The sequence below is a fragment of the Zea mays genome, chromosome 1, assembly GCF_902167145.1.
Source record: "Zea mays cultivar B73 chromosome 1, Zm-B73-REFERENCE-NAM-5.0, whole genome shotgun sequence".
Taxonomy (NCBI): domain Eukaryota; kingdom Viridiplantae; phylum Streptophyta; class Magnoliopsida; order Poales; family Poaceae; genus Zea; species Zea mays.
In genome coordinates, this window is record NC_050096.1 from 210753464 (window position 1) to 210825275 (window position 71812).

General features: G+C 46.0%; 2 protein-coding genes across 13 annotated transcripts; one reads left to right on the forward strand and one right to left on the reverse strand.

Moving 5' to 3' along the window:
* The first annotated feature begins 4180 nt into the window (after nt 1–4180).
* LOC542697 (indeterminate domain p1) lies at nt 4181–11264 on the forward strand. Of its 11 annotated transcripts, none has more exons than XM_008650781.4 (5): nt 4181–4509; nt 5330–5415; nt 5529–5766; nt 6019–6418; nt 9851–11264. In XM_008650781.4, exons 3-5 carry the CDS (start codon nt 5616–5618, stop codon nt 10938–10940), a joined length of 1641 nt encoding a protein of 546 aa, XP_008649003.1. In that variant the 5' UTR covers nt 4181–4509; nt 5330–5415; nt 5529–5615; the 3' UTR covers nt 10941–11264. The 11 variants fall into 11 exon arrangements, with proteins under 11 accessions (XP_008649003.1, XP_035817075.1, XP_020396172.1 ...); XM_035961182.1 differs by having other exon boundaries at nt 5529–5757; XM_020540583.3 differs by having other exon boundaries at nt 5330–5409.
* Nucleotides 11265–42763: 31499 nt separating this feature from the next.
* On the reverse strand, nt 42764–47575 carry LOC103643208 (probable rhamnogalacturonate lyase B). Of its 2 annotated transcripts, XM_008666357.3 has the most exons (16): nt 47124–47575; nt 46851–46941; nt 46584–46705; nt 46024–46077; nt 45776–45895; nt 45573–45692; nt 45358–45499; nt 45086–45256; nt 44816–44971; nt 44552–44658; nt 44340–44430; nt 44081–44222; nt 43837–43996; nt 43633–43749; nt 43410–43536; nt 42764–43288 (listed from the first exon to the last, which is right to left on the reverse strand). In XM_008666357.3, exons 1-16 carry the CDS (start codon nt 47135–47137, stop codon nt 43049–43051), a joined length of 1974 nt encoding a protein of 657 aa, XP_008664579.1. In that variant the 5' UTR covers nt 47138–47575; the 3' UTR covers nt 42764–43048. The 2 variants fall into 2 exon arrangements, with proteins under 2 accessions (XP_008664579.1, XP_008664578.1); XM_008666356.3 differs by having other exon boundaries at nt 46851–47505.
* Nucleotides 47576–71812: the final 24237 nt, after the last annotated feature.

Sequence of the window (71812 nt, forward strand, 5' to 3'; positions counted from 1 at the left end):
ACGATTCAAAAAATTTCATCATATTATGTGACATTATATGACGATAACCGACCTTGTCATTAGGTATTTTGTCATAAAAGGACAAATTTCTTGTAGTGAGAGTTGTGTGTGTATGTACCAACAGTTAAAATGTAAACACGACATTATCATAGTTGAGTACATGAATAATTATCTCTTATATCTTATTGTAAAATCTGAAACAGTTCTCCTGTAGATGGTTAGCTTGGATTTTATGCTACAAATACCTCAGATCACTTCTTGTTGTATCTTACACCAATTTACGAAAGTTCTTGATGCGTTTTATGACAACCTCGTGCGCTGAGAGATACATTCGGTCTACATTCGTTATTATGAAACAGATGGACGATTTACGCTAAAATTCATACTCATTTACGTTGTTTTGGTTCACGATTTACGCTTAAATCCGTCCGAGCCAGAACCCGTGCACGACCGGTGGCTCGTGATTTTCGCGCCGTAAATTTGGGCTACATTCGCTATTATGAAACAAACATACGATTTATGGTAAAATTTGTAGTAATTTACAATGTTTCGGTTTACGTTTTACGCTGAAATCCATTCGAGCCAGAACCCGCGCTCAATCGACCGCACGCGATTTTCACGTCGTAATTCGAGCCTCATTTGCTGTTACGAAACAGATATACGATTTACGCTAGATTGTGTACTCATTTACGTTGATTTAGCTCACGTTTTACGCTAAAATCTATTCGATCCAAAACCCGCGCACGATCGGACGCACGCGATTATTACGCCGTAATTTTGGGACCCATTTGCGGTTACGAAACAGATATACGATTTACGCTAAATTTCGTACTCATTTACGCTGTTTTGGTTCATGTTTTACGCTAAAATCTGTCCGAGTCAGAACCCGATCACGATGGGACGCGTGTGATTTTTACGCCGTAATTCGCGGCATTCGCCGTTTCAAAACAGATCTACGATTTACGCTAAAATTCGTAATCATTTACGATGTTTTTGTTCACGTTTTACGCTAAATATATCCGAGTAAGAACCCGTGCCCGATGGGACGCACGCTGGCATGGGACGTGGCTATACCTGGCTAGGGCTTCCTGCTACTAATGGAAGGCCAGGGCTTATATATATATATATATATATATATATATATATATATATATATATATATATATATATATATATATATATATATATATATATATATATATATATAAAGCTTCACTTGGATCAGTCTAGAGATAAATCCCGATGTGTTTTTACCCGATATGAAGGCGGGTACGGGATGATTTCTCTATCCGCGGGTATATTAATGGGTAAAACCCTCTACCCGTTGGGTAGACGGGTACGGGTTGGTACTACCCATACCCGTCTACCCATGGTAAAATATACCCGCATCAATACCACTATAACCATGTAATAGAGCCCATCTTAGCTAAAATAAAACCCTTCTCTAACTATCAATTTATCTAAATACCGAGTTATGTAATCATATAATTTGTTATATGTAAAGTTGAACTTGTTTTTGTATGTTTATTGAATACTTTGAGTGATTGGTATATTGGAATTTAAGACTTTCTACTAAATTAAAGGTCTCTCCTGCAAAACTATAAGGTACTACTAGCCGTTGGACCATGTATTTTAGTCCTAGTTTGTGGCTCTAACCCAGACTAATACTCACATATTATTAGTCCCTGGTCCAAGTTTATCCGGCACTAAAGGAAAAAAAATCAAAGATATGCGTGATATATATTTATTGTTTGTCATTTCCTGTGAATAATTTTATTACTACTAGTGCCCTTCTATATACTTTCCTAGATAGATATGATGGTGGTGTGGGAAAACAGGGAAACGAGATAAAGGTCGGCATGCGCAGTGTCCATACGATATTGCCTACACATAGATACGTATCTACTTGTCGTTGTCAGTGTACATAACGAAATCAGATTTTTTTAGATGCCTTGAGATCGATCAAATCTGCTTGTGTGTATATAATTTAAACATAGAATCTATTCCTTTTAAATTATCAAAAAGGAAATAACAAAACTTCTGACCGCCGTTATAAAAAATATTTATCCTTGAATTGTGCTTATATTGTGATAGTTATTGGGAAAGAGAGAGAGAGAGAGAGATAGAGAGAAAGAGGGAAAAGGCAAGCCGTGTTTTTGCTTCAAATTTCACTATCCGTCCTCTCTGTGGTATGTATACACACCTCCAACGGAGGGAGAGAGAGAGAGACGGAGGGAGAGAGAGAGAGAGAGAGATTCGCAGTGAGACTAGTACAGCTCCATGACAAGAGCTAGGATCGGCAACATATATTGTTAGTTGGTCCTGTAGTTGAGTACTACATGCATATATATAACATGATCATTATTGTTAACAGTACGCGGCTTGTCATCTTCTTGCCCTCTCTCAGCACAGCCAGCGTGTAATTCCCGTTGTAGTTCTCCGTTTTCCCACACGCGCTGTCATCTAGCGCTGGAATTTGGGAATTCCTGGGGAGATGAAAGGATCACATGCATGCATGCAGGCGCGCTCATCGAATAAACATTCACGCATGGCCTTTTGTTTTCTCCTGCATCATGCATCTCTCAGAGGAATCACATGCAATCATGCAGAGGCCGGTGGGTACGACGTACGTGACAAAGAATGTCGTGTGGGAGAAAGGTCAAGGATGTACGTAAAGTGCGTCGCTTGATTCGAATTGATTAGTGTGTATTTGTCTTAGCTTGCACGGCATCTATATATATAGCACTGCTGCTCTGAACGCGCGCGTATTTATATATTATACAAGTAGCAATGTGGATCGATGGAACTCAATTGATTTTAGAACTGAGCACTATATCATTGCAAGGCTAGCTAGAGTTGTTCTCACGAGTCTAAATCACGTACGAAACACGGAGGAAGGCATGAGAGTATTTTAGGAAAAAAGGTTCTAAGAAGACAAGCCGAAGAGAATCATTCCACAGAGTTTTAGAAAAATAAGGTACAATTGTGCATAAACGAGGGTTTGAATCTTAGTTGTTGATCGACTCCACATTCATACCCGGCCATATAGCCAACCGAACACACATTTTTTATGTTATACATTATGTACTCAAACATAATATAGATATTTCAAGAAAAATAGAAGAGAACCCCCAATCTATACTAGGCCTAGTCTGTTGTGCCTCACCTAAGGCCTAGATCAAGACACGACACAATGATCAGACCCGATGGACAATGTGCCGGGCTAAACAGTAGTGTCAGGCCACAGACCACCCATCATATCCAACCTATTTGGACATGTATACCCGTACATCAGTGATGCGCCCCGCGTAGACAGGCAGTGGCGCAATCAAGACGATCGCCTGCGCAACTACCCATTATCAACGCAGCAGAGCTGGTAGGTCATCGATTGAGATACATGGGTTCGACTCGAGATTATAGTTATTTGATTGAGGGGAGGTGTGTACCGGCGCAAGCACCCGCCATGGCGATGCCGTCCACCATAGCTACGAGGCATGAAGTCATGAGGATCGTCACCATCCTCACACAAGCCGCTCAGGACTTTCGGATGCTCATTGTAAAAGTTTGGAACGTGTTTGAACAAGTATCATGTTTAAACAAATTTACCCATGTGATAGATACAAACCGAAGTAATGCGCGTGCATCTAGCTATATGGAGTATATATGTGTGTGTGCGCGCGCGTGCTTGTTCACAAATAGTGTGCATATCGTTGATTTCACAAAGAAAGAATCTACTTGGTCTACAAAATTGGTATACATGAGACGTAATTATAAAAATGGTGAAGCCAATAAGACTAAACCTAGCATTTAATTGATTGCATGTATGGAATGTTTCACGACAAGAGAAACTACCATGATCTTCCGATGTCTTCTTCCCCCTGTCACGAATTGCGTAGAACATGGATGAGACGTGTGTGGAACAAAAGAGAGAGGCGGGGAATTTCTTGTGGTTCTCAGTCAATGGTTTATCTAGCCCGTGATATATACGTACTGTACTTAGTTACTATCAGTTCCATGTTTCAGGCCGGCCGAATCTTATTTCACATATGATGCCCTCACATAATCTTGGTTACGTACAGTATATGAAAACATCTAGATTCAGAGGGAGGAGAGAGAGAGAGAGAGAGAGACGGGCCGGGGATGAAAGGGATGACCGGATGAGCATCTTCCGATGGTCCTAGACAGGGCACACGTGGGCCCCACCGTCCAGGTCACTGTCGTGGATGGCTCACCCCGTGCCTGCACTGCAGCCCTTTCCCTAGTTACATCAGCGAGCGCTAGCTATGCCTTGCCTTTCCATCGAGCTGAGCTGAGCATCATGGGGTAGTGTGTGTGTGAGGCGATAGAGAAGCTAGTGCTCATAACCAACCACCACTCAGTCCTCCTCCTCTACCCTTTCCCTTCCGCCGCGTTCCTACTTGGTCCTAGAGGGAGAGAGATCTCGAACTCCAAGGGCGCATGCTCCGGTTGCTAGCTACGATGCCGTGTGCGTAGCTGCGGCAGCCCTTGGTTAGTTCTCTCAATCACCTTTCAGAGTTAATTGATTAGTTCGTGTTCGGTGTAGCTTCGATTATATCTGCTCATGGATGCATCTCTCTCTTTGTTCCCTATATATCCCGGCCCCCTCTTTGTTTTCTGTGTTTGTTTGATTCTTTCCTCTCTTTAATTTGCTATATTAGAGGTAGAGAGATGTGCTTAGTATTTGTTGATGATGCTCTATTTGGTTTCTTGCATATGCATCTCCATGCATGTTCTCTTCTCCTACCTAGCTCTCCACATGATGGCCTCTCCCTAGCTACCTACACACCTGCTATAGCGAGGTGGCTCACCGGCCGGCCCTTGTGCTATTGTAGCTAGCTTCTCTCATCCTAGTTTTTTTTTGGGATGCGCTTTGTTTACGAGTGCATCAGCCGCGCGCGCGGCTGGGTTTGTTTGGACTTTCTTCCTCCTCGCTCCGGCCGGCCTCATCGTCATCAGCTCCTCCATTTTCCCCATTACTCGCTTTTCATTTGTTGTGTGTTGCTGTGCAGAGAGGAGACACTAATTCGTCCTCTTTGGCACACAGATCCATCCGTGTCCATGTCCATGTCCATGCATGAGTTTCTTTCGAGTGTGCTGCAGCCTGCAGTACATATATACTGTGGTACTGCTTGTTTGCATTCATCAATTTGTCCGATCCTTCCTGGATGGATAGATAGATAGATACGATATATATAGACACACACAACACACATCATGTATATACAGACACATGTATAGCTGATGCATGCATGGAATTAATTTTGTCTAAGCTTGACACTAATTCCCTCTTCTCTCGTTTGTCTTTTAGATCGATCAATCGATCGCTTGTGCGGAAGGAGCCGGATCGAGTGGAGTCAGGTAGACTGCTAGCTTCCATTCCAACAAGAGGTTGAGGTACACACGCACAGGCACAGCGTGTGCGTGACTTGGACTAGTCGCTGTGACCGGCCGGTGCGTGGTGGCATCGATCTTTAGCTTGCTTGCTGATTCCTTCTTTCCTCCTGTAGCTAGCTAGATACTCCGTGGTCGTCGTCGTCGTTGGACGTACGCCAGAAGAGGGAGCTAGAGAAGAATACCGTACAGCTGCTTCCAACATGGCAGCTGCCTCGTCTGCCCACCTGTTCGGACTCGGCGACGGGCAGATGCAGATGCAGCCGCAGCAGCAGCAGGCGCCGCCTCCTCCTCTTGTGAACAACCCGGCCGCGCCGCCGCCCAAGAAGAAGCGGAACCAACCCGGTAACCCAAGCAAGTACCCTGGCTGGCCTTATTCGTTATTTGCTGTTTAATTGATCTCTAGGCAATTCATCAAATTCTTCGGTCCAGCTAGCTCTGGCCGATCTTTAAGAGAACCAATTATTAGCAATTACTAGCAGGTGTCGTTGATGTTTAAGAGAACCAATTATTAGCAATCATACGATAATGACAAATTAAACACACGCTTGCTTGCTTGCTTTTGCATGCATGGGCATCATTCATATCGTCGGCCGGCCCCTGCAGCAGACCCTGACGCGGAGGTGATCGCGCTTTCCCCCAAGACGCTGATGGCGACGAACCGGTTCGTGTGCGAGGTGTGCAACAAGGGGTTCCAGCGGGAGCAGAACCTGCAGCTGCACCGGCGCGGGCACAACCTGCCGTGGAAGCTGAAGCAGAAGAACCCCAAGGAGACGCGGCGGCGGGTGTACCTGTGCCCGGAGCCGACGTGCGTGCACCACGACCCGTCCCGCGCGCTGGGCGACCTCACGGGCATCAAGAAGCACTACTGCCGCAAGCACGGCGAGAAGAAGTGGAAGTGCGACAAGTGCAACAAGCGCTACGCCGTGCAGTCCGACTGGAAGGCGCACTCCAAGACGTGCGGAACCCGCGAGTACCGCTGCGACTGCGGCACCCTCTTCTCCAGGTACGGCACGAATTCAGTTCAGTTTACTGTTTGAATTCATCAGTTCGATTTATTCTTCGTCGTCTCTACATTTGGAATTCTGGACAGAGAGAGAGAGAGAGCAGAAGACAGCACAGCGCTTATTTACCTTTCGAGTGAAATATATAAAAATAAAAAGTATGCACGCGGGATGTGTGTGTATATGCATGCATGATGATTGAGTCATGATGAAATCCAGACTTTGAAACGCGGGGCACGGAAAGGCATGCGAGGGTGGTGATGGTGATTTGATACTTGCATGGGAGTTAGGGTTTAGGGTTGTGTCGCCGGCAAAGCGAGCAAGCTAGCTACTCTACCTGCTTTCTGTGCGCTTCTGGCCCGTCGTGTCCGTGTCCGTCCTGCCTTTCTTGTTTGGAAATTGTAACTTGGAGATCCCTTTTTGCGCGCTTGAGATTTTATTTTCTGGACCATCTATCCATCCTGACCCGCCCGACCGGGGAAGAGAGATGTACAGAGACAGAAACCGGGTCACCACACACGTGAATTGCCGGCTACGTACGTCCTTGGTTCTAAAATAAATACAACTAATATTACTACTAGTATTATTTCTACAAGCCTATCTTTTCAGTATAAGCAGCCAGATCGATGTCCGGTTGTCTCGGGACGGACACCCGTGGCGCGCGCCTCCTGGTCGTTCTGGGAGCACGAGAAGAAGACAAAAGCCAGTCTCCTTTTGGCCTCGGAATCCGCACCCTGCAGGGCTATGCTATGCTGCCCCAGCTCAGCTCTCCTCTCCGTCTAGTATCTCGATCCGTGGATCCCCACCTGTTCACGTGATGACATGATATAGCGTGTCTCGCGAGCTGCACGTACGTACGGCCATGGCAGCAGCATGCGGTCTGGGCTGGCGGTCCGGATGGGATGCGTCGCGCATGCATGCATGCAGCGACGACAGCTGATCCCCCACGGCCGGCCCGATCTCTATCCTTTTCATGCCGTCGTAGTCGTCGTCGTCGTTTATTTGTAGTAGTAGCAAACACTGCATGCATGCCACGAGCGGCGACCGAGTCCAAGGATAGATAGATCCCCCATTGCATTGCCATTCGACCCATCCGTGCTCTAATCTGGGCAATGAAATTCGACCAGCTACTTATTTGTCTGAGATAAACACCTTCATTATACACCTAATAAGTTTCAGAAATTTCTAGGGAACTACAGAAATTCGGGGAATCGTATTTCAATTTCTTTTGAAAACTTGGCAACAGACAGAGTGGATCTAGCTTACTTTTTTTTTGTTATGTGTTCTCCCATTTAATTTGCTGAAGAAGATCGAGCTTGGGAAGAATCAAGTCAATAATTAAGTTCAAACCTGGCGATGGTCTTTAGGCTAGCTAGTCTCAATGAGTGTTTCATGGACATTAAACAAGCAACCAACCAACTTAGGGCTAGTTTGGATATTCTAGTAATGAGAGGGGTTCAAGTGGATTGAGATGTATTGCGAGAGTTTTTAACTTATTCGGGATTTATACACTCTCTAATCCCTAGAAACCACTTCAATACTAAAGTATTTAAAGTAGGCCTTAAGGTATGTTTGGGACTGCACCACTAACTCTACTCCATCATGGAATAGAGATCCATAAATAACCTACAACTACTCGACCTTTTTTTTTTCTGAGTAGAGTTTGCAGAGCCATCTCTGTTTGGCTAGCCAAGTTGGGAACGTACGGAGCTAAACAAAATAGAACAGGGCCGGCCATCTCAGACCCTTATTAGCAAATATGTTACCACATATAAATAGAGATAGATAATCAAAGTTGTTGTTTCGTATAGTGAAACGAGTTTCATGAGAATCAAGACTGGCCTCAAGAAATCTATTTTGGGAAGTCGATTATTGGGTACACACTGCTTTTCATTTTTCCTCAACATGTATATTTTTTCCTTTTATTTCATGGTTGACATCTAATAATCAGATACAAGAGAGAGAGAGAGAGAGAGAACTTTACCAACGCACTCACCAGATTGAAAGGGGAACAATAAATCATAAAATACACATAGGAAAATTGAATAACTAATACACTACCACTCCCTTCGGTCAGTATAAATTGCTGTTTCGGACAAGCAAATAGAACAACATATGCAATTCAAAATTCCGTGTGGAACGTGAAATAAAAGTGACTGGCTTAGGCCCTATTCAGATCCGTGTGGCAAATAGTTTGACGACTAATTTTAGAACCTTGATCTCTCCAAACAGACTGACTAATAAATTGACTAATTGTTAGCCGGAGGTCGGGCAAACTGTTTACCCATTAGTCATTTGACCTTGCTAATAGGTGCTAATAAATCGTGTAGAGTGAAAAAGACATCTATTAGCCAAGACTCTAAACATATCCTAGTTAATTGTTGCTAGCTAATTATTTGCCGGCTAATTGTTAGCCACTAGTGGCAAACAATTAGCTGTGAGGATCCAAACAGGGCCTTAGGGCCTTAGTAATGCGTTAATGCTTACTAGTCCATCACTCCAGAATATAAGGTGTATTTTAACTAGACACAATTTATACAGAATACACCTCCACTCTTAATTAATCCGTATTGTAGTATGTTGCTAATTTCCAAAAACTATCATCTCAAAGGTACTTAAAACATAAATATATTAATATATAAGAGTAATGCAAGTTTTAGATCCTAATAAACTTACACATAATTTGAGTATAATATCTTATTTGACTAATTGTGTTGGTTATGTAATTAGATTTTTTTCTAGACAAAATATATATGTCATATACATGTACATTCATGGACCAAGGAAGCACTAAAATTCACTTGGTTAAAAATAAACCCTTTGCGTACATATTTACATATCTACCAAGGCTTGAAATCTCTGGCTATAGCAGCCACTATAGCATGTGCTAATTGGCAACGACTGTTTTGCAAGCAGGCTTTCTATGCAAGCGTGCAATCAAACTATGTGATCTATTAGATTACGATCGAACCACAGATATAACTATGGTTTGTTAGGGGTTTTTTATAAAGATTATTGAGATGGTGGTAGAAGGGTTCAAGTGTTAAATAATGTTTGAGGCTATTAACTATAGCATGCTAATTTGAGGCTATTAACTGTTTTTGAGGCTACTCAATAAAAGTCTTACTCGTAGATTTAAAACATTGACTAAAGATTTTCACAAGAAGATATTTCGTAACACATTCAAATTTAGTCAATTTTTTCCAATGGACGTTATTGTTTAAGTCTTCACAGATTAATTTGCTATTTTCCCCAGTGCACTTAATTAGTTTTTTTTCTTTCGAGGCCCCTGATAGATTCTGCGTGCTTGCACATTATTGCGTAGAAGTACTGATTCCCGTTTGCATATTTTCTTTTATGATATTCAGTTTACAAAGATTAATTGTCTAGTCAGCATTTGATGTTTTCTTTTCTTAACTTGCTTGGCATTGCAGGAGGGACAGCTTCATCACCCACCGTGCGTTCTGCGATGCACTAGCGCAGGAGAGCGCACGGGTGCCGCCCATGGGCGCCGGCATGTATGGCACTGGCGGCATGGCCCTCGGCCTCTCCGGGATGGCCACATCACAGTTGCAGTCATTCCAAGACCAGACCCACTCCTCGGCCACCACCGCCATCAGCAACAATCCGACGGCGCAGTTCGAGCACCTCATGCAGTCGTCCACCGGCTCCCCCGTTTTCCGCGGCGCGCAACCGACATCATCGTCTTCCTCGCCGTTCTACCTCGGCGGCGCCGAGGACGGCCATCAAAGCCTATCCGGCCACACCTCTCTGCTCCACGGAAACAAGCAGGCCTACCACGGCCTGATGCTGTTGCCGGAGCAGCAGCACCAGGCGGGGAGTAACGGCCTCCTCAACCTGGGGTTCTTCTCTGGCGGGAGCAGCGGTCAGGATGCCCGCCTCGTGTTCCCGGACCAGTTCAACGGTGCCGTTGGCGGGAACGTCCGCGGTGACGGCAGCGAGCACGGCAACAGCGGCGCTAACACGGAATCAGCGGCCATCTTCTCCGGGAACCTAATGGGAAACCACCAAATGGCAAGCAGCGCCGGCTTTTCTTCCTCCTTGTACAACTCGTCCGAGACCGCTGCCCCGGCGCAGATGTCGGCGACGGCGCTGCTGCAGAAGGCCGCTCAGATGGGCGCGACGACGAGCAGCGGCAACGTGAACTCTCTGCTCAGGGGGCTTGGTAGTAGCGCCGGCGGCACCTTGAACGGGAGGCCTGCCGGAGCAGCTGCTGGGTTCATGGCCGGCGAGAGCTCCTCGGCGAGGAGCACTTCCCAGGCCGAGAACGAGAGCCAGTTCCGGGACCTGATGAACACGCTCGCAGCTTCCGGGAGCGGAGCTGCTGGCACAGCGTTCAGCGGGGGTTTCCCGGGCATGGACGACAGCAAGCTGAGCACGAGAGACTTCCTCGGCGTCGGCGGCAGCGTCGTGCGGAGCATGGGTGGCGCGGCAGGGCTGCCGCTGCGGCACGGCGGTGCCGCGGGCATTGGCATGGGCTCATTGGACACAGAAATGAAGTAGGCGAATCGAAATCCGAAACGAGCATTATTATGCTCCACTCTTGGGCAGAGGCTCTTGCATTGCATGCAAGGTAAGTAGTAGCACAGCCTAAGCAAACGACTATGGAAAGATGAGACCATTTGCGCCCAAAATGACAAATGAGGCCGTCAACCATCATATGTTTATGGTGCTGCATGCTGCATGAATATTGATCCTTGTTTATTGTAGCTCCCTCCTCCCAGGGATCATGGAAGAATCGATGAAGAACTAATAGCAGAGAAGGCTGGACAATTTGTTAAATTAAATGCCAGTATATCTAGTTATTTTTTGTTTTGATGCATAATACTTACTGGTTTCCTCTCTGCTATAGTAGTGGTATCATAACCGTGCTTTCATGTACGGTTGGTTTTCAGTCTGAGGGTTCCATCGATGTCGCCGCCTCCCGTCTGACACCAGTGCCACCGTCAGGCCTCACCCCTCCGGCCCTCCCTAACATCCTCAGCTCCGTATCGGGTGCACAAACGATGGCCCGTGTACAAATGCACAACGCGCATCGAGTTCACATATCTGACAAACCAACGACAGCAAGTCTTTTTTTCAAAGAACCCCCGCGCTCAGCTCATCACGCTCGGTTGCAATGTTGCAGAATTCCCCTGCTTCTTCATTTTAGCTTTTCCATTTGAAACTCCATCGTGCCACCGTCGCCCCGCCACGGCCGACCGCCGCCTGGCGCCCCTCCGACGACTATCGCTCTGATCGCCGCCCACGGCACCAACCCCCGCCGGCCCACGCGGACGGCCCAGCCGACCGCAGCTCACTCCGGCAACCCGCTCCCTCGCCGATCGACTGGCAACAACTGCCACCCTGCTGACTGCTGCTCATGCCGCCATCCTCCTCTGCGACTCCACGACGTTCCATCCTTGATTCCATCCTTCAAGGATTTCTGAGCTTGTCCGGTTGTGTTTTGTGTGTTAGTTCATGGATTCCAATGATGCCTGTAAAAAAAGCTTTTGAGCAAGGCATGAAATTTGTGTATTGCTCAGATTCATCTGTACAATTGATATTAACAATTGTAACTCTCAGTGGTTATTCCTCTAGCAAGGCATGAAATTTGTGTATTAGCATTCCTGATTCTAAACAAATGAAAAATTCAAATGAACATTGAGAAGAAAAATTCAGACTTTGTAGCAAAATACAGAGGCAACATTTAGGTTACATTCAAAAACAAAATTCAGACTTTGGTAGCAAACCACAACAAATTAATCTAAACAGGTGCCTCCTTCATGTCTTTCCTTGCATTCTTTCCTTTGCATATGATGGTTCACACCGGTAAAAGGTGCAAATTTCATATTGTATTGGTTTGTGCTATATGTTGCATCAACCGACAATAAATCATCAAAGTGAGTATAACTCTTTCTACATGTAGCATCAACCCAGAATATATACACTAACTTTCCATCCTCATCCACAACAAAATCATAGAAGAAGACCGAATTTGCCTCTTTCTTCCTCTCCATTTGTGCCACAAATAACTGAGCATCTGCATTCTTTATTTTCTCCCTAAGTCCCCGATAGTAGTTCTGAAGATCCCGCTTCATACATCCAATATTATCAAAACCATCGCTTACTTGTAAAAGCCTATATGCTTGTGATGTACCAATACTTGCTTTATGTCATGTGAATAAAGTAGTCTTGGCTCTTTGACTGATTGTTCGGTTTGATTGGAGAAAATGAGTTTTATCTAGTGAGACTAGACCATGGTTATGCTCTACAAATGAAGCGATATAATACCTCTTGTCATGACCCAACCTCACAGATATACGTGCATTGCATCCACATCTTGTTTCAAAGTGCTTCTTTTGGTTTTTTGCTTCAGCACATCTCCTTGTGAATCCTTCCCTGGAACACACAAACCTCTTATGCTCAACCACATCGTTTTTCTTGCCTTGAGCTCCTAGATGAAGCGAAAACCCGCATTCATGTGCATATGTCTTGTAGAATCCTTCTAATTCATCAAGACTATCAAATGTCATTTTGATCGCTGGTTTCAAACTTTGCTCGCAATCAGGTATAAACGATGACGACGACTGCCATGAAAAAATAAATGACTTATCATGTCTAATTATGCAGCTCGTAATAAACAAAAAGCACACAAAATTGATCATGAAAAAATGATTTATCACGAAAAAACAAATTCCTCACCGATGTACAATGGAATTGATCCTTTTTGGGTGTACTAAATCCATATGAAGGATCAACACGTTCTGCTGCTAGAACATGATCATGTACATGAGCTTCTGCTTAAACAGAACTATGGATAGGAGTATCCGCTTCAACAAGATCATGGGCAGGTTGTACGTGAGCATCGACTTGAAGACCATCGAATTCAACATGAGCATCATCTTGAAGACCACTAAGACCAGATTGTCACATCCGAATTTAGGGGATAAAGCCGGGTGCGTCTCATATGTGCGCCAAAGAAGAAATACACATATAATGACCAAGTGTATAGAAATAAATGTCACAAATATTATTACATAGCGAAAGTATCTTACAAAAATAAATGATAACTATAAAGTGAACTAATAATTATTCCTTGGCGCTATCAAGCTGACTGGGAGACACCACCTAGATAAGCTCGTATTCCTCGTTGTAGACCTCCTCCTGAACTACCTGCTCTTCACCTGTGGTGGGATTTATATATTGCAAGGGTGAGCTCACAAAAGATCATAGCTCAACAAGTTATGGGGAATAATGTGCATGAACTAACCAAAGGTGTGAGCTCATGTGAAGTGTAAGGCTGATCAACAAATAAGGGTTAAAGCTGATCATTGCTATTAATAAGTTGGTCAAGTTTTATTAGCAATTACTAAATGTAAGTAGATACAACAATTACTAAATGTAAGTAGATACCAAACCAGAGTAATAATAGATCAAAATTAATAATAAAACCACAATGCGATGCAAATGACAAATTGAGTTTAATTCCATAAATTAATCGTGCGAGAGTCCTGAGCTACAAATGACCGTGAGCACGGCTAGTATACCAGTTTTACACTCTGCAGAGGTTGTACCCTTTACCCACAAGTTATGTTACCCATCTGCCAAGGGGTCATGAATCTCATACACCTCTACTAAGGAAGCGAGGCAAGGTAACACTACGAGGCCTTTACAAAGTTCCATTAGCTTCAGAAAACCCGCTACAGTTATAGGGAGCACAATGCAGGAATCCCCCGTCTGAAAAGTCATCACAGCAAAATCAACCCGAGAACCTCCCTACACCGGCAACTCCCCTACTGCCCTTGCCCCTTTCGGGTAAGGTAGACCTCCACTAGCTTTCCTAATTAGTCAGCCAAGGGCATCCCATTCCACCCTTGTGCTGGCACGTGTTTCTCAAGTTAAGCTCCATGTTCCAATTAACATAATAGTCTTATCATGAACATAATAGAATAACCATAATAAAGCATGACCATGTGTAATAATCATCTTAACACCCAAAACCACATGTAGCAATAACAAAGACTACCCAAAAGTTCAAAGGTAAACAAGGTGTAAAGATGACCAAACTAAGGTGCCCTATTGGGTCCCATAAAAATTAAGCCTAAGCATGCCAAAATGATTATAGAGAACATTATTGGGTAAATAAAAGTGGTCAAGGGCACAACTTGCCTTCAATGAGCTCCTGTTCAGAATTATCCACCTATTGAACTCCTGGGTCCTCGGTCACTTGTTCGTCTACTCGAAGTAATACAAACAGACATGGTATATGAGAAATTAACATCATACCAAACATGAGAACATACTGCATGATAATATTATTATACGCATCGTAACGAGATCGTAGGTTCGAGAATCACTAAATTCGGAGTTACGGATAACAAGTTATGATTTTCCGAAGTCTTTATGTGTTTGGTATAGAAATAACTAAGTGATTAATTTTAATCTAGGTTTCATGATAAAACAGAGTTACAAGGTGATAAACAATATTAAAACAAAATTATTGCAACTTGAATAGGTTAAAAGGAGTTAAACTGAATTTTCTATGTATTAAACAAGTTTCTGGAATTATTTTGATACAAAAATTCATTTTCTATATTTTTCTATTCTATTTACGGGTATTCTAGACTGCGCGCACAAATTATGAGAAGTGCAGGGTGTTTTCTATAAAATCATGGGCTTCAGCGTAATTATCTTATACAGGCCAGGACTGCGAGTTGAACCCTTTATAATAACTCCAAGGGCTCTTATGCAAAACCTATGCAACGAAGGGGTATGGATAAACCTCGGTCGTCCGATCAAGGGCAAACAACGCCGATTAGAACTGATTTCAAATGAAACGGTACGGATCTGCGGTCCTCCGATCTAACTTCTACGGTTACGATTTAAAATGACTGAGCCCAGATTCTGGCCATGCGATTAAGATCCAATGCATCAGATTAATCCTTGAACCGGTATGTCACCACGACCACGAACCAACCGCCCCGATTTTATACTGCAGTGACCCGCTCCGGCCCACCCGATGCAGATCCAACGGCCAACATCACTCGAATGAACTGTTTCTCTCCCCATCTAATCCCATCCACTCATCAACAGATCAACGGATCACCCTCGTTCCCTATTTTCCCCCATCTGCCACGGCGACGAGGAGCTCCCACGGCGGCGTGGCCACCGGCGAACGTCCGATCGGCTATTCAGGACCCCAACCTCAAATTAGAAGTAGGCTACACGAAGGGAGGAATACGACGTAATTGAGGGAGGGTTCTTACCGAGAATTGGGACAGTGTTGCGGCCGGCCAACGATGTCAAGCGGATCCGAGGCGAAGCTCCGACTCCGGCGAGCAATCGGGATGGCCCGAGCCAACGACGAGCCCAATCTAGTCGAGGGATCGATTGCGTATGACCCCGCGAGTCCCTTCCGTGAACGAAACAGGGCGAGAGCGGTAGTAGGGCGTGAAGCTTGGCGGCGCACGACTGTGTCACAACAGAGCCCTGGCGCAATCTAACCCCTCCCGGTCTAGGTATCAACTGGCTGGAGCAGAGGGAGGGGGTCGTGGGAGGAGATCCGCTTTATCGCCCGGGCACGCGGAGTCGGTAGCACGGCCCAGCTAGCGCAGCAGAGGAGCGAAGTACGCCACGCGACTCGCTCATTCTGTTATCGTCGCGACGGTTGGGATGACAGGTGGGCCCCAGCCCGTAGTGTGAGGCGTGCGCAAGACACAGACCAGCGGGACCCGCTTGCCAGATCGTGTGGGCGCGCGGGCGAGATAATGGGCCGCGACGGTGGACATAATGAGCCAACTTGTGGAGAATCAACCCATCAGCTTCTTTCTTTTTATTATCTTTTTTTTCTTTTTCTTTTATGTCTCCTTTTCTTTTTATTTTTAGATTTCGAATTTGAATTCAAATTTTGTTGTGAAATTCACACATAGATTAATTGCACAAATTCAAATACTAGTATGAAAAGAATATATTTATTTATATATTTATTTTCTTTATATTGTGTAGTATTTTCCTTTTTCCCTTTCTATGTTATTTCCAATTTCTAAATTGCAAATTAGGTTAAACCTCATACTCATCATCAATATATTTTTATTACTATTATTATCATTGTTGAATGTTCAAACAAATAAACTCCAACATTATGCATGGGTTATTTATGTTTCTTTAGAGAATTATTCAGTTTTAAATATGGTTTTTCATATGTTCTAATCAGTAGAGGATAATACATATAAGAAGATCATCTTTTTTCTTATTATTCACCAGTTGGGTATTACACAGGTATCCCTTGCTCGTCCATGGCAGTGAGGAGTGCCATCAAGCTGCCACTAGGGCAAAGTGGCAGTGGCTCCTCCATGCCACTACGGCGCGCGACAGCGGCGATGGTAGGCGAGGAGTCGATGGCGTACAAGAGAAGCAAAAACGTATCGAGCGAGATGGCACGCGGGTCTATTTTTGCAAAAAAAGAAAGGAGAGCTCGAGAGCTGAGCGCGGGGTTCTTTGAAAAAAGACTTGCTGTCGTTGGTTGCCAGATGTGTGGACTCGATGCGCATTGTGCATTTGTGCATGGGCCATCGTTTGTGCACCCGATACAAAGGGTCCCGCTGGTGACCTCGTTGACGAGTGCTAGGTCGACGGACACTCGGCACCTAATACACTCGGCAAAGGCTCCATCTCCGTTACCAGCCGTCGTGTCGGGAACTTTTCTTTGTCGAGTACTTCGTGACACTCGGCAAAGTCTTTGCCGAGTGCCCAATATAAAGTACTCGGCAAAGAAGCCGTTGCCGATGTACTTTTCCCCGATCTCTCTTTACCGAGTGTCACACTGCACTCGGCAAAGCGCCCGATTCCGATAGTGGCCTCTCCCTCCCCCTCTCTCAACCACCCTAGCCTACTAGTGACCATCTCGGCACCAACAACCCCATCAGCCTCTGATAGTCGCCTAGAGGGGGGGGTGAATAGGGCGAAACTGAAATTTACAAATATAAACACAACTACAAGTCGGGTTAGCGTTAGAAATATAAACGAGTCCGCGAGAGAGGGCGCAAAACAAATCGCGAGCAAATAATGAAGTGTGACACACGGATTTGTTTTACCGAGGTTCGGTTCTCTCAAACCTACTCCCCGTTGAGGAGGCCACAAAGGCCGGGTCTCTTTCAACCCTTCCCTCTCTCAAACGGTCCCTCGGACCGAGTGAGCTTCTCTTCTCAAATCAAAGCCGGGAACAAAACTTCCCCGCAAGGGCCACCACACAATTGGTGCCTCTTGCCTTGATTACAATGGAGTTTTGATCACAAGAACAAGTGAGAAAGAAAAGAAGCAATCCAAGCGCAAGAGCTCAAATGAACACGGCAAATCACTCTCACTAGTCACTAGGGTTTTGTGTGGAATTGGAGAGGATTTGATCTCTTTGAATGTGTCTAGAATTGAATGCCTAGCTCTTGTAAGTGGTTGAGAAGTGGGAAAACTTGGATGCAATGAATGGTGGGGTGGTTGGGGTATTTATAGCCCCAACCACCAAAAGTGGCCGTTGGGAGGCTGTCTGTTCGATGGCGCACCGGACAGTCCGGTGCACACCGGACAGTCCGGTGCCCCCTGCCACGTCATCACTGCCGTTGGATTCTGACCGTTGGAGCTTCTGACTTGTGGGCCCGCCTGGGTGTCCGGTGCACACCGGACAGGTACTGTTTGATGTCCGGTGTGCCAGCATGGGCGATTCTGACTCCTGCGCGCGCAGAGCGCGCATTAAATGCGCGGCAGAGAGCCGTTGGCGCGGAGATGACCGTTGCTCCGGAGTCGCACCGGACAGTCCGGTGTACACCGGACAGTCCGGTGAATTATAGTGGACGAGCCGTTGGCTTTTCCCGAAGCTGGCGAGTTCCTGAGGCCGACCTCCCTTGGCGCACCGGACACTGTCCGGTGCACACCGGACAGTCCGGTGAATTATAGCCGAGTCGCCTCAGGGAATTCCCGAAGGTGGCGAGTTTGAGATTGAGTCCCCCTGGTGCACCGGACATGTCCGGTGCGCCAGACCAGGGGTGCCTTCGGTTGCCCCTTTTGCTCCTTTGTTGAATCCAAAACTTGGTCTTTTTATTGGCTGAGTGTGAACCTTTTACACCTGTATAATCTATACACTTGGGCAAACTAGTTAGTCCGATTATTTGTGTTGGGCAATTCAACCACCAAAATTATTTGGGAACTAGGTGTAAGCCTAATTCCCTTTCAATCTCCCCCTTTTTGGTGATTGATGCCAACACAAACCAAAGCAAATATAGAAGTGCATAATTGAACTAGTTTGCATAATGTAAGTGTAAAGGTTGCTTGGAATTGAGCCAATAAAACTACTTACAAGATATGCATGGAATGTTTCTTTCTTATTTAACATTTTGGACCACGTTTGCACCACATGATTTGTTTTTGCAAATCCTTTTGTAAATCCATTTCAAAGATCTTTTGCAAATAGTCAAAGGTAAATGAATAAGAGTTTGCAAAGCATTTTCAAGATTTGAAATTTTCTCCCCCTGTTTCAAATGCTTTTCCTTTGTCTAAACAAAAACTCCCTCTAAAAGAGATCCACTTCTTAGTGTTCAAGAGGGTTTTGATATATTCTTTTTGAAATACTACTTTCTCCTCCTTTTGAACACAATAGGATACCAATTGATAAATACTCTTGGAAAGCACTAAATTTTTGAAATTGGTGGTGGTGGTGCGTGGTGCGGTCCTTTTGCTTTGGGCTCATTTCTCCCCCTTTTTGGCATGAATCGCCAAAAACGGAATCATTAGAGCCCTTTGAAGTGCTTTTCTTCCCCTTTGGTCATAAATAAATGAGTTAAGATTATACCAAAGACGAAGTCCTTTTCTTTAATGCTCATTTCTCCCCAAAGAATAGAGAGATGCTTGGAGTGATGGCGAAGTATGAGTTACGTAGTGGAAGCCTTTTTCTTCGCCGAAGACTCCAATTCCCTTTCAATATACCTATGACTTGGTTTGAAATACACTTGAAAAACACATTAGTCATAGCATATGAGAGAGACATGATCAAAGGTACATTTATGAGCTATGTGTGCAAGCTAGCAAAAGAAATTTCTAGAATCAAGAATATTGAGCTCATGCCTAAGTCTGGTAAAAGTTTGTTCATCAAGAGGCTTGGTAAAGATATCGGCTAATTGATCTTTAGTGTTAATATAAGAAATCTCGATATCTCCCTTTTGTTGGTGATCCCTAAGAAAATGGTACCGAATGGCTATGTGCTTAGTGCGGCTATGCTCGACGGGGTTGTCGGCCATTTTGATTGCACTCTCATTATCACATAGCAAAGGGACTTTGGTTAATTTGTAACCGTAGTCCCGCAGGGTTTGCCTCATCCAAAGCAATTGCGCGCAACAATGACCTGCGGCAATGTACTCGGCTTCGGCGGTGGAAAGAGCGACCGAATTTTGCTTCTTTGAAGCCCAAGACACCAAGGATCTTCCCAAGAACTGGCAAGTCCCCGATGTGCTCTTCCTATTAATTTTGCACCCCGCCCAATCGGCATCCGAATAACCAATTAAATCAAAAGTGGATCCCCGAGGGTACCAAAGCCCAAACTTAGGAGTATAAGCCAAATATCTCAAGATTCGTTTTACGGCCGTAAGGTGGGATTCCTTAGGGTCGGATTGGAATCTTGCACACATGCATACGGAAAGCATAATGTCCGGTCGAGATGCACATAAATAAAGCAATGAACCAATCATCGACCGGTATACCTTTTGATCCACGGACTTACCTCCCGTGTCGAGGTCGAGATGTCCATTTGTTCCCATGGGTGTCTTGATGGGCTTGGCATCCTTCATTCCAAACTTGCTTAGAATGTCTTGAGTATACTTTGTTTGGCTAATGAAAGTGCCCTCTTGGAGTTGCTTTACTTGGAATCCTAGAAAGTACTTCAACTCCCCCATCATAGACATCTCGAATTTCTTTGTCATGATCCTACTAAATTCTTCACATGTAGATTCATTAGTAGACCCAAATATGATATCATCAACATAAATTTGGCATACGAACAAATCATTGTCAAGAGTTTTAGTGAACAAAGTAGGATCGGCCTTACCGACTTTGAAGCCATTTGCAATAAGGAAATCTCTAAGGCATTCATACCATGCTCTTGGGGCTTGCTTGAGCCCATAAAGCGCCTTAGAGAGCCTATAAACATGGTTAGGATACTCACTGTCTTCAAAGCCGGGAGGTTGCTCAACATAGACCTCTTCCTTGATTGGTCCATTGAGGAAGGCACTTTTCACGTCCATTTGATAAAGCTTAAAGCCATGGTAAGTAGCATAGGCTAATAATATGCGAATTGACTCAAGCCTAGCTACGGGTGCATAGGTTTCACCGAAATCCAAACCTTCGACTTGGGAGTATCCCTTGGCCACAAGTCGAGCTTTGTTCCTTGTCACCACACCATGCTCATCTTGCTTGTTGCGGAAGACCCATTTGGTTCCTACAACATTTTGGTTAGGACGTGGAACTAAATGCCATACCTCATTTCTAGTGAAGTTGTTGAGCTCCTCTTGCATCGCCACCACCCAATCCGAATCTTGGAGAGCTTCCTCTACCCTGTGTGGCTCAATAGAGGAAACAAAAGAGTAATGTTCACAAAAATGGGCAACCCGAGATCTAGTAGTTACCCCCTTATGAATGTCGCCGAGGATAGTGTCGACGGGGTGATCTCGTTGGATTGCTTGGTGGACTCTTGGGTGTGGCGGCCTTTGCTCTTCATCCTCCTTGTCTTGATAATTTGCATCTCCCCCTTGATCATTGCCGTCATCTTGAGGTGGCTCATTTGCTTGATCTTCTACTTCATCAACTTGAGCTTCATCCTCATTTTGAGTCGGTGGAGATGCTAGCGTGGAGGAGGATGGTTGATCTTGTGCTTGTGGAGGCTCTTCGGATTCCTTAGGACACACATCCCCAATGGACATGTTCCTTAGCGTTATGCATGGAGCCTGTTCTTCTCCTATCTCATCAGGATCAACTTGCTCTACTTGAGAGCCATTAGTTTCGTCAAACACAACGTCACAAGAAACTTCAACAAGTCCTGAGGACTTGTAAAAGACTCTATATGCCCTTGTGTTTGAGTCATAACCAAGTAAAAAACCTTCTACAGTCTTAGGAGCAAATTTAGATTTTCTACCTCTTTTAACAAGAATAAAGCATTTGCTACCAAAGACTCTAAAATATGAAATGTTGGGCTTTTTACCGGTTAGGAGTTCATAGGATGTCTTCTTGAGGATTCGGTGAAGATATAACCGGTTGATGGCGTAGCAGGCGGTGTTAACCGCTTCGGCCCAAAACCGGTCCGGTGTCTTGTACTCATCAAGCATGGTTCTTGCCATGTCCAACAGAGTTCGGTTCTTCCTCTCCACTACACCATTTTGTTGTGGAGTGTAGGGAGAGGAGAACTCATGCTTGATGCCCTCCTCCTCAAGAAAACCTTCAATTTGAGAGTTCTTGAACTCCGTCCCGTTGTCGCTTCTTATTTTCTTGATCCTTAAGCCGAACTCATTTTGAGCCCGTCTCAAGAATCCCTTTAAGGTCTCTTGGGTTTGAGATTTTTCCTGTAAAAGGAACACCCAAGTGAAGCGAGAATAATCATCCACAATAACTAGACAGTACTTACTCCCGCCGATGCTTATGTAAGCAATCGGGCCGAATAGATCCATGTGTAGGAGCTCCAGTGGCCTGTCGGTCGTCATGATGTTCTTGTGTGGATGATGAGTGCCAACTTGCTTCCCGGCTTGGCATGCGCTACAAATCCTGTCTTTCTCAAAATGAACATTTGTTAATCCTAAAATGTGCTCTCCCTTTAGAAGCTTATGAAGATTCTTCATCCCAACATGGGCTAGTCGGCGGTGCCAGAGCCAACCCATGTTAGTCTTAGCAATTAAGCATGTGTCGAGCTCAGCTCTATCAAAATCTACTAAGTATAGCTGACCCTCTAACACACCCTTAAATGCTATTGAATCATCACTTCTTCTAAAGACAGTGACACCTACATCAGTAAAAAGACAGTTGTAGCCCATTTGACATAATTGAGAAACGGAAAGCAAATTGTAATCTAAAGAATCTACAAGAAAAACATTGGAAATAGAATGGTCAGGAGATATAGCAATTTTACCCAATCCTTTGACCAAACCTTGATTTCCATCCCCGAATGTGATAGCTCGTTGGGGATCTTGGTTTTTCTCATATGAGGAGAACATCCTTTTCTCCCCGGTCATGTGGTTTGTGCACCCGCTGTCGAGTATCCAACTTGAGCCCCCGGATGCATAAACCTACAAAACAATTTTAGTTCTTGACTTTAGGTACCCAAACGGTTTTGGGTCCTTTGGCATTAGACACAAGAACTTTGGGTACCCAAACACAAGTCTTTGACCCCTTGTGTTTGCCCCCAACAAATTTGGCAACTACCTTGCCGGATTTGCTAGTAAGCACATAAGATGCATCAAAAGTTTTAAATGAAATGGCATGATCATTTGATGCATTAGGAATTTTCTTCTTAGGCAACTTAGCATGGGTTGGTTGCCTAGAACTAGATGTCTCACCCTTATACATATAAGCATGATTAGGGCCAGAGTGAGACTTCCTAGAATGAATCTTCCTAATTTTGCTCTCAGGATAGCCTGCAGGGTACAAAATGTAACCTTCGTTATCCTGAGGCATGGGAGCCTTGCCCTTAACAAAATTTGACAATCTTTTAGGAGGGGCACTAATTTTGACATTGTCTCCCCTTTGGTAGCCAATGCCATCCTTAATGCCAGGGCGTCTCCCATTATAAAGCATGCTACGAGCAAATTTAAATTTCTCATTTTCTAAGTTGTGCTCGGCAATTTTAGCATCTAGTTTAGCTATATGATCATTTTGTTGCTTAATTAAAATCATGTGATCATGAATAGCATCAATATCAACATTTCTACATCTAGTACAAATAGTGACTTGTTCAATGGTAGATGTAGATGGTTTGCAAGAAATAAGTTCAACAATCTTAGCACGAAGTATATCATTCTTATCTCTAAGATCGGCAATTGTAATTTTGCAAACATCAAAATCTTTAGCCTTAGCAATCAAATTTTCATTTTCTAATCTAAGGCTAGTAAGAGAAATGTTTAATTCTTCAATCCTAGCAAGCAAATCATCATTATTATCTCTAGGATTGGGAATTAAAACATTACAAACATGAGAATCAACCTTAGCATTTAAACTAGCATTTTCATTTCTAAGGTTGTCAATCATCTCACGGCAAGTGCTTAGCTCACTAGATAATTTTTCACATTTCTCAATTTCTAGAGCATAAGCCTTTTTAACCTTAACATGTTTCTTGTTTTCTTTAATTAGACAATCCTCTTGGGAATCCAAAAGATCATCCTTTTCATGAATAGCACTGACTAATTCATTTAATTTTTCCTTTTGAGCTATGTTAAGGTTGGCAAAAAGGGAACGCAAACTATCCTCCTCATCACTAGCATTATCATCACTAGAAGATTCATATTTAGTGGAGGAGTTAGATTTAACCTTTTTCTTTTTGCCGTCCTTTGCCATGAGGCACTTGTGGCCGACGTTGGGGAAGAGGAGTCCCTTGGTGACGGCGATGTTGGCGGCGTCCTCGTCGTCGGAGGAGTCGCTAGAGCTTTCGTCGGAGTCCCACTCCCGACAAACATGGGCATCGCCGCCCTTCTTCTTGTAGTACCTTTTCTTCTCCTTTCTCCTCCCCTTCTTGTCGTCGCCCCTGTCACTATCACTTGATAATGGACATTTAGCAATAAAGTGACCGGGCTTACCACACTTGTAGCAAACCTTCTTGGAGCGGGATTTGTAATCCTTCCCCCTCCTTTGCTTGAGGATTTGGCGGAAGCTCTTGATGACGAGCGCCATTTCCTCATTGTCGAGCTTGGAGGCGTCTATTGGTTGTCGACTTGGTGTAGACTCCTCCTTCTTCTCCTCCGTTGCCTTGAATGCAACGGGTTGAGCTTCGGATGTGGTGGCATCATCAAGCTCGTTGATCTTCCTCGAGCCTTCGATCATGCACTCAAAACTCACAAAATTCCCGATAACTTCCTCGGGGGTCATTTTAGTATATCTAGGATTACCACGGATTAATTGAACTTGAGTAGGGTTAAGGAAAATAAGAGATCTTAGAATAACCTTAACCATCTCGTGGTCATCCCACTTTACGCTCCCGAGGTTGCGCACTTGATTCACCAAGGTCTTGAGCCGGTTGTACATGTGTTGTGGCTCCTCCCCTTTGCGAAGCCGGAACCGACCAAGCTCCCCCTCGATCGTTTCCCGCTTGGTGATCTTGGTGAGCTCGTCTCCCTCGTGCGCGGTTTTGAGCACATCCCAAATCTCCTTGGCGCTCTTCAACCCTTGTACTTTGTTATACTCCTCTCTACTTAGAGAGGCGAGGAGTATTGTTGTTGCCTGAGAGTTGAAGTGCTCGATTTGGGCCACCTCATCCTCATCATAGTCCTCATCCCCTACCGACGGTACCTGTGCACCAAACTCAACAACATCCCATACACTTTTGTGGAGCGAGGTTAGATGAAATCGCATTAAATCGCTCCACCTAGCGCAATCTTCACCATCAAAAGTTGGTGGTTTGCCTAATGGGACGGAAAGTAAAGGTGTATGTTTGGAAATGCGAGCGTAGTGTAGGGGGATCTTACTATACTTCTTGCACTCTTGGCGCTTAGAAGTGACGAAGGGCGCATCGGAGTCGGAGGTCGATGTTGATGAAGTGTCGGTCTCGTAATAGACCACTTTCCTCATCCTCTTGTGCTTGTCGCCTTTCCGATGCGGCTTGTGGGAAGAAGATTTTTCCTTCTTCTCTTTGTGGTGAGAAGAGGAAGACTTTTTCTCCTTCCGTTTGGAGGAGTCCTTCTTCTTCTCCTTCCTCTTGGTGCGGGACTCTTCCGATGAAGTGCTCCCGTGGCTTGTAGTGGGCTTTTCGCCGGTCTCCATCTCCTTCTTGGCGAGATCTCCCGACATCACTTCAAGCGGTTAGGCTCTAATGAAGCACCGGGCTTTGATACCAATTGATAGTCGCCTAGAGGGGGGGGGGGTGAATAGGGCGAAACTGAAATTTACAAATATAAACACAACTACAAGTCGGGTTAGCGTTAGAAATATAAATGAGTCCGCGAGAGAGGGCGCAAAACAAATCGCGAGCAAATAATGAAGTGTGACACACGGATTTGTTTTACCGAGGTTCGGTTCTCTCAAACCTACTCCCCGTTGAGGAGGCCACAAAGGCCGGGTCTCTTTCAACCCTTCCCTCTCTCAAACGGTCCCTCGGACCGAGTGAGCTTCTCTTCTCAAATCAAAGCCGGGAACAAAACTTCCCCGCAAGGGCCACCACACAATTGGTGCCTCTTGCCTTGATTACAATGGAGTTTTGATCACAAGAACAAGTGAGAAAGAAAAGAAGCAATCCAAGCGCAAGAGCTCAAATGAACACGGCAAATCACTCTCACTAGTCACTAGGGTTTTGTGTGGAATTGGAGAGGATTTGATCTCTTTGAATGTGTCTAGAATTGAATGCCTAGCTCTTGTAAGTGGTTGAGAAGTGGGAAAACTTGGATGCAATGAATGGTGGGGTGGTTGGGGTATTTATAGCCCCAACCACCAAAAGTGGTCGTTGGGAGGCTGTCTGTTCGATGGCGCACCGGACAGTCCGGTGCACACCGGACAGTCCGGTGCCCCCTGCCACGTCATCACTGCCGTTGGATTCTGACCGTTGGAGCTTCTGACTTGTGGGCCCGCCTGGGTGTCCGGTGCACACCGGACAGGTACTGTTTGATGTCCGGTGTGCCAGCATGGGCGATTCTGACTCCTGCGCGCGCAGAGCGCGCATTAAATGCGCGGCAGAGAGCCGTTGGCGCGGAGATGACCGTTGCTCCGGAGTCGCACCGGACAGTCCGGTGTACACCGGACAGTCCGGTGAATTATAGTGGACGAGCCGTTGGCTTTTCCCGAAGCTGGCGAGTTCCTGAGGCCGACCTCCCTTGGCGCACCGGACACTGTCCGGTGCACACCGGACAGTCCGGTGAATTATAGCCGAGTCGCCTCAGGGAATTCCCGAAGGTGGCGAGTTTGAGATTGAGTCCCCCTGGTGCACCGGACATGTCCGGTGGCGCACCGGACAGTCCGGTGCGCCAGACCAGGGGTGCCTTCGGTTGCCCCTTTTGCTCCTTTGTTGAATCCAAAACTTGGTCTTTTTATTGGCTGAGTGTGAACCTTTTACACCTGTATAATCTATACACTTGGGCAAACTAGTTAGTCCGATTATTTGTGTTGGGCAATTCAACCACCAAAATTATTTGGGAACTAGGTGTAAGCCTAATTCCCTTTCAGCCTCCACTATCGCTCATGTAGTTAGAGACACTCTCTCCATCCTTCCAAAGCTAACAAGCTACCCATCAACACATAAATCCAATATCCTATAGTGGAGACTCCTTTTGGTGACTTCAACTATGGGTCAAGCTATGCATCACTGCATGTGCCCTCTTCATACCTTGCACTACTAAAAATTGATCTTCACTAAAGACCCATTGCTGCTGGTTCTTAGTTGAAAATCTAAAAAAATTGGGTCATTAAAAACTGACACTGAAGGCACAATTCATTGTCGCTCAAACCATGAAACGGCGATGAAATATTACTAGTGGTTTAATCCAGGAATCAACCATAATACAAAGGTTATCACTATTGGCTTGTAGTTTAAGTTAACAGTGATATGTCTTTACCACTGTTTGTGGCTTGAGGATATTTTTGTATAGTGTATCATTGCTAATTTGTGGTTTAAGTCGGCAATGATGACTGTATATTGTAAAACTCCATGGCCTTTTTCCTTCTTCATCCCATACTATGAACACTCATCCAAGGAGATACCTTCATCCATCTCTCCCCTCCATTGTTCTAGCCATTTTCATTAAAATTCTTTTTACAAGGTCAGATTTTCAAGGATGGGCATTGACCATCTTGCTTTAAGGTTAGTAACATGCATCTCTACTCCTTTTTTAGATTTTCAATTACTTTGATGATTAGATTGTTTAACTCTCATGCTAGTTATTTCTTAGTTTTATAGAGCACTTTTCAATTTGATCTTGAGGAAGGCATTCAAATTATGATAAATTAATCTTACAAAAGATTTGTGGCTATGAACCCATTTAGTTTCTAGCAAATTAAACGGTGGCTTTGATGATTGTTAGTTAGTATGTAACGCCCTGAATTTGGGGGTAGAATTTTTTCCTTCCTTTCCCCCACCAAATTTGGGCGTTACCCTTTCCTTTTCCCTTTTCTCCTCGCTAAACCTTGATCTTTTTCCAAAGTTATAGCGGGATTCGGCTTGGGATCCCATGTAAAGTAAAACCCTAGAAATACTTTCTTTTGCTTGCTGCACCATGCCGAACCATGCATTTGTTTTGATTGATTGAAATTGTGAAACCATTCATCTAGATTTAGAGAAAAGGAAAAACCTTTTCTTTTTCTCTCTCCCCCCCTCCTCCCCTTTCGGCCCAGCCAGCGCCCCCCCCCTTCGCGCCGGCCCAGCCGCCCCTCCTTCCCCCCCTTTCCCTCCCTCGTCGTGGGCCGCCCCGGCCGGCCCAACCGTGTCCCCTCCCCCTTTGGGCCCAAGCGGCCCAGTCGCCCCTTCCCCCCCCAAATTCCCTCTCTCCCCTCTCCCGCGGGCCCCGCCCGTCATCCCCTCCCCTACCCTAACCGCCTCCCTCCCCCAGCGCCGCCGCCGCGCCGCCCTCCCCTGCCGCGGTGAGGCCCCCCTCCTCCCCTCTCCTTCCCCCTTCTCCCTTCCCCTTCCTCGCCCGCCCGGCTCCTCGGCGAGCCGCCCGGCGAGCCCGCCCCGTCCGCGCCGCCCCCGGCGTCCCGTGCCCGGCCTCGCTCGGCCGCCCCGCGCCGTCCCCGGCCCAGCCGCGCCCGGCCCCGCTCGGCCGCCCCCGCGCCGCCTCGTGCCGGCCGCCCCCGCGTCGTCCCCCGGCGAGCCGCCCCGCCCCTTCCCCACCCTCGCCTCGGCCGCGCTCCGGCGAGCCGCCCCTGCCCCTCCCCGCGCCCGGCCGCGCCCAGCGAGCCGCGCTCGGCCTAGCCCCGGCGAGCCTACCCCCGCCCCGCTCCGGCGAGCCGCCCCCGTCCCCGACCTCGGCCGGCCCCGCGCCGGCCCCGCCGCGCCCCGGCTCGGCCGCCCCCCGGCGACCCGCCCGCCCCGCGCCCGGCTCGGCCGCCCCCGCCGCGCCCGCGCCCGGCTCGTCCGCGCCGCCCTGCGCCGCCTCGGCCCCGTGCCGTCCTGGCCCCGGCCGTGCCCCCTGCCCCGCCCGTGAATCGTGCTCGCCCGCCCGCCCCGGCGTGCCTTGGTCGCGTCGTGACGGCCCCGGCGCGGCCTCGAGCTCGGCCCAGCGTGCCTATGGCGCGCGGCCTTGAGCTCGGCTAGCGCGCGGCCCCGACGTACGCACGGCTAGTTCGCGGCGCGTGCGTGCGGCCTCGCGCGCGTGCTCGTGTAATGCACAGTGCCTTGGCACGACCCGTCGTGCCTTCGTCTACCCCCAGACGTCCCCGTCTACCCCCCCTATATTTTATGCGCGCTAATCACGTTGTTCATGTTAATAAAATAGTAAACTCAATCTAGAAATTGGTTACGTTAGTTAATTTATATAGTTAGTCGTCTATCTCATTTAATGTTGATCTACTAAAAGTGGTTATGTTTCTATTAGTGCATGTAGCTAATCTTATATCTCGTTTAATGTTGATCAATTGAAAATAGTTATAGTTATATTAGCACATGTGGCTAATACTTGTTAGTGTAACTCGATGGAATTAAGTCACGTAGCGCTTAGTTATGCATCTACCCGTAATACGTTTCGAGTAAGCTTTAACCCCGCGAGACCTTCCCCCGTTTCCTTCTAACCATGGTAAATGCAATATCGCATGTCATATTCTATGCATGTTTAATCTACTTGTTCTCTTGTATGGTGTACTGTTGGTTTCCTAATTTCAATGGATGGATGTATGTATGTTTGCACTCGCATAGAGAACGATCCGGTTGAAGAGCCCGAAGAACTCGCAGGAGAAGCCCCTGAGCAGCAGTCGGTTGGTGGAGGCAAGTGTCCCTTGACCTATCTCTGTCCTATTCATTCTTTAATTCACCTCCCGCATTACACATTTATGCCTAAGGATTTACTAGCTTTGTTATCCATGTCCTTGTTTACCTATTTGGGTTGGATTATTATTGTTTAGCTTTATGCTATTGCTCAACTCTAATCAATGAACATGATGAGATTATATATGATACGCTGTTTTCCCTTCTCTTATCATGATGTTATACTTGTGGTCTTTAAGGGGACTCGAGCGGTTTCTCGAGTGCCTCTCCGTAAGGACCTGTTCTATGGATGACCGCCCGGGAAAACAGTGCAACCATGAGGGTGGAATGGGATGCCCTTAGCTGAATAATTAGAGGATCCGGGGTGTAGTTCGCTTAGCCGTTGTGCCGTCAATGGGGCTCGGTGTATGCGGCTCGCTCTGCCAATCTTGGGTTCGCCCCTTGGGGAGGAGTGCGGTGCATTTAGGAAACCTAACGGGCGGCTATAGCCCCGGGAAATCTTTGTAAAGGCTACGTAGTGATGCCCTACTAGGCCACCTAGGTAGTGGTTAATGGGGAGTAGCTCTCTCCGGGCAGAAAGGGAATCACGGCTTGTGGGTAAAGTGCACAACCTCTACAGAGTGTATGAAAACTGATATATCAGCCGTGCTCACGGTTATGAGCGGCCAAGGGAGCTCCAGTGATTAGTGGTACTTGATCAGAGACATTTTGGTTTACAGGTGGCAATGAGATTGATGGTTCTGGTTATGACTATGGTGCTGGTAAGTGGTATTCTTTCCGTTTGGAAAGGGTACATCGGGCTAATAACTTGGGTTAATGCTAAAACCCGGCTTTCTATTAGTAAATAATAATCTGACCAACTAAAAGCAACTGCTTGACTTATCCCCACATAAAGCTAGTCCACTACAGCCAAACAGGATACTTGCTGAGTATGTTGATGTGTACTCACCCTTGCTCTACACACCAACCCCCCCCCATTCCTAGGTTGTCAGCATTGCAACCACTGCTCAGGCGAAGATGAAGCTGTGGAAGGAGACTTCTAGGAGTTCCAAGACTACGACGAGTTCTAGGCGTGGGTTAGCGGCAACCCCCAGTCGGCTGCCTGTGAAGGCCGCGTTTAGCTACGTTTCCTTTCCGCACTTTGATTTATTATAAAGACTATGTGGATGTCTCAGACATCATGATGTAATCGACTGTTATTTTCCCTTTTTAATACTATTTGAGCACTGTGTGATGATGTCCATGTTATGTAACTGCTGTGTACGTGAATTGCTGATCCTGGCACGTACATGGTTCGCATTCGGTTTGCCTTCTAAAACCGGGTGTGACATAAGTGGTATCAAAGCCGTGCTGACTGTAGGACCGCTAACCTAGAGTAGAATGGTCGTTCTAAGGACTATAGACCTCTGTCCCTGCCTTGACTTTGATATCCCTTCAAAAGTTGGTCATACCGACCAAACCTATGTTCTACTATATTATACCTTGCTGAAAATTATGTTTCATTCTAATCCTTCATTTATTTATGGTTCATTACTTGCTGGTCATATTAATTTTGTTCTCACTCTTTTGCTTGCGGTGTCTTTTGTAGATGGCTCGTCTTAGACACACTGCACGAAAGTTCGTCATCCCCTTCTTACCCTCCCGCCTTGCTGAGCGTCTGCTTCGCCGTCCCGTGGCCGGACAGTCCAGTCACTTGGAGAGGCTGCACCACCGCCTGCATGAGGAGCAGGAGCGTCGACGACAGGAGCAGGAGCAGCATGGCTCTTCTTTCTCGCTCTAGCAGGAGATAGAGTCCGTGAGGAGCTGCTCCCCTGTGCTTCCCCTGGAGGCGCCCCCTGCACCACCACTGGGTGCCCCAGACTCTGGAGTAGCTGCTGGAGGAGATCCAGACGATGGAGGTGGCGATGACAGCTCGAGCCACGACACCGACTTCTCTGCTGACCAGGAGCCAGAAGGATGGGTCGCTCGACCCATCACTCGCGATGTTGCTCGCGGTTGTCACTTCCACGACGCGCTCGACACCCTGCTACGTCGGGCACTTGACCGGCGTACTTGGTCCATCGAGTATCGCTGTGTGGTCTACCAGCATAGTCGCGGGGTCTACCCGGACCGCTGGGAGGCGACCTGCTTGGTGCGCCGTCCGGAGAACAGTCTCCAGGGTGCTGAGGTCTGCTCAGAGCACTATTCCATCTCTGAGCGGGACTCAGCTGAGGCGGCCATGCAAGATGCTGCACGACGTGCGCTTTCGCACTACTGCTCGGTTCTCGGTGGGGTAGCTGACGGTCTCAACCTGAAGTATTACCCCCGCCGTCCATCTGGCAGCACAGGAGGCGTGATTGTCTCACCTGTTGGCGAGGACAATCCTAGGTTGAGCAGCACAGTCAACCTAGCCGTCGTGCTAAACACGGATCTGGACCATGCATTAGACGAGCTGAGTAGGGCTCGTGCTGAGATCGCCCTGCTGCGGGCTGAGCGCGCGGAACGTCGTCACCTGGATGATGGTTCCCCTGCTCCCGTCGGGACTCAGCACCCGTACCGCTCACCTCGGCGTGGATGCCAGTCTTATGGCAATCCTGACTGCAAGACCAAGATAAATCTAGAACCATAGATCGTTAGAGTTGGATCTTGTAATTAATACAAAATATATACGTAGAAGCTACAGTCTTAGCGTTAGTCTCGCTCTTAGTTAGTCTTAGTTAGACAGGGTAGTTTGCTATATCCTGTGCATTTATGTTTGTCATGATGAACTATGTTTGATTTGGATCTTTGTAATGACTGTCACCAGAGTGTGGATATCTCCTACATTTTGGTTTACCTATTATGTTAAAAGGAGTTAGTTATCTAGTTGGGAAACCTTTTATTCCACTTTCCTCTTTATCTAAGAAGCTGTGTGGTCTGTGTTGGAGATCAGTGAAGATGCTCATCTGTTCAGTGTGGTGGAGAATTCTATACTCTTTTCTTATGCTGCAAGATTTGCAAGATCAGTTCTGATGTGTGGTTGCATTCTGCAGATGTCAGAGAACAGGCGCAGAGGAGGAAGGCGTGCTCAGCAGGAAGAGGTACCCCAGCAACAGCAGCTGCCGCCCCCGCCCCCGATGTCCATCGAGCAGATGTTTCTGATGCAGACTCAGGCAGCCCAAGCCATCGGTCAGACTCTGGCCGCCATTCAGCAGCAGCAACAGCAGGCACCACCTCAGCCTCAGATGCCTCAGATGCCCAGGGACAAGCGTGCTGAATTCATGAGAGGTCATCCACCAACGTTTGCTCACTCTTCTGACCCCATGGATGCTGAAGACTGGCTGCGCACTATGGAGCGGGAGTTGCATACCGCTCAGTGCGATGACAGAGAGAAAGTCCTGTATGGTCCCCGTCTATTGAGAGGAGCAGCTCAGTCATGGTGGGAGTCTTATCTCGCCACCCATGCCAACCCCGACACCATCACCTGGGAAGAGTTCAGAGGAAGCTTTCATCAGTACCATGTGCCTGCAGGTCTGATGACAGTGAAGAAGGAGGAGTTCCTGGCCCTCAAGCAAGGGTCATCGTCTGTCAGTGAGTACCGAGACAGGTTTCTGCAATTGTCTCGCTATGCTCCTGAAGATGTCAACACCGACGCCAAGCGACAGTACCGTTTCTTGAGAGGCTTGGTCGACCCTCTGCAGTACCAACTGATGAATCATACCTTCCCGACATTCCAGCACCTGATTGACAGAGCGATCATGATAGAGAGGAAGTGTAAGGATATGGAGGATCGTAAGCGCAAGATCAGTGGACCCCAGCCTGGAAGTAGTAATCGTCCTCGTTTCTCAGGCAATCAACCTCAGCAGTTCAGGCAGAACCAGCGTCCACCTCAGCAGCATCAGCAGTTCCAAAGGCAGTATCCTCAGCACCAGTATCAGAACCGTTAGAGCAATCAGTCAGGAGGTCAGTTTCAGAGGCAGAATTAGCAGACACCTCGTCTTCCTGCCCCAGCAAACCAGCAGAACAGTCAGGCAGCACCAGCTCAGGTTGGAAACAGGGCATGTTTCCACTGTGGAGAGCAAGGCCACTGGGTGATGCAATGTCCGAAGAAGGCAGCCCAACAGCAGTCAGGCCCCAATGCCCCAGCAAAGCAGAACGTGCCTCAGCCTGGATCAGGCAACCGCTCTCAGCCGTGCTATAACCATGGAAGACTGAACCACTTGGAGGCTGAAGCAGTTCAGGAGACCCCCGGCATGATAGTAGGTATGTTCCCAGTCGACTCCCATATTGCAGAAGTGTTATTTGATACTGGAGCAACGCATTCTTTCATTACTGCATCATGGGTAGAAGCACATAATCTTCCGATAACTATCATGTCAACCCCCATTCAAATTGACTCAGCCGGTGGTAGAATTCGAGCCGATAGCATTTGTTTGAATGTATGTGTGGAAATAAGGGGGATAGCGTTTCCCGCTAACCTTATAGTAATGGGTACTCTGGGAATAGATGTCATCCTAGGGATGAATTGGCTAGATAAGTATCAGACAGTTATCAGTTGTGATAAAAGGACAATCAAGTTGGTGTCCCCACTAGGAGAGGAAGTGGTGACCAAGTTAGTCCCGCCTGAGCCAAAGAAAGGAAGTTGTTATCAGATGGCTGTCGATAGCAGTGAAGCAGACCCAATTGAGAGTATCAAAGTTGTGTCCGAGTTTCTAGATGTGTTCCCAAAGGACTTACCGGGTATGCCACCAGAGCGGAAAGTTGAGTTTGCCATAGAGCTTCTTCCTGGAACCGCCCCCATCTTTAAGAGAGCTTACAGAATATCCGGACCAGAGTTGGTTGAACTTAAGAAGCAGATTGATGAGCTGTCAGAGAAAGGTTACATTCGGCCAAGCACCTCGCCTTGGGCCGCCCCTGTCCTATTTGTGGAAAAGAAAGATGGCACTAAGAGGATGTGTATCGATTATCGAGCTCTGAATGAAGTCACGATCAAGAACAAGTACCCTTTGCCCAGAATAGAAGATATGTTCGACCAGTTGAGAGGAGCCAGTGTGTTCTCCAAGATTGATCTGAGGTCAGGTTACCATCAGCTCAGGATCCGACCTTCGGACATTCCGAAGACGGCATTCATTACCAAGTATGGGTTGTATGAGTTCACTGTGATGTCTTTTGGTTTGACCAATGCGCCAGCCTTTTTCATGAATCTGATGAACAGTGTATTCATGGATTATCTTGATAAGTTTGTGGTGGTATTCATTGATGACATTCTGATTTATTCTCAAAGCGAAGAAGAGCATGCGAATCATTTGAGGATGGTATTGCAGAGATTGCGAGAGCACCAGTTGTATGCAAAATTGAGCAAGTGTGAATTCTGGATCAGTGAAGTCCTGTTCTTGGGTCACATAATCAACAAAGAAGGATTGGCTGTGGATCCGAAGAAAGTGGCAGACATTCTGAACTGGAAAGCGCCAACAGATGCTCGAGGAATCAAGAGCTTTATTGGAATGGCCGGATATTATCGACGATTCATTGAAGGGTTTTCGAAGATTGCAAAATCAATGACAGCGTTGCTAGGCAACAAGGTCGAGTTCAAGTGGACCCAGAAATGCTAAGAGGCCTTTGAAGCGCTGAAAGAGAAGTTGACTACAGCGCCTGTCTTAGTCTTGCCTGATGTGCACAAGCCTTTCTCGGTGTATTGTGATGCTTGTTACACAGGTTTGGGATGTGTGTTGATGCAAGAGGGAAATCGCAGAGCATGTGGCTATGTGTGATAGTTGTCGACGAATCAAGGCAGAGCACCAGAGACCAGCTGGATTGTTGCAACCGTTGCAAATTCCTCAGTGGAAATGGGATGAAATTGGTATGGATTTCATAGTCGGATTGCCGCGTACTCGAGCCGGCTACGATTCCATTTGGGTAGTAGTGGACCGCTTGACAAAGTCAGCCCACTTCATACCTGTCAAGACCAACTACAGCAGTGCAGTATTGGCAGAGTTGTATATGTCTCGGATTGTTTGTCTTCACGGTGTGCCAAAGAAGATAGTGTCAGACAGAGGAACGCAGTTCACCTCTCATTTCTGGCAGCAGTTGCATGAAGCCTTGGGCACACACCTGAATTTCAGTTCGGCGTATCATCCGCAGACAGATGGTCAGACCGAGAGAACCAATCAAATACTTGAAGATATGTTGAGAGCCTGTGCGTTGCAAGACCAGTCCGGATAGGACAAGCGATTACCTTATGCAGAGTTCTCCTATAACAGCAGTTACCAGGCCAGTTTGAAGATGTCACCATTCCAGGCGCTCTATGGAAGGAGTTGTAGGACCCCGTTGCACTGGGATCAGCCTGGAGAAAAGCAGGTGTTTGGGCCAGACATTTTGCTTGAAGCTGAAGAGAACATCAGGATGGTTCGATAGAATCTAAAGATAGTGCAATCAAGGCAACGAAGTTATGCTGACACAAGAAGAAGAGAGCTGAGTTTCGAAGTCGGAGATTTTGTCTATCTGAAAGTGTCACCGATCAGAGGAGTCAGAAGGTTCGGAGTGAAGGGCAAGCTAGCACCCCGCTACATCGGTCCATATCAAATTCTCGCAAGGCATGGAGAAGTGGCCTATCAGCTCAGTCTGCCAGAAAATATGTCTGCTGTGCATGATGTCTTTCATGTGTCTCAGTTGAAGAAGTGTTTGCGTGTGCCAGAAGAGCAGCTGCCAGTGGAAGGTCTTGAAGTCCAGGAGGACTTGACCTACGTTGAGAAGCCAACGCAAATCCTTGAGACTGCAGACAGAGTCACTCGAAGGAAGACCATCAGAATGTGCAAAGTCAGATGGAATCACCACTCTGAGGAAGAAGCAACCTGGGAGCGTGAGGATGATCTGATGGCTAAATACCCTGAGCTCTTTGCTAGCCAACCCTAAATCTCGAGGGCGAGATTCTTTTAAGGGGGATAGGTTTGTAACGCCCTGAATTTGGGGGTAGAATTTTTTCCTTCTTTTCCCCCACCAAATTCGGGCGTTACCCTTTCCTTTTCCCTTTTCTCCTCGCTAAACCTTGATCTTTTTCCAAAGTTATAGCGGGATTCGGCTTGGGATCCCATGTAAAGTAAAACCCTAGAAATACTTTCTTTTGCTTGCTGCACCATGCCGAACCATGCATTTGTTTTGATTGATTGAAATTGTGAAACCATTCATCTAGTTTTAGAGAAAAAGGAAAAACCTTTTCTTTTTCTCTCTCCCCCCTCCTCCCCTTTCGGCCCAACCAGCGCCCCCCCTTCGCGCCGGCCCAGCTGGCCGGCCCAGCCGCCCCCCTTCCCCCCCTTTCCCTCCCCCGTCGTGGGCCGCCCTGGCCGGCCCAACCGTGCCCCCCTCCCCCTTTGGGCCCAAGCGGCCCAGCCGCCCCTCCCCGCCCCCCAAATTCCCTCTCTCCCCTCTCCCGCGGGCCCCGCCCGTCATCCCCTCCCCTACCCTAACCGCCTCCCTCCCCCAGCGCCACCGCCGCGCCGCCCTCCCCTGTCACGGTGAGGCCCCCCCTCCTCCCCTCTCCTTCCCCCTTCTCCCTTCCTCGCCCGCCCGGCTCCTCGGCGAGCCGCCCGGCGCGCCAGCCCCGTCCGCGCAGCCCCCGGCGTCCCCGGCCCAGCCGCGCCCGGCCCCACTCGGCCGCCCTCGCGCCGCCCCATGCCCGACCGCCCCCGCGTCGTCCCCCGACGAGCCGCCCCTGCCCCTCCCCGCGCCCGGCCGCGCCCGGCGAGCCGCGCTTGCCCCCCCCCCCCCCCCCCCCCCCCCCGGTGAGCCCGCCCCCGCCCCGCTCCGGCGAGCCACCCCCGTCCCCGACCTCGGCCGCCCCCGCGCCGGCCCCGCCGCGCCTCGGCTCGGCCGCCCCCCGGCGAGCCCGCCCCGGCTCGGCCGCGCCGCCCTGCGCCGCCTCGGCCCCGTGCCGTCCCGGCCCCGGCCGTGCCCCCCGCCCCGCCCATGCTTCGCCCCGCCCGTGCGCCGTGCTCGCCCGCCCGCCCCGGCGTGCCTTGCTCGCGTCGTGACGGCCCCGGCGCGGCCTTGAGCTCGGCTAGCGCGCGACCCCGACGTGCGCACGGCTAGTTCGCGGCGCGTGCGTGCGGCCTCGCGCGCGTGCTCGCGTAATGCGCAGTGCCTTGGCACGGCCCGTCGTGTCTTCGTCTACCCCCAGACGTCCCCGTCTACCCCCCCTATATTTTATGTGCGCTAATCACGTTGTTCATGTTAATAAAATAGGAAACTCAATCTAGAAATTGGTTACATTAGTTAATTTATATAGTTAGTCGTCTATCTCATTTAATGTTGATCTACTAAAAGTGGTTATGTTTCTATTAGTGCATGTAGCTAATCTTATATCTCGTTTAATGTTGATCAATTGAAAATAGTTATAGTTATATTAGCACATGTGGCTAATACTTGTTAGTGTAACTCGATGGAATTAAGTCACGTAGCACTTAGTTATGCATCTACCCGTAATACGTTTCGAGTAAGCTTTAACCCCACGAGACCTTCCCCCGTTTCCTTCTAACCATGGTAAATGCAATATCGCATGTCATATTCTATGCATGTTTAATCTACTTGTTCTCTTGTATGGTGTACTGTTGGTTTCCTAATTTCAATGGATGGATGTATGTATGTTTGCACTCGCGTAGAGAACGATCCGGTTGAAGAGCCCGAAGAACTCGCAGGAGAAGCCCCTGAGCAGCAGTCGGTTGGTGGAGGCAAGTGTCCCTTGACCTATCTCTGTCCTATTCATTCTTTAATTCACCTCCCGCATTACACATTTATGCCTAAGGATTTACTAGCTTTGTTATCCATGTCCTTGTTTACCTATTTGGGTTGGATTATTATTGTTTAGCTTTATGCTATTGCTCAACTCTAATCAATGAACATGATGAGATTATATATGATACGCTGTTTTCCCTTCTCTTATCATGATGTTATACTTGTGGTCTTTAAGGGGGCTCGAGCGGTTTCTCGAGTGCCTCTCCGTAAGGACCTGTTCTATGGATGACCGCCCGGGAAAACAGTGCAACCATGAGGGTGGAATGGGATGCCCTTAGCTGAATAATTAGAGGATCCGGGGTGTAGTTCGCTTAGCCGTTGTGCCGTCAATGGGGCTCGGTGTATGCGGCTCGCTCTGCCAAGCTTGGTTCGCCCCTTGGGGAGGACTGCGGTGCATTTAGGAAACCTAACGGGTGGCTATAGCCCCGGGAAATCTTTGTAAAGGCCACGTAGTGATGCCCTGCTAGGCCACCTAGGTAGTGGTCAATGGGGAGTAGCTCTCTCCGGGCAGAAAGGGAATCACGGCTTGTGGGTAAAGTGCACAACCTCTGCAGAGTGTATGAAAACCGATATATCAGCCGTGCTCACGGTTATGAGCGACCAAGGGAGCTCCAGTGATTAGTGGTACTTGATCAGATCATCAGAGACATTTTGGTTTACAGGTGGCAATGAGATTGATGGTTCTGGTTATGACTATGGTGCTGGTAAGTGGTATTCTTTCCGTTTGGAAAGGGTACATCGGGCTAATAACTTGGGTTAATGCTAAAACCCGGCTTTCTATTAGTAAATAATAATCTGACCAACTAAAAGCAACTGCTTGACTTATCCCCACATAAAGCTAGTCCACTACAGCCAAACAGGATACTTGCTGAGTATGTTGATGTGTACTCACCCTTGCTCTACACACCAAACCCCCCCATTCCTAGGTTGTCAGCATTGCAACCACTGCTCAGGCGAAGATGAAGCTGTGGAAGGAGACTTCTAGGAGTTCCAAGACTACGACGAGTTCTAGGCGTGGGTTAGCGGCAACCCCCAGTCGGCTGCCTGTGAAGGCCACGTTTAGCTACGTTTCTTTTCCGCACTTCGATTTATTGTAAAGACTATGTGGATGTCTCAGACATCATGTTGTAATCGACTATTATTTTCCCTTTTTAATACTATTTGAGCACTGTGTGATGATGTCCATGTTATGTAACTGCTGTGTACGTGAATTGCTGATCCTGGCACATACATGGTTCGCATTCGTTTTGCCTTCTAAAACCGGGTGTGACATAGTATGTCATGCATATGTAGTTTTTATATGGATCAATGCAGAGTTTTTTCAATAGGTCTACCAATTTTAACTTTGATGAACACATGCATGTCTCACCTAGCAACCCCTTCTTTTGAGTTGTAATATTGGTGATCATGAAAACTCTATTTTTATTTTCCTATAATTAGTCTCCTTATTTTTATTCGACATGAGGTGGAGTAATTATTAAAGGAGCGAATAGGTGACCAGAGGGGGTGAATGGGAGCCAATAAATTTTTTTTGCACTAAAGCAATCTTGGCTTCATCCCCAAAGTTTAGGTGAGACCCCTTTGACACCAAAAGTACACCAAATTAAATGGCTCAAACCAAGAACACCTCAACCAACAAGTGATTGAATGCCTAGAACAAGATCCTAAGATATATGACTAAGAAGCTATCAAAACAAACATAACTTAATTTAGACATTAGAAAGCCCGAGAGAGAACTTAAAGGTAATATCACTATGCAGAGAGACAATGTCGCTCTTCTGGCTGGTAGTGTTGGGGCGCGGTAGTGTCGCTTGAGCAAACTTTCTCAGATTGCAGTGAAACTTTGAGGGAGTGAGATAGCGAAAAGATTAGATGGTTTGAGAAGTTTGAAATAAAAAATGTTAGTACTTGAAAATCATATCACAAAACTCAAATTCAAATTGGGATTTTCTCAAATAGTATAAATTGACTAGAAACTTATCTACGATTTAAATCAACCCATACCAGAGGTGGCAGTGATTCCAAAACTATTTCTTAACACAAATTCAACCCCAAACCCCTTCCCCAACATGATAAGAAAAGATTCAACTCAAGAACTAAACAAACCAGATCAGCATAGAAATTTAAATGTCGAGGAACCAGTGTGGTTAAGGACACACTTCCTAAATCATAAGTGCAAAGGAACAACTAGCAAAAGCTCCTCAGGATCTCCTAACAAATGAACAAATAAGAAATAAAAAACATAAGCTAGAGAGATGGTTGGTTAGTGCAACCCCTATTATTTATAAAGTGTTTTTCACATTCCTAAACTACCACTAGATACATAGAGCTTATCCACTCAACTAGGGGAAAATTGGACCAACTCTTGATACAACTCTTGATACAATGATCTGCTTAGGCTTTGTGGCGTTCTGTTGCTTGTTCTTTTTTATATTTTTACAGTAGGCATTGGAATTATTTTTTTGTACCATATTGACACTAGAAATCTCAACTCCTTTTTCACGAGTGTCTTTCACTCTCGCCCTTTCCTCAACATCAAGAGTACAAAAAAGTTCAGCCACACTAAGGGTGTGTTTGGTTTGACTTTTGGCTTTGGATTTTACCCCTTTAAAAGCCAAAAGCCAACCAAAGGGCTGGATCCATTTGAAGCGGCTTTTTCTAAAAGCTGACTTTCTCGTAGTGCAAATCTGAAAGTACCCCTAGACCTGCTTTTAGTGGCTTTTCGGATGAAACTGTGAAAACATATATCTAAGAATTTTTAACGACTTTTAGTGGTTTCCACCAAACAGTTTTTAACTTTTTAACAGATTACAGCCTACAGCAGCTTTTTTCACAGCTCACAGCCCACAACAACTTTTTTCACAGCCACAGCCCAACCAAACAGACCCTAAACTCTTGCCTCTTATGTTTTAGAGTGGTAGCAAAATATCTCTAAGAAGGCGGCAACTTAGCAATAATACCATCGGCCACGGACTTGTCAGGCAAGACATACGAGAATTGTTCGAGTACTTAGTCAGTGCCTGTATTTCATGAGCCTGTTCAGCCACAGGTTGGTTATCCACCATCTTATAGTCAAACAATTGCTCCATGATATACAACTCGCTACCGGCAAAACACCGAATTTCTCATCTAATGTATCCCATAATTGTTTTGTAGATGTACACGTAATATAGGAATCAACATACTTGTCAGCAAGATCGCTAATCACGATGTCTCGAAACAGGTTATCGACAACCTTGAATGCTCTCTCACCTTCAGGAGTGAATGATTCGAGTTTTCCCTGTGCGGCGTGAAAGCAACTCATTAATGTCAACCACATTATTATCTTACTACATCATCTTTGAAAACGTTCCATTGAATGATTCACTTGGTTTTAATGCCACAACAAAACCACTAACAGAAAAAATGCCTAATATCAGATTTTTGGATGGTTAAAAATTTAGGCATTTTTTGTTTTAATTTAATTCAAAAAAATTGTGCGATATATGAGATGACATGTATGTGCATGTGTGTATAACTACTCGCATAAGCAGTAGATAGCAATGAAATATGTATATATACGAAGAACAGAACGTACCCTACGGAAGGACCGATGTTCAAGGCACCAGTGGCTCCATACTCTCACACTCTCTCTATGCTCGCAAAAGATGGGACGTGAATTTGTTGTCTACAACTTGCTTTAATTGAGAGACAGGAAGTGTCATTCATATAACAGTCAGGAGGAAGAAGAACAGTAGTCGCACGTAATGACTCAAAACTGATGACTGTTACCAGCGTAAAGACTGAAAACGGACGGACAAATTTTATACCAGGCAAAACGTATAATTGCGTGGAATATTTGGACCAAAGATTCTATGCTCGCAAAAGATGGGACGTGAATTTGTTGTCTACAACTTGCTTTAATTGAGAGACAGGAAGTGTCATTCATATAACAGTCAGGAGGAAGAAGAACAGTTAGAAGGCAGAGGAAACCGTCGCACGTAATGACTCAAAACTGATGACTGTTACCAGCGTAAAGACTGAAAACAGACGGACAAATTTTATACCAGGCAAAACGTATAATTGCGTGGAATATTTGGACCAAAGATCCGATAGACCACGGCCAAGGCCATGCCCACGGGCTAACGGCGGCACGCGCGTGTGGGAAGCCCTTCATTCTTTATCAACTTCTCAATAGACACATCAACAGTCCACTGTCCACCTAATTAAAGTTAATTAATTGTTTCATGAACGTGAACCGTAGCATTGTAGTGGGCTTTTAAATTTATATTATTATTGAATAAATTTAAATGGGTCAAGCCCATATTTATCCAACAAGGATGAAGTGATGTAACTTATAGGGAATAACATAAATAATGAGAGCGCTCTATGTTGTTTATTGATTTTTCTTGAGTTCATCCATATGATCTGGGAGAGGTTCTCTTCTGAACCCGAGTATCACCTTTGCTTTATAGATAAAGTGGTCTACAATACCCTTCAAACAACCTCCGTTTTTGACCTTGTGTTGAAGTTGTCCGTAATTAGTTACCTGACTAAAAACACCCATTATTGCGTACACACTTACATCATTATAGTTACAAATCAGCATAGCTGCACGGTTATAAATGCGAAAATTAAACTAACATTACCTACACGTAACCCCAATGCCTATAATACCGCAACATCTTTTCCCCAATCGTATGCATTGGGTTTACACAGTGAATGCAGTTGTAATTTCACATCTAGCAACGCAATTTCACACACAAATCGATTAGCAGCCGCACGGTCCCTCCAAACGCAAGTAGTCGTACATCAACCCCTGAAACGGGCTCTGGCTCCTGGGCTGCTTCAGGTAGATGGTGTTCACCCCTTGCACAAGCCAAGCACTGGCCACATCGATGTTAAACAGCCAGTAGAGCCCATGGATCCCGTGCCTTGCTATGGCGTTGTCCCTGCCGATCAGCCCGGTGGCGAAGTGAGGAACAGCCCTGTCCTGGTCGTTGAAGGAAATCTGTAGAAGAAGATTGATCATGCAGGAGTGAGTGTTTCAGTGATTACTTCTGACAAAAGAAGACAGGAGCGCAGATAGGAAATAAAGAACAAAAAAAAAATCCTCATTCTGAAATAATAACCTGCAACTCAGCGAGCGCAGAAGACGCCAGAGCCACCCTGAACTTGTAGGTGCTGCTTGGGCTGACACTGTCAAGGTCGAACTTGATTTGCCATGTTGTTGGCTGGTAAGTGTTGTCATCAATTTTCCTGATGTGGGGGACAGACACAACAGATGTTAGTTCTAGGTAGAAGCAATTCATATATATCTCTGTATGTTTTCACAAAGGAAACAAGAAACACTACCTGTTAACTTGAGCATAGAACCAATCCGTGCTATAGTCACTTTGGCCAACTGTGTATACCAGGTCACTGTCAGGGTATAGTTCCGCGTATCGTTCCCAGAGCCCATACTGTCTAAATCTGCCATGGCCAGCCAAGAACACAATATATAGTAAGAACTAATGATGACCTGATGCTTTCAACAAACACAAGTCAGTTCCTGTTTACCTATCTGCAGGGTGGTTGACGTACAATCTATTGACGTAGTTGGGGTTAGGATCCGGAACATAAAACTCAGCAGCAGATCGATCAGGTACTCCAATCTCCCACATCGTCGGCCCGTCTCTTGGCGGCTCATACACGAGGTCACCCAGATAAATATCATCCCCTGCGAATCCATAGAGAATTAATTATCTCATGAAAAAGTTGCAAGAGGATATATGGATGCATGTGGCTAACTGAAGATGCTTACCTGAAGCTATGGTCACTGTGGCATCTAGCTTGTAGTCCCCTAGAAACCCTGGAACCCAAGCATACAGGTTGTAGTTCCCAGTTACAATGTTCCTTATGTAGAAGCTCCCGTCTACATCTGCTCTACACCAGAACTGGTATCCCTGCAGCATCGCAGAATGCGAGAATACAGTTTGTGTTCTAATTGTATACAATACAATGGCAACTCATCCTGTGAACAGAAACTGGGAATGATGTACATGGCATGCTAATTGATTTACCTTGCACTCTCTTTGCCAGGATCCAGCTTCTCCTGGTAGGGCCAAGCCTACATAGGCTCCTGAGGCATAAAGGTCTTGATCATCTATATACCTAAATGACAGCATGGTTAAGTAAGAAAAGTCAATGAATTTATCTATATGCCAGGATTATGAAGAAAAAAAATTAAACTTTTTGCCGTGGAGACCGGAAAGTGGGCAGTTGTCGCCGATACCTGTCTCGGACTAGTAATCTACCAGAGACACAACCCCTTTGCTCTGTCTTCTGAAAATCCTCTGAAAGTGCAAAACAGTACGGCCAGTTTCCTTTCTCAATCATCATCTGATTACACAAGGCAAAACATAAATAAAGAAAACAAAGCGACTTCCACAGTTCAGTAATACTCATGACATGCAGATAGATAGGCAGCACCGAAGTAGTTACTCGCTGGCTCTGGCTGTACTATCCTCAAGCACTTACGTGTCAGAAATATAATCACCTGAACTTTTGCATCTTCCCATAGCATAGTTGGGTCACTTGCATCCCAACTGGAATTAAGATACATGAATACCGGTCCATGGACCTTTTTCCAGTACTCTCCATTCGTGAACTTTGGTGAGAGGTCATCTCCTGCATAATGTGCACTAAGAAACATCTGCAACCATATGAAGAGGCCACATTCAGAAGAATATATAAATGTCATATCATTGAATCATCTCTGAGCGCTGGTTCAGATTGCATTCCAGAACATGATAACGATTGAACTTACAGCCAGCATAGTAGGGCCAACATGAGAAGTCAAGTTTTGCTTCAGAGGTCCTCCTGTCCTGAACTCATCACTTGGAGTGATCTGCCAGAAGCCAATTGGAGGATCGAATGACATCCAACCATGGACATTGTTGTACTGGTCTTCGCAAGAGTACTGGTACTTGTCGTCAACCTTGACAAACATTATAAGCAACGTTCAGAATCAGAATGCACTCAGACACTTACAATGGATAACAGACATGTATTATATTTATCTCTGTCAGGGAAGCTTACCTCCCCTCTAAGTTCAGGGTTGATTGGGTCCACAAGGAGCACAGCCTCAGGGTATGCTAATGGCTGTCCTCGAGGAGGCAACCGGTCATCGGGCATTGGCATAATTCTCTGCCTGTCGTCAGCCAATGCCATGTAATGAAACCTGCGATTACAGCAGCATTTAGAGAGTTTCAGACATTCAATGAACAAGAAGAAAAACAGTAACTATGGCTTACATGTCTTTCCGCAGCTTGAAAGCCACCCTCGTCTCTCCCAAGCCGAAATCAGGCCATCCTTCCTTATGCTCATAGATACCATAGGTGTAGAACCCGGATGAGCCACGGAGAACGATGAACCTGCACAGAATCGCTTGCTCTGTTGAACACGCTTGAAATGAACTGACGAAATAGCTGAATTGAGAAACTTGTGCGTCAGTCACCTCTTATCGATGTTCAAGGGGACAGCTTTTCCTTCAAGGGAAGGATCCCAATTTCTGGTGAAGGATACCTCAGCCTGGTTCTCATCTTGGTAAACGATGCGGAATTCGGTGCCTTTGATCCTGCATGAGAACGGTCCGTTTCAGATTCATCCGGGGATTTTTTTTCCCCCCACTGATGACACAGAAGCAAAATGCATTCGTAGGGAGACAGTAGCCAAGTCTGAACTTTGAACCAAGAGAGCTCTTACACATCAAAGATGCCAGTTTTCTGTCCTGGTGGGTTCCAAACAAGGTCCCAGTACCTGACACAGCACAACATGCAGCAACGATGCACTTTGTGAGCTATGTCACAACATCAAATCCAATTCTATTATTTGGATGTCACTAAATTAGAGTTTAGAATTGTGTGGTCCAATTACACGCAACACAGAGGGGTGATGCTCCGTATTGAGAGAGGGAGATTTTAGTTATAGTCCAATTCCAGGAAATGAATTGGGTCTCTGATTTCAAATCTCGATTCTATATGCAACCAAACAATAGCATTGTAGAAAGCTGATTCCAATTCCTAATTCTGTGCTCCAATATGTATTATGCATTTCTTTAATTTATAAACAACACAAATGCTAATAAAGTGAATAAGAAAACGTATATTTAAACTGTGCCATGATCCAATTATCAGCAGTCTCTTGAACTAACCAAAGCCAGACACCAAAAAAAAGGTCACACTGATGAAGAATAATAAAGTGATGAAAGGACAGGGGCAGAGGAAGCAAAAATAATAATAATAATAATAATTCAGAAACGGTACCCTCGGTTGTCTTCCTTGTTGAGAATCTCCATGAGATTGTCCACGCCGTTGTAGCGCACGCCGGTGACGATCCCGTCCGGGTTGGACAGCGTCAGGTCAAAGATGCCGTTTTTGATCTCGACCTGCGCGTGCGGTTTGCGCCCGGACGGCCGGATCAGCGTGTCCCCCATCCACGTGGCGGAAGAACGACGCGCGCGGGTGAGTGAGACAGACACGTCAAACACCGCGCAACGAAGAAAATGCGGGGCGGAGATGGGGACTACTCACGTATCTGTCGCTGACCTTGACCGTGACGCCGGCGGTGGCACAGGCCGGCGAGGCCGGCCGCGGAGGGCCCATGCAGCAGGCACAGAGGCTCCTGATGCAGGTTTTGAGACCACCAGACAGACAGGCAGATGAGGGATGCGTGAATGTGTGTGTGTATATATATAGCCATATAGGGAGGAACTGGGTGAGAAATCTAGGAGCCGCTCGTAATGGCGGCATTGCTAAATGGAATATGACTGGCATCAACAACAGGAGCAGGAGGAGGAGTAGTACCTAAGCTTCTCCATATGGATTGGATGGATGATGGGCAGATCAGCGAGTCCTTTCGTCTTTCCACTACCCCTGTTGGCTGTTGCTGGGTGCAGTGCAGTGCAGTTGGGATGGGCGGCGTAGTACGTGGTGGTGGTGGAAGCGCTTAGACGGGCGGCGGTTATGTTATCCGTTATCCCTTGGTTTGGAAAGCAAGCAAGCGTGCGAGGAGTGGAGTTGAAGCCAAGGAGGAGGAGGAGGAGGCGAAGATGGGGATGGAGCGAGAAGAGGAGGGCGGCAATGGCCGGCGTCCTAGCCCCCCGGCCCTCGCTCGCTCGGCCGCGTCTTTTAATTCTTGGTAGTTGGTTGGTCTAGTCGGCAGGCAGGCAGTGCACACCTGTGAATGTTTGCTGTCAGCTGCAGGAATAGCGAAGAAAAATGGAAAGTGTCTGAGTGGCTCGTGGGGTTGTGGCTGCACCGAAAGCGTCCGAACCTGCCGCCTTCAAGGAGCCTTGTTTCATCTGTGGCTGTGAGTGCCTAATGTTCGGCTGGTCAAAAGTGTCAGCAATGGCTTCCAGCCCAGATTTAGATTTGGGCACCAATGCACCATCATGCAGTCATGAGTTAGTTCCATTTGAGGGCTTGTTCGGTTAGCTCTCAATCCATGTGGATTGAGTGGGATTGGATAGGTTTGAATCCCAAACAAATCAAATTTCTTAAGAATTTTTTCAATTCCATTCAATCCATGTGTATTGGGAATAACCGAACAAAGCCTGATTTGGATGAGTGCAACTCAAAGAATAGGAACATCTGCAGCAGAGACGAATGCAGCGGTGGAGCAGGTGTGGCTCGAGTCCTCTACCTCGATCTTTCGATCTCATGGAATCTTACTAGAGATCTCTCTAATCTAAAATATACACAATATAATATAGAAGGGACTTCTATACTGCAGTTTAGTCTATCTTAAACTTTTCTGGCTCCGTCTCCGTCCCCGATCTACAGCATACAACGACGAAACTTTTTCTTCTTTTTTTTTTCCAGCTAGATTTGACAATGATTGTTTAAGCCCACTGCGACGGGTTGTTGGAATTCTTGATTAAAGTAGTATTGGTAGACTAGTAGGTGCCCTTGCAAACATCATGCATCGTTCAGCAATGACTGACAAACTAATCAGAACAATATCAGATAGACAGATACTAACCCGAGCACTACATTATTTTATACTATAATACGCACGGTGGTGCGCGCACGGCCGTCTATAGCCAGCCGCCAGCGGCATGGACACGTGGAAGCGAGCAGCTGCCGCGCCTAGCGCGTGCCGCCGTCTTCTCGTCTCGACGGGCAATCGGGAGGCGAAAAGGTTGGGAGACGCCACGGAGCTAAATCATCTCCGTCAGATCGGAGACGCCGGACAGGGCACCACCACTACCACCACCACGCTGGGCACAGCCGCCCCCGTTCCATCGAGCTGGCTTGAGGCACAGGGCATAACTGATGCTTCAGTTACCTGAATAATGGGGCAACCTATTGTGTTGTAGGCAACGACTGTCGTTGCCTGTGTTGTAAGTATTAGTATTGTTACCTACACATTGTCTATCAGTGTTCACCGCACATAGCCTAATAATTTGATACAGTACTATCTAATTGTTTACTGTACTTCAAAAAAATGGTTTGTGTTTTTTTTTCCTAAATTTTGAATGGAGGTAAGGCAAGGCGATACATCGATCTCTGACCAATTTCTTGAAGATTTGCTTTAAACATACAAGAACAACTTTGTGTCATCTGAACTTGCTCACACCATACTTGATTGTGGTCAAACTGAAGAACTGATGTATATATTGTTCTGTGCTGCTAACCGTACACAAGAAATTCAAGCTACATAAGTCCAATATGCATCCAGAATAAATCGCTTACATGAGCCCAATTGAATCCCTCCCTAACGAATTGGTGACCTCTATATCTGTTCGTTGTTAAGCATGCGGCATCCATGGCCAATTCGGCCAAGCCGCGAGCTGTCTCCGACGCACGGGCATGTGCGTCCACCCAGCTCCCTGCATGCGCTCTTCGTCTCTTGTTCATCGCAGCTGGGGCATGCCGGAGTTCATCCGTAGGGCAGTGCTGGCTACGGATGGATGGCGGGGCCTCAGCGTGACTCTAGCAGGAGCTCGAGAGTGTCTCCATGGTAGCACAGTTTTCAGTTCTGCTTGTCTATTGCGTGACGGGCAAAAATATCTCCTATACATGCATGCATGCTTTAGTTCTTGTACGGACCAGAGTAGAGTTTTTTTTAATAGCCACTAATTTTAACTTCAATAAATGCATGCACATTATACCTAGCAACCCATTATTGAGCTACACTATATATCGTTGGTCATAAAGACCCCAAGTTTTATTTTTCTTTAGTCAGTCTTCATATTTTTATATGGCATGAGGTAAAATAATTCTTTTTCAAGTTGGTGCTACTGATTTCAATTCGTATGGGCAGATATGCATTTGAATATTTGATAGCTGTGAATCTATTGTTTTCAGCTCATATTGTTCATTCCTAATTTTACTCGTACTCGTATGGGCAGGTTAACAATATACATGGCTGCAGATCTCGGCAGCGGCGTGACGAGGAGCTAGGTCCAAACTGTTTTGGATCATCAAACTATATTGTAATTGGCATTCACCAGGAGAAGCTTATCTGAACTGTTGAAGGCCTTGTTCGTTTACATCGGATTGCATCCGGAATCGTTCCGGTTAATAAAAGTTTATATAAATTAGAGAAGCAATCGGGCTCGGAATTGTTCCGACCCACCAATCCGACACAAACGAACAAAGCCGAAGGGAACTTGATTCCATGATTTCTCCATTTGTAATAAAGGCAATTAGATTTCATGATTCCTCCATTGTAATTAACGTTCTGAACTTCTGGAGGCAAATTTGATTTCATGATCATTTCTCTTTGCCAGTTTCCCAACGGGCCGGCATTACTGATAGGCTACACAATTGCACCTGCTGCAGAGCATGTATAACCCTTTTTTTTCGTCACGAGACACTCCCAACCGATGCTTCGAAGATGGATAAGATCATAACATGCTAATCATCATATTTCTGGAAATTCATTTCAGGCGCTGGATATAAAGAGTAGCTTTTAATTAAATTGTATAACTCAAATTGTAGTTAAGACCAATGCTTAATGTGTGCTAACAAGATGACTAAATCTAACCAGGAAATTAACTTCTACATCAATTATTAATGGTATAACAACATTCTCTCTCTCCTTAATTATCAATACGTAAGAACTTAGGTTATCAGCAACAGATCGTTTAAAACAGGTGATTTGCAATACAGATTACATTTAGTGAACTCTGAAATAACAGATAAGATAGAGATGAAATAGGATAGCTGCAAGAGACAATGCTCTAAGTCTAAGATGTTTTAAAAGAAGGGAATCAAAGGGTTGTTACCCAAACTATAACAATCAGGGCTGATTTGGTGATTATGGATCCCTAGAGGATCCATGGGGAGTAATCCCTTTGTTATTCAAATTTGAATAGCAAGGGGATTCCACCCTATGGATCCCCTCGAGATCTCTAATCACCAAATCAGTCCTCAGGGGCGGATTCGGACCCCCTACTTGGAACAAGTATTTGAGCCCACAAAAGGCTAGAAAAAATTAGGTCAGCCTCTCCCACACTCACACAGCGCCACATGGCCCACATCTACCTCGACCTCACTCTCATGCCTCAGGCCTCAGCAGGACAAGAATTTTGCAAACATAGCATTGTCTACGTCGGGCTTCAGACTATTGGTACCGCGATCGTGGCAATTGAAAGCGTGGCATCATAATCTCCCCCGTTTTGAATATTTAGCATCGCGTGCGCGTAATGGTCATTAGGAATTGTCCACTTCCCGTCGTGCCCTCGCTCCGTTACATCCCTTGCCGCCGTCTTCTTCTTCTACCATCTCCCGTATTCCATTCTCCCTCTCTCCTCCTCTTTCTCGCCCTGGTCGTCGTCTCCCTTGGCTCTGTAGAGAGCTCTGTTCGTCTACGACTTGCAATGGAAGGCTTGTCTGCCCTGCCATTCCCGGATCTCGCCTTGCCCTGCTGATATTGTTCCGCGCAGGCCCATTCCTGGATCTCGCCGTTGCGTCTCCACCTGGCCTTCACCGGATCCTGCGCGACCCTCTACAGTTCCATCGCCCCCACCGCCGCCGACTCCGGTAAGCATTTCGTTTGCGCCGACCCATTCCATTCACCGGATTTAGCAACCATTTAGCGTAGTATACTGTCCTAGAGCGTAGCACCCATTTAGCATCCATTGTATATGCAGTGTACTATGAATAATACTCCCAACGACGAGGCAGTTCCCCCCATGGACGAAATGACTGCATGCACTGTCGAAGAACACGAGTGGGCATTGACTTGTATTGGCACACAACCTACAGTGGTTAGTAGTTTGAATTTATTGTATGCAATTTAGTAGTTATATATTATATTACAACTATTTTTGGTGAATAGGGGAGTGGCCATGGAATGCATGATATTGATTAGGATTCAATAATGGTAGAAGAAACCAACAATGAAGAAGAAAGAAATGATGTTACTAGTGAACAAGGTCTATATTATTAGCTTGGACTAGATAATCAAGATGATAGAAGGGAAGATGATTCAAGTGCTTCCCGTTTTGGAAATAGCATTCCATGTGAAGATGAATTGGGAGCAGGCATTTCGTGTTCTGATTCAGTGCTTGATGAGACTAGGACCATATATGATATGAACAATCCAGTAATGGAGCCTGGCAGCTTGTATGCAACAATGCACCACTTCAGACTTGCAATTAGACAATACGCCATAAATAAAGAATTTGAGATTGGAATTGAAGCAACCAATAAGACTAGATTTAGAGGGTATTGTAAAGGGCCTGATTGCCCTTGGAGCATTTGATAGTCGCCTAGAGGGGGGGTGAATAGGGCGATACTGAAATTATAAATATAAACACAACTACAAGCCGGGGTTAGCGTTAGTAATAAGAAACGAGTCCGCAAGAGAGGGTGCAAAACAAATCCCAAGCGAATGTGCAAGTGAGACACGGAGATTTGTTTTACCGAGGTTCGGTTCTTGCAAACCTACTCCCCGTTGAGGAGGCCACCAAGGCCGGGTCTCTTTCAACCCTTTCCCTCTCTCAAACGGTCCCTCGGACCGAGTGAGCTTTCTCTTCTCAAATCAACCGGGAGTAAAACCTCCCCGCAAGGACCACCACACAATTGGTGTCTCTTGCCTTGGTTACAAGTGAGTATTGATCACAAGAAAGAATGAAAGAGAGAAAGCAATCCAAGCGCAAGAGCTCAAATGAACACAACAAATCACTCTCACTAGTCACTAGGGCTTTGTGTGGAATTGGAGAGGATTTGATCTCTTTGTATGTGTCTAGAATTGAATGCCTAGCTCTTGTAAGTGGTTGAGAAGTGGGAAAACTTGGATGCAATGAATGGTGGGGTGGTTGGGGTATTTATAGCCCCAACCACCAAATGTGGCCGTTGGGAACCTGTCTGTTCGATGGCGCACCGGACAGTCCGGTGCACACCGGACAGTCCGGTGCCCCCTGCCACGTCATCACTGCCGTTGGATTCTAGCCGTTGGAGCTTCTGACTTGTGGGCCCGCCTGGGTGTCCGGTGCACACCGGACATGTACTGTTTGATGTCCGGTGCACCGGTATGGGCGTGTCTGACGTCTGCGCGCGCTGCGCGCGCATTAAATGCACCGCAGGGAGCCGTTGGCGCCGCAGGGAGCCGTTGCTCCGCTGGCACACCGGACAGTCCGGTGCACACCGGACAGTCCGGTGCACACCGGACAGTCCGGTGAATTTTAGCGGAGCGGCTGCCGCGCGAACCCGAGGCTGGCGAGTTCCGGAGACCGCGCTTCCTAGGAGCACCGGACATGTCCGGTGCACACCGGACAGTCCGGTGAATTATAGCGCGCCGGCTTCCGAGAATTTCCGAGGGCGAAGAGTTTAAGTTGGTGTCCTCTGGGCGCACCGGACACTGTCCGGTGCACACCGGACAGTCCGGTGCCTCCAGCCAGAGGTGCCCTCGGTTGCCTCATTGCTCCTTTGTTGAATTCAACACTTGGTCTTTTTATTGACTGAATGTGAACCTTTTGCACCTGTATAACTTATTCACTAGAGTAAACTAGTTAGTCCAATTATTTGTGTTGGACAATTCAACCACCAAAATTATTTAGGAACTAGGTGTAAGCCTAATTCCCTTTCAATCTCCCCCTTTTTGGTGATTGATGCCAACACAAACCAAAGCAAATATAGAAGTGCATAATTGAACTAGTTTACATAATGTAAGTGCAAAGGTTGCTTGGAATTGAGCCAATAAAACTACTTACAAGATATGCATGGAATGTTTCTTTCTTATTTAGCATTTTGGACCACGTTTGCACCACATGTTTTGTTTTTGCAAATCCTTTTGTAAATCCATTTCAAAGATCTTTTGCAAATAGTCAAAGGTAAATGAATAAGAGTTTGCAAAGCATTTTCAATATTTGAAATTTTCTCCCCTCGTTTTAAATGCTTTTCCTTTGACTTAACAAAACTCCCCCTAAATGAGATACTCCTCTTAGTGTTCAAGAGGGTTTTGATATACCATTTTTGAAATACTGCTTTCTCCCCCTTTTGAACACAATAGGATACCAATTTGAAAAATACTTTTGGAAAGTACTAAGTTTTTGAAATTTGTGGTGGTGCGGTCCTTTTGCTTTGGGCTCATACTTTCTCCCCCTTTGGCATGAATCGCCAAAAACGGAATCATTAGAGCCCATTAAGTACTATCTTCCCCTTTGGTCATAATTAAATAAGTTAAGATTATACCAAAGACGAAGTCCGGTCCTTTTGCTTTGGGCTCTCACTCTCTCCCCCAAAGACAAGGTCCTTTTCTTGGAGCGATGGCGAAGGATAAGTTACGGAGTGGAAGCCTTTGTCTTCGCCGAAGACTCCAATTTCCTTTCAATACACCTATGACTTGGTTTGAAATACACTTGAAAAACACATTAGTCATAGCATATGAAAGAGATATGATCAAAGGTATATAAATGAGCTATGTGTGCAAGTTAGCAAAAGAAATTTCTAGAATCAAGAATATTGAGCTCATGCCTAAGTTTGGTAAAAGATTGTTCATCAAGTGGCTTGGTAAAGATATCGGCTAATTGATCTTTAGTGTTAATATAAGAAATCTCGATATCTCCCTTTTGTTGGTGATCCCTAAGAAAATGATACCGAATGGCTATGTGCTTAGTGCGGCTATGCTCGACGGGATTGTCGGCCATTTTGATTGCACTCTCATTATCACATAGCAAAGGGACTTTGGTTAATTTGTAACCGTAGTCCCGCAGGGTTTGCCTCATCCAAAGCAATTGCGCGCAACAATGACCTGCGGCAATATACTCGGCTTCGGCGGTGGAAAGAGCGACCGAATTTTGCTTCTTTGAAGCCCATGACACCAAGGATCTTCCCAAGAACTGGCAAGTCCCCGATGTGCTCTTCCTATTAATCTTACACCCCGCCCAATCGGCATCCGAATAACCAATCAAATCAAAAGTGGATCCCCGAGGGTACCAAAGCCCAAACTTAGGTGTATAAGCCAAATATCTCAAGATTCGTTTTACGGCCGTAAGGTGAGATTCCTTAGGGTCGGATTGGAATCTTGCACACATGCAAACGGAAAGCATAATGTCCGGTCGAGATGCACATAAATAGAGTAATGATCCTATCATCGACCGGTATACCTTTTGATCCACGGACTTACCTCCCGTGTCGAGGTCGAGATGCCCATTGGTTCCCATGGGTGTCTTGATGGGCTTGGCATTCTTCATTCCAAACTTGGTTAGAATGTCTTGAGTGTACTTCGTTTGGCTAATGAAGGTGCCCTCTTGGAGTTGCTTGACTTGAAATCCTAGAAAATACTTCAACTCCCCCATCATAGACATCTCGAATTTTTGTGTCATGATCCTACTAAACTCTTCACATGTAGACTCGTTAGTAGACCCAAATATAATATCATCAACATAAATTTGGCATACAAACAAGTCATTTTCAAGAGTTTTAGTAAAGAGTGTAGGATCGGCCTTGCCGACTTTGAAGCCATTAGCAACAAGGAAATCTCTTAGGCATTCATACCATGCTCTTGGGGCTTGCTTGAGCCCATAAAGCGCCTTAGAGAGCCTATAGACATGGTTAGGGTACTCACTGTCTTCAAAGCCGGGAGGTTGCTCAACATAGACCTCTTCCTTGATTGGTCCATTGAGGAAGGCACTTTTCACGTCCATTTGATAAAGCTTAAAGCCATGGTAAGTAGCATAGGCCAATAATATGCGAATTGACTCAAGCCTAGCTACGGGTGCATAGGTTTCACCGAAATCCAAACCTTCGACTTGGGAATATCCCTTGGCCACAAGTCGTGCTTTGTTCCTTGTCACCACACCATGCTCATCTTGCTTGTTGCGGAAGACCCATTTGGTTCCTACAACATTTTGGTTAGGACGTGGAACCAAATGCCATACCTCATTCCTCGTGAAGTTGTTGAGCTCCTCTTGCATCGCCACCACCCAATCCGAATCTTGTAGTGCTTCCTCTACCTTGTGTGGCTCAATAGAGGAAACAAAAGAGTAATGTTCACAAAAATGTGCAACACGAGATCGAGTGGTTACCCCCTTATGAATGTCGCCGAGGATGGTGTCGACGGGGTGATCTCGTTGTATTGCTTGGTGGACTCTTGGGTGTGGCGGCCTTTGCTCTTCATCCTCCTTGTCTTGATTATTAACATCTCCCCCTTGATCATTGCCGTCATCTTGAGGTGGCTTATTTGCTTGATCTTCTACTTCATCAACTTGAGCTTCATCCTCATTTTGAGTCGGTGGAGATGCTAGCGTGGAGGAGGATGGTTGATCTTGTGCATGTGGAGGCTCTTCGGATTCCTTAGGACACACGTCCCCAATGGACATGTTCCTTAGTGCGATGTACGGAGCCTGTTCTTCACCTATCTCATCAAGATCAACTTGCTCTACTTGAGAGCCGTTAGTTTCATCAAACACAACGTCACATGAGACTTCAACTAGTCCAGTGGACTTGTTAAAGACTCTATATGCCCTTGTGTTTGAGTCATAACCAAGTAAAAAGCCTTCTACAGTTTTAGGAGCAAATTTAGATTTTCTACCTCTTTTAACAAGAATAAAGCATTTGCTACCAAAAACTCTAAAGTATGAAATGTTGGGCTTTTTACCGGTTAGGAGTTCATATGATGTCTTCTTGAGGATTCGGTGAAGATATAACCGGTTGATGGCGTAGCAGGCGGTGTTGACCGCTTCGGCCCAAAACCGGTCCGGTGTCTTGTACTCATCAAGCATGGTTCTTGCCATGTCCAATAGAGTTCGATTCTTTCTCTCCACTACACCATTTTGTTGTGGCGTGTAGGGAGAGGAAAACTCATGCTTGATGCCCTCCTCCTCAAGGAAGCCTTCGATTTGAGAGTTCTTGAACTCGGTCCCGTTGTCGCTTCTTATTTTCTTGATCCTTAAGCCGAACTCATTTTGAGCTCGTCTCAAGAATCCCTTTAAGGTCTCTTGGGTTTGAGATTTTTCCTGTAAAAAGAATACCCAAGTGAAGCGAGAATAATCATCCACAATAACTAGACAGTACTTACTCCCGCCGATGCTTATGTAAGCAATCGGGCCGAATAGATCCATGTGTAGGAGCTCCAGTGGCCTGTCGGTCGTCATGATGTTCTTGTGTGGATGATGGGTTCCAACTTGCTTTCCCGCCTGGCATGCGCTACAAACCCTGTCTTTCTCAAAATGAACATTTGTTAATCCTAAAATGTGTTCTCCCTTTAGAAGCTTGTGAAGATTCTTCATCCCAACATGGGCTAGTCGGCGGTGCCAGAGCCAACCCATGTTAGTCTTAGCAATTAAGCAAGTGTCGAGTTCAGCTCTATCAAAGTCTACCAAGTATAGCTGACCCTCTAACACTCCCTTAAATGCTATTGAATCATCACTTCTTCTAAAGACAGTGACACCTACATCAGTGAATAGACAGTTGTAGCCCATTTGACATAATTGAGAAACGGAAAGCAAATTGTAATCTAAAGAATCTACAAGAAAAACATTGGAAATAGAATGGTCAGAAGATATAGCAATTTTACCAAGACCTTTGACCAAACCTTGATTTCCATCCCCGAATGTGATAGCTCGTTGGGGATCTTGGTTTTTCTCATAGGAGGAGAACATCCTTTTCTCCCCAGTCATGTGGTTTGTGCACCCGCTGTCGAGTATCCAACTTGAGCCCCCGGATGCATAAACCTACAAAACAAATTTAGTTCTTGACTTTAGGTACCCAAACTGTTTTGGGTCCTTTGGCATTAGAAACAAGAACTTTGGGTACCCAAACACAAGTCTTTGATCCCTTGTGTTTGCCCCCGACAAATTTGGCAACTACCTTGCCGGATTTGCTTGTAAGCACATAAGATGCATCAAAAGTTTTAAATGAAATAGCATGATCATTTGATGCATTAGGAGTTTTCTTCCTAGGCAACTTAGCACGGGTTGGTTGCCTAGAACTAGATGTCTCACCCTTATACATAAAAGCATGATTGGGGCCAGAGTGAGACTTCCTAGAATGAATTTTCCTAATTTTGTCCTCGGGATAACCGGCAGGGTACAAAATGTAACCCTCGTTATCCTGAGGCATGGGAGCCTTGCCCTTAACAAAATTTGACAATCTTTTAGGAGGGGCACTAATTTTGACATTGTCTCCCCTTTGGAAGCCAATGCCATCCTTAATGCCCGGGCGTCTCCCATTATAAAGCATGCTACGAGCAAATTTAAATTTCTCATTCTCTAGGTTGTGCTCGGCAATTTTAGCATCTAGTTTTGCTATATGATCATTTTGTTGTTTAATTAAGGACATGTGATCATGAATAGCATTAATATCAACATCTCTACATCTAGTACAAATAGATACATGCTCAACAATAGATGTAGAGGGTTTGCAAGAATTAAGTTCAACAATCTTAGCATGAAGAATATCATTTTTATCCCTAAGATCGGAAATTGTAGTTTTGCAAACATCAAAATCTTTAGCCTTAGCAATTAAATTTTCATTTTCTATTCTAAGGCTAGCAAGAGAAATGTTTAATTCTTCAATCCTAACAAGCAAATCATCATTATTATCTCTAGGATTGGGAATTGAAACATTACAAACATGTGAATCAACCTTGGCATTTAAGCTAGCATTTTCATGTCTAAGGTTGTCAATCATCTCACGGCAAGTGCTTAACTCACTAGATAATTTTTCACATTTCTCAATTTCTAGAGCATAAGCCTTTTTAACCTTAACATGTTTCTTGTTTTCTTTAATTAGACAATCCTCTTGGGAATCCAAAAGGTCATCCTTTTCATGAATAGCGCTGACTAATTCATTTAATTTTTCCTTTTGAGCTATGTTAAGGTTGGCAAAAAGGGAACGCAAACTATCTTCCTCATCACTAGCATTGTCATCACTAGAGGATTCATATTTAGTGGAGGATTTAGATTTAACCTTCTTTTTGCCGTCCTTTGCCATGAGGCACTTGTGGCCGACGTTGGGGAAGAGGAGTCCCTTGGTGACGGCGATGTTGGCGGCGTCCTCGTCGTCGGAGGAGTCGCTTGAGCTATCGTCGGAATCCCATTCCCGACAAACATGGGCATCGCCGCCCTTCTTCTTGTAGTACTTCTTCTTCTCCTTTCGCCTCCCCTTCTTGTCGTCACCTCGGTCACTGTCACTAGATATAGGACATTTAGCAATAAAATGACCGGGCTTACCACACTTGTAGCAAACCTTCTTGGAGCGGGACTTGTAATCCTTCCCCCTCCTTTGCTTGAGGATTTGGCGGAAGCTCTTGATGACGAGCGCCATTTCCTCATTGTCGAGCTTGGAGGCGTCTATTGGTTGTCTACTTGGTGTAGACTCCTCCTTCTTGTCCTCCGTTGCCTTAAAGGCTACCGGTTGTGCCTCGGATGTGGATGGTTCGTCAAGCTCGTTGATTTTCTTGGAGCCTTTGATCATGCATTCAAAGCTCACAAAATTCCCGATAACTTCCTCGGGGGTCATTTTAGTGTATCTAGGATTACCACGAATCAATTGAACTTGAGTGGGGTTAAGGAAAATGAGAGATCTTAGAATAACCTTAACCACCTCGTGGTCGTCCCACTTTATGCTCCCGAGGTTGCGCACTTGGTTCACCAAGGTTTTGAGCCGGTTGTACATGTCTTGTGGCTCTTCCCCTTGGCGAAGACGAAAACGACCGAGCTCCCCCTCGATCGTTTCCCGCTTGGTGATCTTGGTGAGTTCATCACCCTCGTGCGCCGTCTTGAGTAGGTCCCAAATCTCCTTTGCATTTTTCAACCCTTGCACTTTGTTGTATTCCTCCTTGCTTAGAGAGGCAAGGAGTATGGTTGTGGCTTGGGAGTTGAAGTGCTCGATTTGGGCCACCTCATCCTCATCATAGTCCTCATCCCCTACTAACGGTACCTGTGCACCAAACTCAACAACATCCCAAATACTTTTGTGGAGCGAGGTTAGATGAAATCGCATTAAATCGCTCCACCTTGCATAATCTTCACCATCAAAAGTTGGTGGTTTGCCTAATGGGACGGAAAGTAAAGGTGTATGTTTGGAAATGCGAGGGTAATGTAGGGGAATCTTACTATACTTCTTGCGCTCTTGGCGCTTAGAAGTGACGGAGGGCGCATCGGAGTCGGAGGTTGATGTTGATGAAGTGTCGGTCTCGTAGTAGACCACTTTCCTCATCCTCTTGTGCTTGTCGCCTTTCCGATGCGGCTTGTGGGAAGAAGATTTTTCCTTCTTCTCTTTGTGGTGAGAAGAGGAAGACTTTTTCTCCTTTCGTTTGGAGGAGTCCTTCTTCTTCTCCTTCCTCTTGGTGCGGGACTCTTCCGATGAAGTGCTCCCGTGGCTTGTAGTGGGCTTTTCGCCGGTTTCCATCTCCTTCTTGGCGTGATCTCCCGACATCACTTCGAGCGGTTAGGCTCTAATGAAGCACCGGCTTTGATACCAATTGATAGTCGCCTAGAGGGGGGGTGAATAGGGCGATACTGAAATTATAAATATAAACACAACTACAAGCCGGGGTTAGCGTTAGTAATAAGAAACGAGTCCGCAAGAGAGGGTGCAAAACAAATCCCAAGCGAATGTGCAAGTGAGACACGGAGATTTGTTTTACCGAGGTTCGGTTCTTGCAAACCTACTCCCCGTTGAGGAGGCCACCAAGGCCGGGTCTCTTTCAACCCTTTCCCTCTCTCAAACGGTCCCTCGGACCGAGTGAGCTTTCTCTTCTCAAATCAACCGGGAGTAAAACCTCCCCGCAAGGACCACCACACAATTGGTGTCTCTTGCCTTGGTTACAAGTGAGTATTGATCACAAGAAAGAATGAAAGAGAGAAAGCAATCCAAGCGCAAGAGCTCAAATGAACACAACAAATCACTCTCACTAGTCACTAGGGCTTTGTGTGGAATTGGAGAGGATTTGATCTCTTTGTATGTGTCTAGAATTGAATGCCTAGCTCTTGTAAGTGGTTGAGAAGTGGGAAAACTTGGATGCAATGAATGGTGGGGTGGTTGGGGTATTTATAGCCCCAACCACCAAATGTGGCCGTTGGGAACCTGTCTGTTCGATGGCGCACCGGACAGTCCGGTGCACACCGGACAGTCCGGTGCCCCCTGCCACGTCATCACTGCCGTTGGATTCTAGCCGTTGGAGCTTCTGACTTGTGGGCCCGCCTGGGTGTCCGGTGCACACCGGACATGTACTGTTTGATGTCCGGTGCACCGGTATGGGCGTGTCTGACGTCTGCGCGCGCTGCGCGCGCATTAAATGCACCGCAGGGAGCCGTTGGCGCCGCAGGGAGCCGTTGCTCCGCTGGCACACCGGACAGTCCGGTGCACACCGGATAGTCCGGTGAATTTTAGCGGAGCGGCTGCCGCGCGAACCCGAGGCTGGCGAGTTCCGGAGACCGCGCTTCCTAGGAGCACCGGACAGTCCGGTGAATTATAGCGCGCCGGCTTCCGAGAATTCCCGAGGGCGAAGAGTTTAAGTTGGTGTCCTCTGGGCGCACCGGACACTGTCCGGTGCACACCGGACAGTCCGGTGCCTCCAGCCAGAGGTGCCCTCGGTTGCCTCATTGCTCCTTTGTTGAATTCAACACTTGGTCTTTTTATTGACTGAATGTGAACCTTTTGCACCTGTATAACTTATTCACTAGAGTAAACTAGTTAGTCCAATTATTTGTGTTGGACAATTCAACCACCAAAATTATTTAGGAACTAGGTGTAAGCCTAATTCCCTTTCAGCATTCATGCTAGACCGGAGACGAAAGATGCTCCAACAATTCAAGTAAGCTGAGAATATAGCTTTTTCACTTAATACGTACCTTTCTATTCGTGGTTATATGCTATTTGACACTTTAACTAATTTTTCAGGTAATTGCCTTGAATGACAAACATACTTGTACTTCGAGTGGTAGACGTAAGATGACTATACCTATAGGAGCTTGGGTTGCGGCACGTGCGCTTCCTTTACTAATGAAGAAGCCTCATATGGGTGCTAAGGAGCTACAAACTACATTGCAGGACACTTTTGGTTGTACAATTGCATATGACACAGTTTGGCATGGGAAAGAGAAAGCTTTGAAGGAATTATTTGGAAGTTGGGAAGAGAGCTTTCAGCTACTATGGCGTTGGAGAGAAGCAGTTATGCAAAAGTCACCGGATAGTGTCATTGAGCTTGATGTCAAAATGGATGAGGGCCGTCCTTTCTTCAGTCGATTTTTTTGTGCGCTCGGTCCATGCATTTCTGGTTTCACGGGTGGGTGCTGACCATACCTAAGTGTTGACTCCACAGCTCTTAATGGAAGGTGGAATGGTCACCTTTGTTGTGCAATAGGTGTCGATGAGCACAATTGGATGTATCCAGTAGCATATGGATTTTTTGAGGCAGAAAATACTGAAAACTGGACATGGTTCTTTCATCAGTTGCACAAGGTTGTGGGGGATCTGCCTTTGTTAGCATTGTGTTCAGATGCCTGCAAAGGTCTTAAAAATGCTATGAACAATGTCTTCATGTATGCTGAGAAAAGGGAGTGTTTCAGGCATCTCATACAAAACTACATAAAGCAGTTTGGTGGGTCTGAGTACATGTATCCAGCCGCTAGAGCTTATAGGAGAGAAGTCTTCAACCACTATTTTAGCAGCATCCAAGAAATCCCTAGGGTCAGTAGTTGGCTAAATGAGCATCATGACTATCTTTGGTACAGAAGTGGCTTCAATACGGACATCAAGTATGACTAACAACATTGCTGAGGTTTTCAACAATTGGATTAAGGATTAGAAGGATCTGCCTATATGTGATTTGGCTGAAAGGATAAGGGAGGAAATTATAGAGATGTTTCACAGGAGGAGGAGGATTGCACAGAAGTTGCAAGGAAGGATTTTACCGTCGGTTCTGCGTATCCTACACGGCAGAACAAGAGGTTTAAGTCATTTATCAGTACGTAAAGCTGACAACTACATTGCTGAGGTAAGGAACAACAATGATGTGCATTCCAAGCATATTGTCAATGCTCATTTGCGGGAATGTTCTTGCAAAGAGTGGCAGTACACGGGCAAACCATGTATCCATGCTTTGTGCTTGATAACAGCAAACGGGCAAACCATGTATCCATGCTTTTTATTCTTTTTTCAGCTAGATTTGACAATGATTGTTTAAGCCCACTGCGATGCGATGGGTTGTTGGAATTCTTGATTAAAGTAGTATATATTGGTAGACTAGTAGGTGCCCTTGCAAACATTATTTTATACTATAATACGCACGGTGGTACGCGCACGGCCGTCTATAGCCAGCGGCATGGACAGCAGCTGCCGCGCCTAGCGCGTGCCGCCGTCTTCTCGTCTCGACGGGCAATCGGGAGGCGAAAAGGTTGGGAGAAGACAATTGGCAATTGGGAAACGAGTTTTGGCCTCGTCTTCCTGGATCACACTCATCTCCTCGATCTAAGGCTCTTTCTCGTCCGTCTTGCTTGATCATGCAGAGACAACTGCCAACAACAGTCCTCACGTCCTCTGCTCCTGCTGTAGGCAGATCAGGACAGCTGCCATGCTCACGGCCGGGCAAGAACCGTGGGAGCCTCATATATAGGTCCAGGACAAGAGGTCGATCTAGGCAGGTGAAATTAGCGATCCAAGGATCGCGTAGGAATTTACTTAAGCACAATAATACGAAGCAGACAAGAACCGGAGGGGGACGGTCCTGTTTTTTGGCCTTTTTTTTTAGCTTCTGGCCACAAATGTTAAACGCCTCGGTTTATTAGTCCGTTTGAATCGGTCAAGTCGTCACGATAGTAGAAATCTAACGCTTTCTAGATTCTGAACCATTTGGATCACTTTAACTTCCTTCGTATGTAATTCCTACGATACTCAGATTTTTCTCATAACCCTCTCCATAGCTAGATTCTAAAAAAACCCGGTCGAAAAAAAGTTGAACCAAAAAGCCCGATTGGAGCTTGCAGAAGCTGACCACCAGGCGGCAAGGAGTCACGGGAGGAAGAGGAACCCAGCAAGGATTTACAGCTGTGAGACAAGCTTCGGCCGGGCACCTTTGAGTTGTCAAATCGCATCTCCGGGCAACAATGCAACAGCCCGTGAAGAAAACATATACTCTCTATTTTGCAGCTACTTGGCTATCAAGAATGTGCATAAAAACTCTCTATCATTGCGATCATTTTTCTCAAAAAAATGCTCATAAAAACTCTTGGATTTCAAGAATAATGTGCATGAGTTTATTATTTTTAAGGTTGGTAATAAGCATTCCTCCTTAAATTTGTAGCGTTTCAATCGTTCTTATGCTAGTTATTTATCAACTTTATGCTGTAATATTCAATTTGATCTCGAGAAAGGCATTCAAATTATGGGTGAAATTACCTTACAAAAGATTGGCGACTATGAAACCATTTAGCTTCTAGCTAATTAATTGGTGTCTTTAATGATTAGTAATACTAGTTAGTATGCCAACATGTATGCTTTAGTTCTTGTACGGACCAGAGTAGAGTTTTTTTTAATAGCCACTAATTTTAACTTTAATAAATGCATGCATATTATACCTAGCAACCCATTATTGAGCTACACTATAATATATCGTTGGTCATAAAGACCCCAAGTTTTATTTTTCTATAGTCAGTCTTCATATTTTTATATGGTATGAGGTAAAATAATTCTTTTTCAAGTTGGTGCTACTGATTCAATTCGTATGGATATGCATTTGAATATTTGATAGCTGTGAATCTATTGTTTTGAGCTCATATTGTTCATTCCTAATTTTACTCGTACCCGTATGGGCAGGTTAACATTATACATGGCTGCAGATCTCGGCAGCGGCCTGACGAGGAGCTAGGTCCAAACTGTTTTGGATCATCAAACTATATTGTAATTGGCATTCACCAGGAGAAGCTTATCTGAACTGTTAAAGGGAACTTGATTCCATGATTTCTCCATTGTAATAAAGGCAATTAGATTTCATGATTCCTCCATTGTTATTAACGTTCTCAACTTCTGGAGGCAAATTTGATTTCATGATCATTTCTATTTGCCAGTTTCCCAACGGGCATTACTGATAGGCTACACAATTGCACCTGCTGCAGAGCATGTATAACCCTTTTTTTTTCGTCACGAGACACTCCCAACCGATGCTTCCAAGATGGATAAGATCATAACATGCTAATCATCATATTTCTGGAAATTCATTTCAGGCGCTGGATATAAAGAGTAGCTTCTAAAATGTTGTTGGACACCAAAAAAAAAAAGCCTCGCGGACGGTCCGGCCTTGAGGCCGAACGGTCCACGATCCGGACAGTCCCCGGTGGTGGCGCGGACGGTCCGCGTGTGCCAGAGTCAGTTAGGGTTCCTAATTTCTCGCAGAATTTGTTATCTAAAACTGTGGGGATTAACTCGGGAAACAGTTTGAAGCGGATCCAGACCTCCCTTTTATATAGATGAAGAGCTACGGCCGATTAAACCCCCAACAAACGATCAAATCAAGTCTATTTCTCGTTTTTACCTTATGCATTAGGAGTAGTTCTAGTTTAGCCCTAGTTTAGTATCCCAATCCTCAAATTCTCCGCTTCTCTTCGATTATAGGTCGATTAGAGGAGTCTAGATCGGTCTGACGAGCCTAGACAATACCTAGGATCTCTCCTCCTCGACGGGGTCCCTCCCGGGAACGAGATCCAGGCGACGCTGGCGACCTTCGCCGCCTCTGCGCACACGCGAACCGTCTGACCTATAGGCGCGGACCGTCCGGTCGTAAGGCAGGAAACCCTAAGCCCTGCTCCAGGTCGCGGACCGTCCGCGCCTGTGCATAGAGCACCGCCGCCGGTTCTCACGCAGTGATTAGCGCCCAAAAAAGGCACCAACACACTTTTTAGCGATTCCGCTGGGGAATCTGGTGTCTAGATCTACTAAAAATCATGCCCTCAAATGGCCGGTTCTAAAGATCATACCGATATCTCCCCAGATAATATCCTGAAGACGGCTGTTGAAAATCTGACGGCCGATGAACAACAGCAGTACGAGCACTACATGCGTCAAGCGAAGGAGAAATTCTTATCATAATACACGGTGGATCGCCACCAAAAGGTTATCAAACATGGAGAGACCGACGTCGCATCTCTTCTATCTTCGCTTCAAGTCCCCAACGTAAGTAAACCCGATGATATTCAATCTATTAAATATTATGTGGATCAACGGCAGGATCAAATGAAACAATAGATTGTAGGGTTAGAAGAGTCAATTAGAAATTTAACACGTACGTTGGAAAAGTCTGTTACTCCTAGTTTTCCATCATATGAAACTAGTAATAGGGTATTTATAACTGATGCATCGGCAACAAATAGGGATTCGCAGCCCCAACCTTTATATGGTATACCGATGAACTCATATTCAGGGCAAATACAACCACTGTCGTCCCTGCTTGGCAGATCGGCGCCCCCGAACACGGTCGGACCGTCCGGCTTGCTCTGCTGGACCGTCCGGGGCCGCCCTAGGACCACCATCGTCCCTGATTGGCAGATCGGTGACTTTGGACGCAGTCGGACCGTCCGAGCTTCTGCCCAGACCATCCAGCCCTTACGCAGACTGTCCGACTTTCCCTGCCGGACAGTCCGGAGCCGCACCAGGACTACCACGTGGCGTCCCGATAATGGTGAACGCAACCGGACAGTTCGGATTTACCACCGGGCAAACCAGATACGCATATGCAGAACGTGCTGTTGCACACCATGCATCAAATTATTACACACCACAGCAGCAGTATGTTTCGCCCTCTACATATTTAAACCATAACGTACCATACAATCATAGACCGATCAACACTATCGATCGGTCATGGCAAGAAGGTCGGTATACTAATGCCCGACCAAATGAGCCCCACAGCCCAGGATATATTATCTTGTTCAAATATGGAATGGTACAACGATGAATCCATGATACATGTATAGTCCCTTTATCTATCCAGACTAGGGGCACCTCCATTATATTCCTTTTGATCCATTGATCAAATGGTCATGGCCGAGGAAGATATAATTCGAAACGGCCTTTATACATTGGTACTTTATTGAATGATCCCCATTTTGAAAAGCCGGTGACTTACATCAGGTTTAGTTCATATGCTTTTGGTTCGTCAACCTTCACCAAAAGGCAGGGGGCATATGTTGGACACCAAAAAGAGCCTCACGGACGGTTTGGCCCTGAGGCCGGACGGTCCGCGATCCGGATAGTCTGCAGTGGTGGCGCGTGCGCAGAGTCAGTTAGGGTTCCTAGTTTCTCGCGGAATTTATTACCTAAAACCGCGGGATTAACTCGGGAAACAGTTTGAAGCGGATCCAGACCTTTCCCTTTATAGATGAAGGGCTACGGCCGATTAAACCCCCAACAATCGATCAAATCAAGTCTATTTCTCGTTTTTACCTTATGTATTAGGAGTAATTCTAGTTTAGCCCTAGTTTAGTATCTTAATCCTTAAATTCTCTGCTTCTCTTCGACTCTACGTTGATTAGAGGAGTCTAGGTCAGCCTGCCGAGTCTAGACAACACCTAGGATCTCTCCTCCCCGACAGGATCCCTCCCGAGAGCGAGATCCAGGCACTGCCGACGACCTTCGCCGCCCTGGCGCACGTGCGGACCGTCCGGCCTATAGGCGCGGACCGGCCGTCAGGCAGGAAACCCTAAACCCTGCTCCAGGTCACGGACCGTCCGACCCCTGGCCAAGGACCGTCCGCGCCTGTGCAGAGAGCACCACCGTCGGTTCTCACGCAGTGATTGGCGCCCCAAAAAGGCACCAACAAATGTATAACTCAAATTGTAGTTAAGACCAATGCTTAATGTGTGTTAACAAGATGACTAAATCTAACCAGGAAATTAACTTCTACATTAATTATTAATGGTATAACAAAATTCTCTCTCCTTAATTATTAGTATGTAAGAACTTATATTGTCCGCAGTAGATCGTGTAAAATAGGAGATTTGCACTGTATTGTTTACATAATGAAACGAAAGCGGGATACCAAATAGGGGATTTATTCAAACGAAATAGACTATGCATGTTTCACTATATAGTGAAACGAAAGCAAAACACTGTGGTATTCAAGTAGGTCTTTGGACCGCTTGAAAGGGGTTGAGTGCAACCCTTGTCCGTTGGGACGCCACAACATGGAGTAGGCAAGTGTTGGACTTGGCCGAACCACGGGATAAACCACTGTGCCTCTCTGTGTTGATCTCTTTGTGGTTATTGTGTTTTGCAAGAACTCAGCCACTTGGCTTCATTGCGCTAATACTTAATCAAGTTTGTGGCTTTGAGTTTAAGTTTTTACAGGATCACCTATTCACCCCCCCTCTATGTGCTCTCAATTGGTATCAAAGCCGTTCTCTTCACGAAAGGGACTAATCGCCCGAAGAGATGGATCCCAAGGGCAAGGGGATGGTGATCAACAACGATAAGGAGAAGGAGTCCTTCATCAATGAGCCGAAAGACGACAAGCCCACTAACTAGGGCTCAAGTCATAAAAAGAAGGACGGGAAGAAGAAAAGACGCATTAAGAAGATTGTCTACTACGACGACAGCGACGAGTCTTCTTCTTCCCAAAAGGACGACGGCGACAACGACTACGAGAAAAAGAAGACGGTTAATTCGAACTTTTCCTTTGATTATTCTTGTATTCCGCAAAGTTCCAATGCTCATTTGCTCTCCATTCCCCTCGGTAAACCTCCTCACTTTGATGGAGAGGACTACGGATTTTGGAGTCACAAAATGCGTAGCCACTTGTTCTCTCTCCATCCAAGCATATGGGAGATAATAGAAAATGGAATGCACTTTGATAGTACGGATAGTCCCATATTCATCAATGAACAAATTCATAAAAATGCACAAGCTACTACTGTTCTTTTAGCGTCATTGTGCAAGGATGAATACCATAAGGTGAGCGGCTTGGATAACGCCAAGCAGATTTGGGACACCCTCAGGATCTCTCATGAGGGAAATGACGTCACCATGCTCACCAAGATGGAGTTGGTGGAGGGCGAACTTGGGAGGTTCGCAATGATCAGGGGGGAGGAGCCAACCCAAACATACAACAGGCTCAAGACCCTCGTCAACAAAATAAGGAGCTATGGAAGCACGCGATGGACGGACCACGACGTCGTCCGCCTAATGCTAAGGTCTTTCATTGTCCTTGATCCACATCTTGTAAACAATATTCGTGAAAATCCTAGGTACACCAAGATGTCACCCGAAGAAATACTTGGAAAGTTCGTAAGCGGGCGAATGATGATCAAGGAGGCAAGATACGTCGATGAGGCGTTGAATGGCCCAATCCACGAGCCTCAAACCGTTGCTCTCAAAGCAACAAGTAGCAAGGAGGTGCTACCTAGCAAGGTGGCGCAAGTTGAGGCGGCGGGGCTCAACGAGGAAGAAATGGCCCTCATCATCAAGCGCTTCAAGACGGCGCTAAAGGGCCGCAAGGAGCATCCCAAAAAGAACAAGACGAAGGGAAAGTGCTCCTGCTTCAAGTGCAGTAAGGTTGGTCACTTTATTGCTAATTGTCCGATAATGATAGTGACCAGGATCAAGAAAAGAAGAGGGAAAAGAAAAGGACTTACAAGAAGGCTAAAGGCGAGGCACACCTTGGGAAAGAGTGGGACTCGGATTGTTCCTCGTCCAACTCCGACGACGAAGGACTCGTCGCCACCGCCTTCAACAAATCATCCCTCTTCCCCAACGAGCATCACACCTGCCTCATGGCAAGGGAAAAGAAGGTAAGCACTCGTAATACTAGTACTTACGCTTCTTCAAGTGAAGATGAATCTAGTGATGATGGAATAGACTATGCATGTTTATTCAAAGGTTTAGATAGAACCAAAATTTATAAAATCAATGAATTAATTGATGCTTTGAATGAGAAGAATAGATTGTTAGAAAAGCAAGAGGACCTTTTATATGAAGAGCATGATAAATTTGTTAGTGCGCAAAATTCTCTTGCTCTAGAAGTCAAAAGAAATGAAGTGCTTTCATGTGAATTGTCTACATGCCATGAATCAATCTCTAGCTTAAAAAGTATCAATGATGACTTGAGTGCTAAGTTAGAAATAGCTAATAAATCAACCTCTTGTGTAGAACATGTTGTGATTTGCAATAGGTGTAAAGATTTTAATATTGATGATTGTAGTGAACATCTAGTTTCCATTTCCAAATTAAATGATGAAGTGGCTAGTCTTAATGCTCAACTTAAGACTAGCAAAAATGAATTTGATAAACTAAAATTTGCAAGGGATGCCTACATTATTGGTAGACACCCCTCAATTAAGGATGGGCTTGGCTTTAAGAGGGAAGCCAAGAACTTAACAAGTCATAAGGCTCCCATCCCCGCGAAGGAGAAAGGGAAGGCTCCTATGACTAGTAGCAATCAAAAGAATCATGCCTTCATTTATAGCGATAGGAAATTCTCTAGAAATGTTTGTAGGAATTATTCTTATGATTCACATGCTATGACTGCTTCTAGTTCTTGTATGCATGGTAGAAATATGGCTATGAAAGATTCTAGAAATGTTCATTATGATAGGAGTTGTAATGCGTTCGACTCCCATGCCATGATTGCTTCGAGTTCAAACTTTAATGGTAGATCTAGGAAGAATGTTATGTCTCATGGTCCTAGAAAAGTATATAATGGATCTACCACTGTCTTTCATGCTTGCAATGCTATGTTTATTCTTTCATGTAAAAATAAAAAGGTGATTGCTAAAAAGGTGGGAGCCAAATGTAAGGGAGATAAAACTTGCATTTCGGTTCCTAAGACTATTATCACTAACCTTGTAGGACCCAACAAGAGTTGGGTACCTAAAACCCAAGCCTAATTTGCCTTGCAAGTTTATGCATCCGGGGGCTCAAGCTGGATTATCGACAGCGGATGCACAAACCACATGAGGGGAAGAAGAAGATGTTCACCTCCTACGTCAAGAACAAAGATTCCCAAGATTCAATCATATTCGGTGACGAGAATCAAGGCAAGGTTAAAGGCTTAGGCAAGATAGCCATCTCAAATGAGCACTCTATCTCCAATGTATTTTTGGTAGAGTCGCTAGGTTATAATCTTTTATCGGTTAGTCAATTATGTAATATGGGATACAATTGCTTATTCACAAATGTATATGTGTCTGTCTTTAGAAGGAGTGACGGTTCATTAGCTTTTAAGGGTGTACTAGACGGCAAACTCTATTTAGTTGATTTTGCAAAGGAGGAGGCCAGTCTAGATGCATGCTTAATTGCTAAGACTAGCATGGGCTGGCTGTGGCATCGCCGTCTAGCACATGTGGGGATGAAGAATGAAAGGGAATTAGGCTTACACCTATTTCCTATACTAATTTTGGTGGTTGAATTGCCCAACACAAATAATTGGACTAACTAGTTTGCCCAAGTTTATAAGTTCTACAGGTACAAAGGTTCATCATAAGCCAATAAAAAGACCAAGAAAAAGGGTTCAAACAAAGGAGCAAAGGGACAACCGAAGGCATCCTGGTCGGGCGCACCGGACTGTCCGGTGCACCACCGGACAGTGTCCGGTGCACCAGGGAAGACCGACTTCAAACTCTTCACCTTTGGGAATTCTCGGAGCAAGCGCGCTATAATTCACCGGACTGTCCGGTGTACACCGGACTGTCCGGTGTACACCGGACAGTGTCCGGTGCTCCAAGAGAACGCGGCTCCGAACTCGGCCGCCTCGGGAATTCGCTTCGGCTGCTCCGTTAAAATTCACCGGACATGTCCGGTGTACACCGGACTGTCCGGTGTAACTGCGAGGCAATGGCTACTTCGCGCCAACGGTCACCTGCAACAGCAATTAATGCGCGCCAGAGCGCGCAGAAGTCAGGCACGCGCGTAGTGGCGCACCGGACACTCTAAACTACATGTCCGGTGCGCCACTGGACATCCAGGCGGGCCCAGCAGTCAGAGCTCCAACGGTCAGAACCCTAACGGTCGGGTGACGTGGCTGGCGCACCGGACATGTCCGGTGTGCACCGGACTGTCCGGTGCACCATGCGACAGACAGCTTTCACCAACGGCTAGATTTTGGTTGG

Bases quoted from the DNA above. Each gene is read 5' to 3' on its own strand.
- LOC542697 (XM_020540574.3), top strand. From the start codon at position 4,885: ATGCGCTTTGTTTACGAGTGCATCAGCCGCGCGCGCGGCTGGGTTTGT. The intron at 5,767-6,018 runs GCAAGTACCCTG...CGGCCCCTGCAG, and splicing joins GAACCAACCCGGTAACCCAA to CAGACCCTGACGCGGAGGTG. The intron at 6,419-9,850 runs GTACGGCACGAA...TTGGCATTGCAG, and splicing joins TGCGGCACCCTCTTCTCCAG to GAGGGACAGCTTCATCACCC.
- LOC103643208 (XM_008666356.3), bottom strand. From the start codon at position 47,093: ATGCCAGTCATATTCCATTTAGCAATGCCGCCATTACGAGCGGCTCCT. The intron at 46,706-46,850 runs GTGAGTAGTCCC...CCGCACGCGCAG, and splicing joins TCAAGGTCAGCGACAGATAC to GTCGAGATCAAAAACGGCAT. The intron at 43,537-43,632 runs GTAGTGTTTCTT...CCCCCACATCAG, and splicing joins TTCTATGCTCAAGTTAACAG to GAAAATTGATGACAACACTT.